This window comes from Pelecanus crispus, chromosome 20 (genome assembly GCF_030463565.1).
Source record: "Pelecanus crispus isolate bPelCri1 chromosome 20, bPelCri1.pri, whole genome shotgun sequence".
In the NCBI taxonomy this organism is placed as follows: Eukaryota; Metazoa; Chordata; class Aves; order Pelecaniformes; family Pelecanidae; genus Pelecanus; species Pelecanus crispus.
The window spans coordinates 4,793,440-4,859,061 of record NC_134662.1 but is presented as its reverse complement, the minus strand read 5'-3'; the positions used below and the strand labels follow the sequence as shown (position 1 = coordinate 4,859,061).

General features: G+C 63.5%; 7 protein-coding genes across 7 annotated transcripts in view; 4 read left to right on the top strand and 3 right to left on the bottom strand.

The window, feature by feature from the left end:
- The window catches only part of YJEFN3 (YjeF N-terminal domain containing 3), a 4,597-nt gene extending 2,331 nt beyond the window's left edge, over nucleotides 1-2,266 (top strand). The window contains 4 exon segments of the mRNA XM_075723615.1: nucleotides 506-616; nucleotides 702-815; nucleotides 1,276-1,426; nucleotides 2,052-2,266. Of these exon segments, the coding sequence (XP_075579730.1) occupies nucleotides 506-616; nucleotides 702-815; nucleotides 1,276-1,426; nucleotides 2,052-2,266 (591 nt within the window).
- Nucleotides 2,267-3,451: 1,185 nt separating this feature from the next.
- Nucleotides 3,452-9,904, top strand: CILP2 (cartilage intermediate layer protein 2). Its single transcript, XM_075723816.1, has 9 exons — nucleotides 3,452-3,512; nucleotides 4,977-5,075; nucleotides 5,243-5,515; nucleotides 5,801-5,983; nucleotides 6,386-6,544; nucleotides 6,650-6,910; nucleotides 7,048-7,156; nucleotides 7,253-7,410; nucleotides 7,512-9,904. The coding sequence occupies exons 1-9, from the start codon at nucleotides 3,452-3,454 to the stop codon at nucleotides 9,902-9,904; spliced, it is 3,696 nt and encodes a 1,231-aa protein (XP_075579931.1).
- Nucleotides 9,905-26,600: 16,696 nt separating this feature from the next.
- PLVAP (plasmalemma vesicle associated protein) lies at nucleotides 26,601-29,041 on the top strand. The gene is made up of 6 exons (XM_075723854.1): nucleotides 26,601-26,978; nucleotides 27,363-27,453; nucleotides 27,673-28,262; nucleotides 28,614-28,737; nucleotides 28,849-28,927; nucleotides 29,035-29,041. Exons 1-6 carry the CDS (start codon nucleotides 26,601-26,603, stop codon nucleotides 29,039-29,041), a joined length of 1,269 nt encoding a protein of 422 aa, XP_075579969.1.
- Nucleotides 29,042-30,728: 1,687 nt separating this feature from the next.
- Nucleotides 30,729-34,112, bottom strand: GTPBP3 (GTP binding protein 3, mitochondrial). The gene is made up of 9 exons (XM_075723431.1): nucleotides 34,075-34,112; nucleotides 32,925-33,160; nucleotides 32,474-32,560; nucleotides 32,161-32,363; nucleotides 31,992-32,064; nucleotides 31,758-31,901; nucleotides 31,452-31,617; nucleotides 31,060-31,338; nucleotides 30,729-30,960 (listed from the first exon to the last, which is right to left on the bottom strand). The coding sequence occupies exons 1-9, from the start codon at nucleotides 34,110-34,112 to the stop codon at nucleotides 30,729-30,731; spliced, it is 1,458 nt and encodes a 485-aa protein (XP_075579546.1).
- A 2,617-nt stretch (nucleotides 34,113-36,729) lies between these two features.
- ANO8 (anoctamin 8) lies at nucleotides 36,730-45,989 on the top strand. The gene is made up of 18 exons (XM_075723422.1): nucleotides 36,730-36,829; nucleotides 39,647-39,757; nucleotides 39,932-40,064; nucleotides 40,152-40,290; nucleotides 40,656-40,752; nucleotides 41,138-41,254; nucleotides 41,333-41,460; nucleotides 41,684-41,845; nucleotides 42,096-42,248; nucleotides 42,360-42,486; nucleotides 42,588-42,643; nucleotides 42,743-42,817; nucleotides 43,088-43,231; nucleotides 43,570-44,241; nucleotides 44,339-44,530; nucleotides 44,609-44,740; nucleotides 45,082-45,192; nucleotides 45,312-45,989. Exons 1-18 carry the CDS (start codon nucleotides 36,730-36,732, stop codon nucleotides 45,987-45,989), a joined length of 3,327 nt encoding a protein of 1,108 aa, XP_075579537.1.
- A 7,694-nt stretch (nucleotides 45,990-53,683) lies between these two features.
- Nucleotides 53,684-62,517, bottom strand: DDA1 (DET1 and DDB1 associated 1). The gene is made up of 5 exons (XM_075723453.1): nucleotides 62,491-62,517; nucleotides 57,753-57,833; nucleotides 57,253-57,304; nucleotides 56,847-56,908; nucleotides 53,684-55,876 (listed from the first exon to the last, which is right to left on the bottom strand). Exons 1-5 carry the CDS (start codon nucleotides 62,491-62,493, stop codon nucleotides 55,766-55,768), a joined length of 309 nt encoding a protein of 102 aa, XP_075579568.1. The 5' UTR covers nucleotides 62,494-62,517; the 3' UTR covers nucleotides 53,684-55,765.
- Nucleotides 62,518-63,612: 1,095 nt separating this feature from the next.
- Nucleotides 63,613-64,449, bottom strand: MRPL34 (mitochondrial ribosomal protein L34). Its single transcript, XM_075723450.1, has 2 exons — nucleotides 64,392-64,449; nucleotides 63,613-64,161 (listed from the first exon to the last, which is right to left on the bottom strand). The coding sequence occupies exons 1-2, from the start codon at nucleotides 64,433-64,435 to the stop codon at nucleotides 63,861-63,863; spliced, it is 345 nt and encodes a 114-aa protein (XP_075579565.1). The 5' UTR covers nucleotides 64,436-64,449; the 3' UTR covers nucleotides 63,613-63,860.
- Between the last annotated feature and the right edge of the window lie 1,173 nt (nucleotides 64,450-65,622).

Genomic DNA, 65,622 nt, shown 5'->3' with positions numbered 1-65,622 from the left:
CGACCGCCTCCCTGCACGCTGGCGAGGAGCCCCGTCCTGCCACGGGCATCGTCCCTGCCAGGGGCATCCTCCCTGTCCCGCCTTGGGCATCGTCCTTGTCCCTGCCCTGGGCATTGTCCCCATCCCACCGTAGGCACCATCGGCATCCCACCGTGGGCATCATCCTCACCCCACTACAGGCCCTGTCCTGCCCTGGGTGCCACCCAGGTCCTGCTGCCATCCCCATCCTACTGTGGGCATTGTCCCCGTCCCATCTCCTGCCCCATCCTGCCGTGGGTGCCGTCCCCATCCTGCCGTGGGTGCTGTCCCCATCCCACCTTGGGCATCATCCCCATCCCACCACGCACCGTGCTGCCCACCCAGCACCCCACCGCGGGTCCGTCTGCCCCTCAAGCCCTGCTTCCCGTGTCCCCTCCCCTGTCCCCAGCACCGGGTGCCATCCCCAGGGCCGAGCCGGGGGGACGGGGCTCGGTGGTGGCACAACGTCCCCTTCTCCTCTCGGCAGGCCTTCCCGCTGCCCTCCCTGCCGCGGAAGCAGCCCACGGTGCTGGTGGTGTGCGGCCCGGCGCAGAACGGGGCCATCGGGCTGGTGTGTGCCCGGCACCTGCGGATCTTTGTAGGTATCTTCCTCCCCTCCTCCTCCTCTTCATCCCCAAGCGGTGCCGTGCTCCAATGCCGCTTCTCCACTCTCCACCGCGCAGGACTACGAGCCCACCATCTTCTACCCCAAACGCTCCCCGGACCCCCTGTACCGGGATTTCACGACGCAGTGTGAGAAGATGGACATCCCCTTCCTCTCCTACCTCCCCACCGAGGTGAGCCCCCCCCGCAGCCGCCGCCGCTGCTGCGCGCACCGGCTGACGTGGTTGAGTTTATTATTCTTTTTTATTCCTTCCCCGCCCGCCCCCGGCTCTGCTGGGAGCCCGGGGATGCCATGAAATCCAGCGGCGGCTGCTGCGGCCCCGCCAGCCACCGGCTCTGTTGTTGTTGGAAGCGCCGGGCTCGGCGGGAGGAATGTGACCCGAAAGCGCTGCCCTGGCCGGGGCTGCGTGTCTCGGCGTGCCGGGCTCTGCCCCGCCACCGCGCCCCTCGTCCCCCGCTCCCCGCCTTGGCTTGGGGCGGGGGGGGCGTTATTTTTTGGCAGCAGCTGCTGGGTGAGGCTGTTTAGGCAGGAAGAGGGGATCCCCGCGTGGGGCTGGGGGCCTGTCCCCATGGGGGGGTGGCCGGGGGACCCCCCCGCCAGCCGCTGCCCACCCTGTGCCCATGCCCCCCCAGGTGCAGCTGATCAACGACGCCTACAACGCCGTGGTGGACGCCGTGCTGGGAGCCGAGGCGGAGGCAGGCGAGGGGAGGGAGCCCTGCGCCGCCATCCTGGCCACCCTGAAGCATGTCCGCATCCCCATCGTCAGCCTGGACGTGCCCTCAGGTCCGGCACCGCGCTCAGCCCCCCCAAGCAGGATAGCATCCCCCCCGGCGGTGCTGCACCCCGCACCCCGGGCTTGTCACGCTGCCCACCGCGGCGTCACCCCGGGCTCAGTGCCAGGGCAGCCGGGGAGCCCCCGCGGTGCCCTCCCAGGGCAGGGACAGCCCTGGGGACCCCCCGCTGTCCCCCCCGCCCCAGCCTGGCAGCATCCTCGCCCGGAGCCGGGGCTGGCAGCTGCTCCCCGCGGATGCGTTCAGGGCATCCACGATAAATAACAAACTCCCCGAACTGAGACATGATGTAATTTGAAAACACCCGGGTGTCTGGTGGCCAGGCCTGGAATTGCCATCACGATTCCCCCCCCCCCGCCGCGTCCACTCCCGCCGCAGGAGCAAACAGGAGCCCTCGGCACGGCCGCTGGTGAATCCCCACCGGGAAAAACCCCGTGCGGTGCCAGGATGCGGCCGGAGCCGTGCGGGGTGGCGATGCCGGCGCTGGGGGGGGCCGCGCACCTCATCCTCCCTACGCCCTCCCCATCTCCACCACCCCAGAGCATCCTTCACCGGCAGCACCGTGTCCCCTGTGGCCAGCCCCTGATCCCCTCCCCGTGTCTTTTTTGCCGTCGCAGGGTGGGACGTGGAGGCCGGGAGCAGCGGCGGGATCAGCCCCGATGTCCTGGTGTCGCTGTCGGCGCCCAAGCAGTGCGCCCGCCGCTTCCTGGGCCGCCAGCACTTCGTGGCCGGTCGATTCCTCCCCTACGACGTGCAGAAGAAGTTTGAGCTCAACCCACCCGAGTACCCCGGCACCGAGTGCGTGGTTGCCCTGCGTGCCCCCCGGGAATAAAGCGCTTGGTGGCTCTTCCCCGGGCTCGGTGTCTGCCTGGGGATGGGCGCGAGGGGATGGTGGCCTCTTGGCAAGCTTTGGGCTGGAGGCTCGTGCCGGGACTCGGTTCCATGCCCCGTCCGCACCGGGGGACTCGGCCCTGTCCATGGCTTGACCCCCCCATGGTGTGTCCCCTGGGACCTGTCGCCAGCCTGCTTTTGGGGACAGACCCGGTGTGACCTCCTCTATCGCCCGTCCCGTGGGGATGTGGGCAGCTGCCAGGGTCCCACGGGTGGCTGCGGGGTCCCCAGTGCTGCCGCATCCCCCCCATAGCCTGAAACCCCCAAACGCGTCGGGGAAGGGTCGCGGGAGCAGCCCCCTCGCTCTGGGGTGTTTAATTAGCAGGGAGGGCAGTGACGAGGCACTGCTGGGGACCGTCCCCAACTGTCCCAGCAGACAGGGGCGTTGGTGACCCCGCAGCAGCCCTGGGAGCTGCCTCCCCCTTGCCCCGGGGAGCTCGGTGCAGCCGGAGTTTCGGGGAATGCAGGGAATGCGCCGGGATTTCCGCCGGCTGGGCTGTGGGAGGGGGCTGCGGTTTGGGGGTGATCCTGGGAAGGTCCCCACCCTGTCACCCCCCACCCCGCCGTCACGCGCCAGCGCCGCTGGGTGCTTTGCATCCTGCAGCCCCCGGGGGCGGGGTGGGGGCCATGGGTGCACCGAGCTCTGCACGGCCTCAGCTCCACCTCGGCGCTGGGACACGGGCGGCCCCGGCGCACCCACGTGGGCCAGGTCACGGCGCGGGCGCCCACCGGCCCCGCCAGCTCGCCGTGCCCCGAGGCGGCGGGTGCCAGGGGAGCGCTGGCACCCCGACCCCAACCGCAGGAGCGCCGAGGTCGGGCTCGCTCGGCTTTTTCCCTTCCCTCCCCTCCGCATTCCCAAGTGCATCCAATTTTAGCAGCTTTGCAAAAACAAACCCTCAAGTTTCCCGGGCTGGAGCGGCGAGCGGCAGCGTGCAGCCGGCTCGCTGGGGAGGGCTCCTTCCCGCTTCCCTCTTGACACCGATCCAGCCCCGGCAAAGCCGCCAGCCCCGAGTGCCAGGAGCCGATTGCTGCTGTCTGCCGGCGCGAGGGGGAAAGGCCTCATATATAGACCCACGGTGCCGCCGCGCTCGCAGTCGCCGGCCGACCTGCCGCCGTGCGGGCAGCCATGGGGGAGCTGGCGCTGGCCCTTCTGGCGCTCGCCGCCCTGCACGGTGCCGGGGCACCAGGTAAGGCCGGGTCCGCCGTCCGACCGTGGCGCGGGGACCCAGCCCTGCTGTGACCAGGGGCATCCCTGCCCTCCCGGGGGCTGGCAGCGGCGATGAGGAGCAGGATGGGGATGGGGTTGAGCGCTCGCCAGATGTGTGCCAGGGCCAGATGTGTGCCAGGGCCAGATGTGCGCCGGGGCCAGATGCGTGCCAGGGGCAGAGGTGCGCCAGGGTCGTGGGCACGGCTGGGGATGGTCCCTCCGGCATCTGCTGGTGGGAGGACGCGTTGGCGAGGCTCAGGGCAGTTTCGCCCTCCCCGGAGCCGTGTCACCGGAGGGATGGGGACGTGCCCCGTGCCGTGTCCCCGCCAGCCCTGCCTGCTCTGGCGCTGGATTGCTGAGCACCTGCGGGAAGCCCAAAACCCATCCACCTGCAGAACAGGGGCTGTGAGGGGTCCCGCTGTCCCCCGGCTCCCTGCCACCTGGGGAGGGGACAGGAGGCGGCAGGGCCGAGTCCCCGCTGCCGTGGGATCGCTGCTGGTGGAGGGACGGTGCCCGCTGCATGCCCAGGGGTGCCCGTGGGCAGTGGTCCAGGCTGCACGGGGGTGTCTTGAGTGTTCGGCCGCATCCTGCCCGGTGCCCGTGGGTGACAGGCACCAGGGACCGGGTTTCTCTCCAGGGACCTGCTCCCCGCATCCATCTCGTCCAGCGTGGCTGAACCCCCCGGCTCAGCACCCACATGAGGGGCAGGCGAGCAGGGCTGCCCTTGGAGACCCCAGCTCCTGGGGGTTTACTCCCGTGGGATGTGGCTGGCCGGGCTCAGTGGGAGCTGGGGGGGACACCCTCCACCCGGGATGCACAGCGAGCCCCCCAGGCCGGCCGCTGCCGTGTCTCCGCTCGCCAGCTGTGGTTTTACAGCCCAATTTCCTGCTGCCTCCTGGTTTGGCTGGTGGGGCTCGGTGTGACGCCAGGTTCGTGCCGTGGCCTCGGCACGGCGGGTGCGTGCGTGGACACCCTGGCTCGGCTCCTCGTCCCACATTACCCCCAGGGCTGAGCTCGCCCGGGGGCAGCCGGGAGCTCGCAGGCAGCATTTCCCAGGCATACAGCCTGTGGACATGGCACGGGCCCTGGCATGGCCGGACTCGGCATGTGGCACCAGCCTCGCCTGCCTCTCGGTCCATCCGTGGCTGACCGGGAGGCTGCAACCCGTCCTCGGCTGCCCTGGATGATGACAGCACCAGCCTGGCCCCATGGAGCCGGTAAATCCTGCCCTGAGCCCCTTGCCTGGCCGATGGTGCGGGGCTGGGGGGCTCAGGGTGGGAGGGGGTCCCCATTCCATCCGGGATGTTGTCTGTCCCAGCGCTGGCTGAGCTTTGCTGCGTGATGTTGGTGCCCGCAGCTCGGCGAGGGACCAGCTGGGCACCTTTGGGTGCCCTGGGGAGAGGGTGCCCCGGCACCGGGTGCTCTCACCCCATGCTTCCCACAGAGCCCTTGGACAATGACTCGGAGCCGGGGAAGAGCGGCGTGGAGGGGAAGCCCTGGAAAGCAGCCCCCAGCCTGGCAGACCTCGACCTGGACACAGCAGGTACGGCTGTCCCGGAGCCCCCGCCAGACACCGTCCCACGGGGGACCCGCTGCCGGGCCACCCCAAAGGGGCTGCACGGGGCAATGCCAGCCCGGGAGGTGCCATCTCCCCCCCCTCGGCGGTGTCCCCATGGGACCCTCGCAGCAGGGACGTGGTGTCCATCCCAGGCAGAGGAGCCGAGTGGACGTCCTGGTTCAACATCGACCACCCCGGGGGGGACGGGGACTACGAGAGCCTGGAGGCCATTCGCTTCTACTACCGCGGGCGCGTCTGCGAGCGGCCGGTGGCCATCCAGGCCCGCACCACCGAGTGGGAGCTGCCCGAGGACGTGGGCGAGGTGGTGCACGCCAGCCCCAAGAAGGGTTTTCGCTGCATCAACAAGGAGCAGCCGCAGGGCAAGACCTGCTCCAACTACCACATCCGCTTCCTCTGCCCGCTGGGTGAGCGCTTGTCCCCGCCGCGTCCCACCCCCCCGGGGCCCGCTGGCAATTTGGGGGGGGGTCTGTACCCATTGCTGCACTCACCCCTTGCTCGGCACCCCCAACCCTGCTGCTGCACCCCGCTGGGTGCTGCCGGAGCTGCGGCTGCACCAGAGCCCCCCCCGCCCCCAGCAATCAGCCCCTGCGTGCAGGGCACCGGGGGCACCATCCCGGGGGCACCATGCCCCCCGTGGAGCTGGGTGCGGGTGGTGGGTCCCCAGTTAACACCTCTCCCCCCGCCCCCAGAGCACATCTACTGGTCGCACTGGTCCTCCTGGAGCCCCTGCTCGCGCAGCGCCTGCGGCAGCAGCGGCACCCAGACCCGCACCCGCCGCTGCGTCAATGCCCGGCTGGTGGCCGCGCTCAAGGAGCTCAAGTGCAAGGGCAAAGCCGTGGAGCGACGGCCGTGCAGCGCCGGGCGCTGCCCAGGTAGGGACACCGGCACCTCCGCCAGCACCCACCTGCCCCCCGGCCACCGCTTGCCGCCCGGTGCCAGCCACCCCCGGCTCCTTTCCGGATCCCTGCTGGCACGAGGGGTCCCGTGGGGCTCTTGGAATGTGGATGATGTCCCCACGCCGACACAGCAGCTCCCCGGGCAAAGCCACCGCCGTGTGCACATCGTCAGCTTAATTGCAATAACAGAGGCTGTGCTGGTAAAAATAGCTTGGCCGGGGCGCGTGGGGGTGAGCCGGGGCTGGCTGGGCACGGGCGGCCGGATGGAGCCTCCACGGTTGGGGACCCCCCTTGTGTCCCTGTGGTGCAGGGCAACCCCGGGCTGGAGGCTGGGGGGGGAGCGTGGTGCCCGATGCCCGCCCGGCATCTCTCCCGCAGAGTCGGCGTGGATGGAGTGGGGCACCTGGGGCCCCTGTTCCCGCAGCTGCGGCAGCGCCGGGACACGCGTCCGACGCCGGAGCTGCAAGAAAGTCAAGAAGGTGCCGTGCGCCGGCCGCCCCGCTGAGGTGCAGAAATGCCCCCCCTCGCCCTGCCCAGGTACCTGCCCCCGGGGACGTGGGGACCCCCTCCCCGGTGCCCCCCACCCACGTGGCCCCGCCGGTGGCCGTGGCCGTGGGGTCTGAGCGCCGTGCCACCCCGCAGCCTGCCCCGAGCACACGCTGCAGGGCACCGTCGTCTCCGCCACCGGCACGGCGCTGCCGGACGCCCGCATCTACCTGGAGGGCCACCCGCCGGTGCTGCTGGCCCGCAGCGATGCCCGTGGGCGCTTCGCCGCGGCGGGGCTGTGCGAGGGCACCGCCGCCAACGTCAGCGCCCACCGCGAGGGCTTCGCCGCAGGACTGGCACCCATCGTCTCCAACGGCTCCGGCGTGGCGGTGGCACACGTGATGCTGCAGAGGCTGGGTGAGCGTCGTGGCGCAGGGCGAGGGGCCGAGCCGTGCACCCCTCGAGGGACCTCCCCGAAGGATGCACAGCGCGGGGAGCGAGCCGGGGGTGCAGCCGCGGCTCGTTGCACCTTCTGCTGCCTTCCTCCCCTGCAGAGAAGCCCTACATGGTGCTGCACCCCAAGGCGAAGGTGCGGGTGGCCGGGCAGGAGGTGACCTTCTGCTGCAAAGCCTCGGGCACCCCTGTGCCCAAGAAGTACTACTGGTGAGCGGGGTCCGGGCGACGGAAAGCTGGGGCTGGGGACGGCGGGGAAAGGCAGCCCTGGCCGCGTCCCCGCTGAGCCCATCCCCGTCCGGGCAGGTACCACAATGGGACGCTGCTGGAGAGGAAGATGTACCGGTACGGCAGCCGCCTGGTGCTGCGGGGGCTGGCGCCGGAGCACGCTGGCACCTACCACTGCAAAGCCAGCACCGAGGCGGGCGCCATCAAATCGGCGCCGGCACAGCTCACCGTGCTGGGTGAGAACGGGATGGGCTTCGTTAGCGGCAGCATCGTCCCGCGACGGGGTGTGTGGTGGGGAGGGTCGCCCTAACCCCCCTGTGCCCCCCGTTCCCCCCAGCCCAGGGCCAGCAGAGCTGCAAGCCGGAGCCTGAGCCGAGCCTCGTGGAGCTGCCCAGCGAGTGCCCGCAGGATGCCGCCGGCTCCCGCTACTACAACGTGGGTCGCTGCCCGCCCGCCCCGTGTGCCGGCAGCCTGGCCGACCAGTCGGGCTGCGGGGCGGACGCGAGGCGCTGCTGCGGGGTGCGGAGGATGGAGCTGCGGGAGATCCCCTGCGCCGGCTCCCTGCTGCCCATCAAGGTGGTGGCCGAGTGCGGTTGCGGACCCTGCGCCCAGCCCCGCGTCCTGGTGCAGGGACGGGTGACGGCGGCCGACACCGGCGAGCCCCTGCGCTTCGGGCAGATCTTCTTGGGTGGGAAGAAGGTCGGCTTCACCGGCTACAAGGGCTCCTTCACCATCGAGGTGCCGCCGGACACGCAGCGCTTGGTGGCTCGCTTCGTGGACCGGCAGCAGAGGTTCGTGGATGCCGTCAAGGTCCTGCCCTTCAACCGCCGCGGCGGTGCCGTCTACCAGGAGGTCAAGATGCTGCGGAAGAAGGAGCCGGTGGACCTGGACGGCAGCCGGAGCAATGCCATCCCACTGGGGGAGGCGAGCGGCCGGGACCCCGTTGGGGAGCTCGTCCTTCCCGCCGGAGCCTTCCTCCGTCCCTCCGGGGAGGTCTTCAGGGGCACGGTCAAAGCCAGTGTCACCTTCCTAGACCCCAGAGACATCGCAACGGCTGGTGCTGCCTCCAGCGACCTCAGCTTTGCCAACACCGACGGGGAGATCGTCCCCCTGCGGACCTACGGCATGTTCGCCGTGGATTTTCGGGAAGGGGAGAGCGGCGCGGCGCTGCAAACGGGGCCGGTGGAGGTGCGGATGGATGCGGGGCAGGTCCAGATGCCGGAGCACCTGCAGAAGATGAAGTTGTGGTCCTTGAACCCTGAGACTGGCTTGTGGGAGGAGGAGGGGGACCTCCGCCCGGCTGGGGGGAGCCGGGGGAAGAGGGAGGAGAGGACCTTCCTGGTGGGGAACCTGGAGATCCGGGAGCGGCGTCTTTTCAACCTGGACGTGCCGGAGGACCGCCGCTGCTTTGTCAAGGTCAGGGCTTACAGCAATGAGAAGTTCAACCCCTATGAGCAATTGGAAGGGGTGGTCATCAGCCTCATCAACCTGGAGCCCCAGCCCGGCTATCCCGCCAACCCCCGGGCATGGGGTCGCTTCGACAGCGTGGTGACGGGTCCCAACGGCGCCTGCCTGCCCACTTTCTGTGACGGCCAGCGCCCCGACGCCTACTCGGCATACGTCACTGCCACGCTGGGTGGGGAGGAGCTGGAAGCCGTGGCCTCCAGCCCCAAGCTCAACCCCAACGCCGTTGGCGTGTCCCAGCCCTACCTGGGCAAGCTGGGCTACCGCCGGTCGGACCACGATGACCCCAACTTGAAGAAGACGGCTTTCCAAATCAACGTGGCCAAGCCCGACCCCAACAACGTTGACGAGACCAACGGTCCCATCTATCCTTACCGCAGCCTTGAGGAGTGCGAGAAGGCGCCGGTCAGCGCCAACCACCTCCGCTTCTACCGCGTGGAAGTGGACAAGTATGAGTACAACGTGGTGCCCTTCAAGGAGAGCGACCTGACCTCTTGGACCGGCGACTACCTCTCATGGTGGCCCAACCCTCAGGAGTTCAGGGCTTGTTTCATCAAGGTGCGGATCGAGGGGCCGCAGGAGTACATGGTGAGGTCCCGCAACGTGGGGGGCAGCCACCCCCGCACCCGGGGGCAGCTCTATGGGCTGCGTGACACCCGTAGCGTGCGGGACATGCTGCTGGAGAACACCTCGGGTGCCTGCGTGGAGTTCAAGTGCAGCGGGATGCTCTTTGACCAGAGCCTGGTGGACCGCACCTTGGTCTCCATCATCCCCCAAGGCAGCTGCCACCGCACGGCCATCAACAGCCTCCTCCGGGAGTACCTGAGCCGTCACCCACCCGTGGCGGAGAACAACCACACGGCCGCCTTCACCATGCTGGCACCTGTCGACCCGTTGGGTCACAACTACGGCATCTACACGGTGACGGACCAGAACCCACGGTTGGCCAAGGAGATCGCCATCGGCCGCTGCTTCGACGGCACCTCCGACGGCTTCTCACGGGAGATGAAGGCGGACACTGGCACGGCCGTCACCTTCACCTGCCAGGAGCGGCCGGTGGGGCGGGAGAGCTTCTTCCAGCGCCTGCTGACGGCCCCGGCCGAGGCACTGGCCGAGATCCGGCGGGAGATGGGGACCAGCGAGATGCGCCGGGCTCCTCCCGAGGTGATGGACTTCGCCTCCGGTGCCCGAGCCCCGGGCCCCACAGCCACTCGCCGGACCCCCAGCAGCCGGCGGAGGATGGGCCGGACCCGGGGACAGCCGTAAGCGCCGCGGCCCCCCCGCCGTGCCCCCTCCCCTGCCCAGCTCTGCCCTCCCTTTCCCTGTCGCTTTTACCCGCGCTCATTTATAACGACCGAGGGGGGGGGACACACGCACGGGCCACGTGGAGTGGGACCCTCCCGCCGTGCCCCCGGGGGACAGCAGGGCAGGGGGTCACGGGGATGTGGGGAGGGGGGTGACAGCGGGCAGCCCCCACCAGCCTCGCCAGCCCCTCCCCGGTGCTGCCCCTGCCCTCGCCCCCAGCCCCGCGCGGGGAAGGTCTTGGTGCTCAGCCCCGGGGACCGCGGTGCCGGTGGTGCCGGCAAGCGGGGCCATGGCCCCACGGGGGTTATTTAAATAAAAAAGAATAAAAGAGGGGGTGGAAGCAAATAGGGGAAGAGGCTGGGATGGGAAGGGGTCCCCTGCCCGGCGCTTTGCCCCATGCCCAGCGGCGGGGCTCCCATGCGCCCGTGCCGCAGCCGGAGGGTGCCGGGAGGCGGGAGCACCCGCTGCATCCCTGCCCTGCACGCCACAAGGAAATGTGGGGTTTCTTTGGGGGAAACCCCCCGAGGATGTGGATAAGAAGCCCTCCCCGCGCTCTCTGCCCTGGCACGGCACGGTGCCAGCTCTCCGGCCGCGGCACTGGGGCTCAGCGGCGTGCGGCGTGCCTGGGCTGCCCGGCTCAGTCTCCGCGACCTTCAACCGAGCTCCGCGCAGAGCCCGGCCGGGCCTGATCCTGCACCCATCCTGCTGCCACTGACCCAGCTATTTTGCCCTCGGGGAACATTTTGTCCCAACTACCTTTTCCCCAGACGAAAAAAAGAAAAAGGCATTTCTTAAACCCCCCTCCCCAGCACGGGGACACCCCCTCCCCAAACTCCCGGGGTGCTCCGGGGCAGCGAACGAGAGGCAATGGCAGGATGCGGCCCCACGGCAGCGGTGCCGGCACGCACCGAGGGTGCGTGCGGATTTGTACATTATTTATTATGAAATATACGGTTGTGTGTACACCCGCCTGGCTGCTGGGCTTCTCTGGGGGTGCCCAGACCCGAGCTGGGGGGGTGATGCACGGATGTGTGTGTGTCCCCCCCCAACTCCATCGCCTCCCGCCCTGCACGGTAGCACCGTCCCGGCGGCTGCTGTTTGCCTTGGGCCCGGTTCAGGCAGCTGGCGGCGGCGCGGGGGGAACCACGCCAGCTCCCCGCGGCTGGGGGACGTGGCAGCCGGGGCCCATCCAGCCCCATGACCCCCCCCCCCCGTAGCACAGGGATGCACCCAGCACAGGAGCTGGGCACCCACTGGGTGACCCCAGCCAGGGCAAAGGGCAGCGGGTCCATCTGTCCGTCTGATGTCTGTCTTTCCCGCCTGGCTCGCGCTACCGGGTGGGTTTTGCAGGCGTCGTCCCCCCCGCCGCGCCCCCTCCCACCCGCGGCTCCCGTGGATGCTGTAATGGAACAGGCTGGGTTTACGGGGCCAAACCCCCCCTGCTCCCGGGACAACGTTTCCCTTTTACAACATGGTTTGGCATCGACGCGGCATTTTTTCACCCTTATACTGGATGCGGCCGCTCGCGAGATCAAAGGGGACACGGGGCACCCGGGGGGACGGGGACGGGGGTGCGTTCGCCAAACCGGTGGCCAAATCCCAACCCCTCTCCCCGTCCCACCTGGATGGGATCCCACCGCAGCCGGACGTCGGCACATCAGGTGGGCAACGCCGCGGCACAGCACGGGAGGAGGCACCTGAAATGCCGGGAGCCCATCGTGGGGGTCTCACCCCCCGCCACAACCTGGGCGCTGCCTGTCCCTGGGCGCTGCCTGTTCCTGGGTGCTGCCTGTTCCTGGGTGCCGCCTGTTCCTGGGTGCTGCCTGTCCCTGGGGGCTGCCTGTCCCTGGGGGCTGCCTGTCCCTGGGTGCCGCCTGTTCCTGGGTGCTGCCTGTCCCTGGGGGCTGCCTGTCCCTGGGTGCTGCCTGTCCCTGGGTGCCGCCTGTCCCTGGGTGCTGCCTGTCCCTGGGTGCCGCCTGTTCCTGGGTGCCGCCTGTTCCTGGGTGCTGCCTGTCCCTGGGTGCTGCCTGTCCCTGGGCACTGCCTGTCCCTGGGTGCCGCCTGTCCCTGGGTGCCGCCTGTTCCTGGGGGCTGCCTGTCCCTGGGGGCTGCCTGTCCCTGGGCGCTGCCTGTTCCTGGGCACTGCCTGTCCCTGGGTGCTGCCTGTCCCTGGGTGCTGAGAGCTGCCCCACCGGGAGCCACGTCCCCCGCCATGGGGGGAGGCCGGCGGATGCTCCCCTGCGGGCACCGCTGGCGGCAGCGCCGGGGGCAGTGCCAGCAGGCAGGATTGTTTTCCACCATCTGGTTGGCTTGGTTGGAGGCAGCTGCGCAGGCAGGGCAGATGGAAGCAGCTCCTGCAGCTCTGCTGCTATTTATGGCGTCAGGAAGAAAAATGGGGTGAAAAAAGACAAAAAGCAGCCATTCGGACACCCCCCGTTTGCAGCCCCTTATGCTCACGGCTGCGCCCTGCTCTATCTCACCGGATCCCATCCCAGTGCTGGCCGGGACCTCCAGCATCGTGCCACGTGGTGCTCCGGGCACGGGGGGCTGGGGGAGATGGGTGCAGGGGAGAGCCAAGGGGGTGGCCAGGGGCTCCCTCTGATCCCAGGGACACAGAGAAGGAGCCAGGGACACACATGCAGGGATGTGCCGGGGTTGTGGGAGGTCCGTGCTGGGTGTCCAGCCCAGCCCTGCATTCCCGAGGGCTGGAAACCTGCCCGGGGTCAGGGGCTGGGCTGGGGGCTGCAGCCAAATCCTCCTGCTGCTCCCCCCCGGGTGTGGGACCCTCCATGCAGGAGCTGAACCCACAGACCCTGTCCCGAGGGTCCTGCACCCTCCAGCCCCGGGGACAAGGAGCTCCTTGGTCCCCACCCCAGCCCCAAATGCCCCCTGCGCTGGCTGGGACTGGCCAGGCCAGCACCCCCCCGTGTGCTGTGGAGCATCATCGGGTACCAAAATACCCGGCCCCTCCCAGCTTCCAGGCAATGCTGAGCCTCACAGTCCAGCCCGGGCTGATTACACGGCTGAGTGTCCAAGGCTGCCAGCTGGGATGCTTTTGTCTCTAATTCTTGTAATCGTTAGCAGAAACCACCGGCACGTGGCTCCGCACGACCCACGGTGGCTCCGGAGTTGGATACCCAGGGGGCTGGCCGGGGGGGGGGGGGCCCTGCAGGGACCCCACACCAGACCCGCAGGCTGCAGAATGGAGAACCTAGAGGGGTTTTCTGGAGCTCAATGTCTTTGGGGTCAAAAACTGCCCTTTTTTGGCTTTCTCGGCCCCTTTGGCATGAGCGATGCTCCTGGCTCAGCTCCGCGATGGGCAAGCGGGAGGCTGGGGTTGGAGCAAGGACCCCCTCGGTCCCCCCATGGCTTTGGGCAAACGATGGGGCGTGGTGGGTCCCGGCCATGGGTTTCAGGGTGGGTGAGGTGTGGGTGCAACGCTACCCCACTCCCCACTTGCACCCAGCGCTGGTGGGTCCATCCCGCTCCGACGGTGCCCGGGAGGCAGAGACAGGGATGGCAACATCCCGGGATGGCTCGGGGCGGTGGGATGCGGGCGAGGGGGCAAGGCGAGAGCCCGTCTCCGTGCGGGATGCACAGCCCCGTGGTGATGAGAAAGGCAGGTGGAGGCGGCCGGCGGGGCCGGGCTCAGCTGCTTCTTGTTACCCCTGGCCCCTGGCCAAAAGGGAATAGCAAAGTGGGGAAGGGAAAAAGGAGCCTGGGAGCTGCAGCTCCCGTCCCGCCCCGCCAGCAATTAGGGATGGCCAGAGCCCAACGTAAATGAGCAGGCCGGTGTGCCGGCGCATCGGCACGTCCTTCGGTGCTGCTGGGGCCCCCGTGGCGGGGATGAGGCTGCTGTTTGCTTAACCACCCCCCCCCGACAGCATCCTGCATTGGGGTGCGTCCCCCCCAAAATCCCCACTGGCCCTGTGGTGAAGTGGGAGTCAGGGCACGGGCAGCGGGAAGGGGGTGCCGCCACGCTGCGCCCCACGAGTACGTCCCGGTGCTGGCCGGGAACAAAAGCTGCTCTGAGCAGCAGCCGGGAGCTGGAAAGGGCCTTGGGAAGCTGCTCATGTTCTTTTTTTTTTTTTTTTTTTTTAATAATGGAAAATATAATGACAGTGCCTAAATTAAAATAATAAAAGAAACCAGCCGAAAAGCCAATCCAAAATAGGAGAGAAACCCACGTTTCAGGCTGAAAGGGAACAGGCGCAGGCAAGGGATGAAAGGGAAAAGCAGAGGCTCTGTGCCTGCCCGGGACCCTCCTCTCAGCCCCCCGAGGGGCTGGGGGGGGGCCATGCTGCACAGCCACCTCCCCGGGGCCAAGCTGTGGGGTGAGGGCTGAGCAGGGCATGAAGCATGGCCACCGCAGCAGGACCTGCCCCTGCATGCTGGCCCCAGCCCCTGGCAGCCCAAAAATATTCCCCCGTGTGCCCCCTCCCCGCCGGCTTCGCTCCTTTGCACCACGCCCAGCCCTGCTGCTTCGGGGGCCGCATCCTGCCCAGGGCTCCAGCCCCGGGGGGGTGAGGAGGCGTCTCCTCCACCCCCTGCCCTGAGCTCGAGCATCCCTGAGGACCCCAAACTGGAACATCCCTGAGGACCCCAAACTCAAGCATCCCCTGAGACCCCCAAACCAGAGCATCCCTGGGGACCCCAAACCCAAGTGTCCCCAGAGACCCCAAACCCAAGCATCCCCAGAGACCCCAAACCCAAGCATCCCCCACAGATCCCAAACCCAAGCATCCCCAGAGACCCCAAACCCAAGCATCCCCCACAGATCCCAAACCCAAGCATCCCCAGAGACCCCAAACCCAAGCATCCCCCACGGATCCCAAACCCAAGCATCCCCAGAGACCCCAACCCCAAGCATCCCCCATGGACCCCAAACCCAAGCATCCCCAGAGACCCCAACCCCAAGCATCCCCCATGGACCCCAAACCCAAGCATCCCCAGAGACCCCAACCCCAAGCATCCCCCATGGACCCCAAACCCAAGCATCCCCAGAGACCCCAACCCCAAGCATCCCCCATGGACCCCAAACCCAAGCATCCCCCCACAGACCCCAAACCCAAGCATCCCCAGGGACCTCAAACCCAAGCATCCCCCCACAGACCCCAAACCCAAGCATCCCCAGGGATTCCAAACCGGAGCATTCCTGGGCATCCAGAGCATCCTCGGGCACGTGGCCGCAGGGGGACACAGGAGGTGCCAGCTCCTGGTCTTTGCCATGATGACGGGGCCGTGCCGGATCCAGCTGCCGAATTCCAGGCCGTCTGGCCAAGAGACGCTGCTCCGCTCCCGGCGGTCCCTCCGGACAACCTGCCGGAGGAGGAAAACAAACGCTCCTCAAACACGGACAAAATGGAGGCGAGAGCCCCCCAACCCCTCCCAAAGCGAGGGCACCGGGGGCTATCACTGTGTGTCCCCCGGGAAAGGGGCCATTGGAAGCTGGGATTTGGGGGCAAACAGTGGGAAGAGGGAGGGGGTCTGCCCGGAGCACTAACACTTGCTTTCTGAAGCGAGCCCGAGCCGGGACACCATGGGGATGGCCGAGTTCCGCCGCCCCGGGGCGGCTTCAGGGCAGCCCTTGACGATGCACATTCCTGTCCCAGTTGCTTTTTAGCTATATTTTTTAAGAGTTGCATCTCAATATCTTGCTGTTCAAAGTGAGCTGGTTCTGGAAAAAACATCCATTCCCCTTTTTCAAGCTATTTTTGAACCCTTTGGCCTTCGTTCCTCTTCAGGTTCCAGACCATAAATAATAATAACAACATATTTAAAGCCTTTACGCTGACAGCTCACCGAATCTGCCAGAGCCTTTTAATTCTCCAGATGTTGAAAATCTGACTCAAAAACTTGAAGTTTGGTAAATATTTTGTGTGTTTTTAATTTCACAGCCATTGCTTTTTATATCACATGAGGCAGCAGAATAAAAATACTAAGTGGAACAGCTATTTCTGGAGCTGGGGGGAGGAAAGGTGAGGCAGTGGCCGCTGGCTCCACGTGCCAGGATGCAGCCGGAGCATCCCTGGGGCTGGGTCACCCGTGCCAGGGCTCTGTGCCGGGGGTCTCAGCTCCCCGGCGCAGTCGTGGTGCAGGGATGGTAGCGCTGGCACACAGCTGGCTGCAGAAACCCTGCGGCTGCAGGAGCCCCCTCCCGAGCCCACCAGCTCTGACCTGGCCCGGACTGCTCCCAGCAGGAGCTACCTTGGCCAGACTCGGCTTTATCCGGGTGATCAGATCCGGTGTCAGGCACAGGGACATCCCCAGCTGCAGAGTGCACCCCTACCCTGCATCCCACATCCCATATCCCATATTCTGTATCCCATACCCTGCATCCCGTATCCCATACCCTGCATCCCAAATCCCACATCCCACATCCTGCATCCAGCATCCCACACCCTTCATCCCATATTCCATATCTGGCATCCTATATTCCATATCCCATATCCTGCGTCCCAGATCCTATATTCTGCATCCCATATCCCATATCCTAGATTCTGCATCCCATATTACGCATCCTATATCCCATACCCTAGATTCTGCATCCCATATCCCATATCCTAGATTCTGCATCCCATATCACGCATCCTATATCCCATACCCTAGATTCTGCATCCCATACCCTAGATTCTGCATCCCATATCCTAGATTCTGCATCCCATATCACGCATCCTATATCCCATACCCTAGATTCTGCATCCCATATCCCATATCCTAGATTCTGCATCCCATATCACGCATCCTATATCCCATACCCTAGATTCTGCATCCCATACCCTAGATTCTGCATCCCATATCCTAGATTCTGCATCCCATATCACGCATCCTATATCCCATATCCTAGATTCTGCATCCCATATCCTAGATTCTGCATCCCATATCCATCACACATCCTATATCCCATACCTCGATTCTGCATCCCATATCCCATATCCTATATTCTGCATCCCATATCCCACACCCTGCATCCTATACCTCATATCCTACGGCCCGCGGCCCCTAGCCTCATTCTGCATCCTATACCACGTATCCCATATCCAAATATCACAGCTCATCTCCCATGCCTCGCATCCCGTGCCCCTCCCCTCCTCCCAGCCCCACGCAGTGGCCGGGAGAGGACCCGGCAAGGCGGGAAGGGGTCCCTCGGGACAGCGATGGACCGGCCGGCGTTGCCTTTGCTCGGGGGAACGTTTCCCTGCCGAGATACACCAGCAGGAAAAGCATTAAAACCGCCAGGATTTTAGCACAACTCCTGGAAAAAAGAGCGTTTGGAATTTCTCCCCGAGAGAAGCAGAGCAGGCCACGGCTTGGTCCCACTCCCGGCTTCCTGAAAACCAGCCCATGCGGTGGCCGGAAAACCAGCCGGAGCGTGGTGCTGCTCCCCAAGGATGGGAGCGGAGGGCTCGCAGCCCTTCCCCACCCTTTAACCCTCCTCCTCCCCTCCCCAGCCCTTCTCCCCCCCCCAAACCCTCCCGATGGGCACAGACATCCCGGGGCCAAGCGCTTGCCAGAAGCCGGGGCCAGATCCTGGCCCCAGCAGAGCCCCTGAGCCCAGCCGGAGCCGGAGTGGCCGTGCTGGCTGGAACTGGGCTGGGGCGGGGGGACGCTGCGCTGCAGGAGGATTCACAGACTGGTGCCACCTACCCCAGCAACCCCACTCCCAGATACCCCACAGCCTGGGTACTGCTGTGCCCCACGTACCCCGAATTCTCCGTACCCCAGGTAGCCCATAACCAAGTTACCCCCGACTCCAGTTGCGCCATACCCCACGCAGCCCCTATCCCAGGCACCCCAAACCCCAGTTACTTTATATACGGGAGTACCCCGTACCCCAAATTCATACCCCCAGCACCCCAGTTACCCCTTGCCCTGGGGGATGCTCTGCCCCGTCCCCCCCACCCGCCGTGGGCACTGGCCCCACTGGCAGCTCCATGGGGCTGCATGCGTGCCCACAGCCCCCCAGCTCTGCCCCCCACTGTGCCCCAGGTACCCCCGAGTACCCCAAATTCTCCGTACCCCAGGTAGCCCATAACCAAGTTACCCCCGACTCCAGTTGCGCCATACCCCACGCAGCCCCTATCCCAGGCACCCCAAACCCCAGTTACTTTATATACGGGAGTACCCCGTACCCCAAATTCATACCCCCAGCACCCCAGTTACCCCTTGCCCTGGGGGATGCTCTGCCCCGTCCCCCCCCACCTGCCGTGGGCACTGGCCCCACTGGCAGCTCTATGGGGCTGCATGCGTGCCCACAGCCCCCCAGCTCTGCCCCCCACTGTGCCCCAGGTACCCCCGAGTACCCCAAATTCTCCGTACCCCAGGTAGCCCATAACCAAGTTACCCCCGACTCCGGTTGCGCCATACCCCACGCAGCCCCTATCCCAGGCACCCCAAACCCCAGTTACTTTATATACGGGAGTACCCCGTACCCCAAATTCATACCCCCAGCACCCCAGTTACCCCTTGCCCTGGGGGATGCTCTGCCCCGTCCCCCCCCACCCGCCATGGGCACTGGCCCCACTGGCAGCTCCATGGGGCTGCATGTGCGCCCACAGCCCCCCAGCTCTGCCCCCCACTCCCTGGGACACGGGGCCGGGATCACCCCCTGCGGAGGCGGGGGGTCCCCGCAGCATCTGCCCAAGCCCTGCCTGTACCAGCCCCGGTGCAGGCAGGGGCACAGCACCATCCGCAGCAAGAGACGTCGCCAGCCCAGCAGCCATTGAATTCCTCTGGGTGCTGCGTGGTGCAGGCCACGTGATTTCCTGGAAAGTCCCACCGCTTGAGAACTGAAACAACACAATTTTGAAACAAACCTCGAGCTCGCTCCCAGCCCCGCGTGTCTTTGCCCAGGCAGGGCGGCACGAGCAGGATGTCCAGCTGCAGCCGGGATTGCCCATCCCGAGGCAAGCCAAGTTGGAAGATGTACGTGGCCGTGGCCCTTGGGGTGGCCATCGTGGGGCTGGCGGTAACTCTCCCCACCATGCTCTGCCGGTTGGCTGCGTGTTCCATGATGGCAGGCAACAGCTCGGCGGGGCTGGCAGCACTGGAGGAGGTGTTGGCCGTCACCAACAGGTCCCTCGCCGAAGCCCGTGAGCAGGGGGACAGCTGCAATAAGCAGCTGGTAGGTGCCAAGGCGCTGCTGGGGGGTGGGGGGCCAGGACCCCCGCAGGGAAACCTGCAGCCCCCAGCGCCGAACTGGCTGCGTTGGGCTGGTGCGAGGGAGGGCCCAAGCCAGAGCCCCCAGCCCCTTCCCTCTGCCCGTGCTCAGGGCGTGCTGGAGGGGAAAGTGTCGGAGCAGGACCAGGAGCTCGCCAGGGTAACCCAGCTGCAAGGTGAGTCCTGGGCAGGGTGGGGGGTGTGGGCACGAGCAATGGCCCCTGGGACACCCTCATCCCCTGGGGCACGCTCATCCTCAACCCATGGGACACCCTGATCCCCTGGGACACCCTTATCCCCATCCCCTGGGACACCCTGGTCCCTGTCCCCTGTGTCATCCTGTTCCCTGTCCCCTTGGCCACCCTGATCCCTGTCCCCTGGGACACACTCATCCTCATCCCCGGGACACCCTGATCCCCTGGGACACCCTTGTCCCCATCCCTGGAACACCCTGGTCCCTGTCCCCTGTGTCATCCTGTTCCCTGTCCCCTTGGCCACCCTGGTCCCCATCCCCTGGGACACCCTGGTCCCTGTCCCCTTGGCCACCCTGTTCCCTCTGCCTTTGGCCACTCTGATGCCTGTGCCTTTGGCCACCCTGATCCCTGTCCCCTTGGCCACCCTGATCCCCATCCCCTGGGACACCCTGATCCCTGTCCCCTTGGTCACCCTGATCCCTGTCCCCTGGGACACACTCATCCTCATCCCCTGGGACACCCTGATCCCCTGGGACACCCTTGTCCCCATCCCTGGAACACCCTGGTCCCTGTCCCCTGTGTCATCCTGTTCCCTGTCCCCTTGGCCACCCTGGTCCCCATCCCCTGGGACACCCTGGTCCCTGTCCCCTTGGCCACCCTGTTCCCTCTGCCTTTGGCCACTCTGATGCCTGTGCCTTTGGCCACCCTGATCCCTGTCCCCTTGGCCACCCTGATCCCCATCCCCTGGGACACCCTGATCCCTGTCCCCTTGGTCACCCTGATCCCTGTCCCCTGGGCCACCCTGATCCCCTGGGACACCTTTGTCCCCATCCCTGGAACACCCTGATCCCTGTCCCCTGGGACACGCTGTTCCCTGTCCCCTTGGCCACCCTGATCCCCGTCCCTTGGCCACCCTGATCCCCGTCCCTTGGCCACCCTGATCCCTGTCCCCTGGGACACCCTGATCCCCACCTGCCATCGCCTGCCTGCAGAGGAGAACAAGATGCTCAAGGCAAAGGTGGCCCAGCAGCAGGAGCAGCTGGGGAACCTGCAGAGCAGGAGGTGAGACCTGCGCTTCCCCTCCCCGCCCCCAGCCCCACGCTCCGTCACCGACCCTCCCTGTCCCCCACCAGGGACGAGCTCCAGTTGCAGAACGAGCTCCTGCAGAAGCAGCTCCAGGACATGACACTCCAGCGCTCGGGTGGCAACAGGCTCCTGGCCGTGTCCCTCAGCCTCCTGGCTCTCCTCCTCCCCGGGATGCTCCTCCTGTGAGCCCGAAGCAGCAGGAACATGGCCCCCCCCTGATTCCCCGTCCCCAGCTTGGGGCGAGGAGGCACCGTCCCCATCCAGCCCGGTGGGGTCCGGGGGTAGCAGCGGGTGCAGTGCCTGCTGTGGGAGCCCGGTGCCTGCTCAGCCCTGCCTTCCGCTCGCCCCTGCCCCGGGACCGCCTACGCTGTCCTAAACCTCCCTGCACGCTCTGCTCCCCAAACTCGCCCTGTTGACCGTGGGGACATCCCATGGAGACGATTTCCCCACAGATGGGGCATGGGCAGGAGGGGACAGAGATTTAGCACTGTACAGGCTGCCTTGAGTTGAGGCATCCAGGGACCCTCCACTGTTAGGTGATTTTTAACCAATTTCCAATAAAACCTTGTGAAAATCCAGTGTTTTGTTACTCCAGCAGCTCTTGGGGACCCGGAGCGCTGACCTTGCTGCACGGTGGGGGCAAGAGGGTGCTGCAGAAACCCCTTGGGCAGATGGCAGCCTCAGTGTCCCCGGCACCCACCGGTCCCCAGCTGCATCCCCGCATATCCCTGCAGTTGTGACCCACGGTCGGGCACAGGGGCAGAGCGTCTTCCCACCTCCAGCACAAACAAAATCTATTTTAGGCCGTGACCTGTGCGAAACCGCAGCCCAAAGCTGTGTTTGGTGAGAAAAAAAAAACCCACACGCAGCAATTACAGCAACCCAAGGAGTGACCTGCCCTGGGGACACTGGCACATCCCGGGCAGCCGCTGCCGGAGCGGGCGAGCGGCCCCATGTCCCCCTCCGGCATGGACCCTGCGGTGCCCAAGGCCACGCTGAAGGTGCTGGGACTGTGCGCGGTGCTGCTGGTGCTGGTGGCAGCGGTGACGGTCTCGGTGGCGGTGATGGTGTGGCGCTCGGAGGCGGTGGGGAAGCTGCGGGGCTGCCGGGAACGGGCAGCCAACGAGAGCCGGGAGCTGGGGAATCGCGTGGCCGAGCTGGAGCGGGAGCAAGCCCGGCTGCAGCGGGCGGTGGCGGCGGGTGCGCGGGCGGAGGATGCTCTGCGGCGGGAGATCGCCCAGGCCCGTGGCGACGGCAAGAAGCTCAACGCCAGCCTGGCGTCCTGCCGGGAGCGGGCGGTAGGTGCTGGCAGGGATGGGGACGGGGGGGGTCCTCGGCCACCCAGCTGCATGCAAAGGGAGTGCGACACTGGGGTGGAGAGGGGGGGTGTCGGGGAGCTGAGCAGCCGAGGCTGATGCTTCATCCCCAGGGGAATTTTGACCAGGCTCATGGAAAGCCCCAGCAGTGATGGGAAGGATGCTGCAGATAAGCAACCCCCGGCGAGCAAACGCCGGCTGCAAAGATGAGCCGGGAAGGGGGAGAGGCAGTCCCAGGAGAGGGGGACTGGCAGCACCCCGGGGTGCCCGGCCGCCTTCCTGCATGGGATGCCCCAAAAGGGGAGCCCCGGCTGCTCCCGCTCCCTCGGCACAGCCCTGGTCCCACCATCTCCCTGCCCGGGCGCCCATGCCCGGCCGGGGGCAGCTATTCTTAGCCGTGCCCGAGCTGCTCCGCACACATGTAATTACCCCGTCCCAAAGCAGCAGCGGAGGCCGGAGCCGGTGCGGAGCTGCCGTTTCTCTCCTCCCAGGTATTTTTAGCTGCGGCCCCGGCTGGGAAAGGGCCTGGCCCCAGCGTTGCGGCCACAGCCCGGAGGAAGAGCCAGATCCCGCCGCCCCTCCGGGCTCATCCGGCCGAACAATGGCCTGGAGAGGCTGGAAAAGTGCTCCGGCTTCCCAGGGCTGGCGCCGGGAGTGGGGCTGGGCTATGCAGCCTCTCGGGGACCCGGCTGGGTCCCCTCCCAGGCACCGGGGATGCCACCCACGGGGCACTTGGGTGGCCTGGGGCTCCCGTGACATCCCTGGTGCACCAGAGTCCTCGCCACGCTCCGGCTGAGCCATCCCTCCAGGGAAGAGGGATTTTCCCCAAATCCATGTCCGTACCCTTTTGAGAAATGCGACGGGGGGGACCTAAGGCCACCAGGAGCATGGGGGCAGCTTGGGGACGCGGGGAGGTGGTGAGGAGGGGCAGGGCTCCGGCAGCAGATGAAGAGATGGCAGGACGCTGCCCACCCCCGTCCCCACGCCGCCGTGTCCCCTCTCCCCAGGCCATGCTGGAGGCCAACGCGACGGCGCTGCGGGACGAGGTGCTGGCCCTGCGGCGCGAGCGGGCTGAGCTGGCCCGCGGCAAGGCGGCTCTGCAAGGTGAGGTCTGTCTGGATGCCGTATCCCTCTGTCCGTCCGTCCCCCGGGAACAGCGGCGTGGAGCACAGGTCCCCCACTACCCCCTGCCTGGGGGTCCCGCAGCCGCACGCCCTTTGGGGGGGCAATGCCCAGTGGGGCAGGCTCGGGTTTGGGGTATCGGGGTTTGGGGTGCGCCGGTGACCCCGCTGTCCCCTTCATCCTGCAGAGGAGCTGGCGCGGGGCGAGGAGCAGATGCTGGGGCTGCGGCAGCGGCTGGAGGAGGCGGCGGAGCAGCGGCGAGCGCTGCGGGCACGAGGGGAGCAGTGCGAGGCCCGGCAGAGAGAGCTCGAGGGCACCCTGTAAGGTCCTTGTCCCCTGCCATGGGCTGGGCACCCCGGAGCATCCACTGCCCCCAGCCCCACACCCAGCCTGACCCCAAGCCTTCAGCCCCACCATCATCCTGTCCTCTCCCTCACTCCCCACGGGCGCCCTCCGTGCCCCCATCCCGGGGCAGGGAGACCCCCTCACGTGCCTTCACCCTCCCCGCAGGCGGGACTACGCGGCCGAGGTCGACGCGCTGCGGCGGCGGACGAGGGAGCGAACGACCAGGCGCAGGTGCCCCCCCGTCCCGGTACTTTCTGTGGGTGCTCCCTGCCTGCGTGGCTGGCGCGGGGGGGGGGGGGGAGATGCCCCAGGCATGGGTCCGGGGAGGGGGCTTCACTGGTGCGGCCAGCCCCGGTGCTCACGGCCACGCTTCTCAGCATGTGCCATGGTCACCGGTGTCCCCAGGGGAGCAGGACACGGGGGCCATGTGGGGACTCACTCCCTGCCCTCCCTTCTTTTGCAGGAAGGGCTGAAGCCCCGCAGCCCCCGCCGCCCCGCTGAGCCCATCATTCCCAGTCCCGCAGTGCCCCTCAGCACTGGGACCCAGCAGCGGCCGTGCCTGTCCGGAGCCACCGCGTCCCCATGAAGGATACTGGTGGTCACCGGGTGTCCTGATCCCACTGGGTGCCCCGATCCTGCCGCCTGTCGTGATGCTGCCGTGCGTCCCGATCCCACTGCGTCCCGATGCCACCGCATGCCCTCATCCTGCTGCCTGTCCTGATGCTGCCGTGTGTCCCGATCCTGCTGTGCATCCCGATGCCACTGCTGTAGCAGCACGGCAGGAGCGGAGGGGTCTGTTGTCCAGCTTTCGGGCAGAGTTTTAGCTCAACCAAGGGATGGTTTCCCCACCAAACTGCTTGGAGCTGCTCTTTCATCAGCTCCGGGGTTTAATGCCACATTCTCAGCACGCTCCAGAAACTGGGACGACTGGGCAGGCGTTTGGGCAATAAAGGCTGCTCTGCTCACCGGGACGTCTTGCTGTGCCCCCAGCCTGTTCCCCCTGTTCCCAGCCATCCCCACAGCCCTGCTCAGGCACCGCACGCACCCCGGGGCTTTAACCGGGCTCTGCCACCGCGGTGCCCAGCAGCTGCCAGGGCAGCACCCAGCTCTGCCAGGGACCCCGCAGGTACCCAGGGGGGGCCCAGCTGGCCCCGCAGCAGGGAGGGGGGACGGGGATCATTGGCTGCTGCTGTTTTGCAGTCGCTTCCCAGCATCTTTGATCCGCTTTGAAGAAGGTTTCCAGGAAAGTCGCAGATTTTCCTGCCGCTGCCACCGTGGTATCCTGTGCAGAGGGCAGGCAGGCTGCGCGCAGGCATCCGGCCTCCTCCTGCCTGCGCTCCCCATGGGGGATCGCCCCCCGCTGCCCCGCGGCTCGGGGGGCCGGGGAAGGTGCCGGCAGGCAGCTTTCCAGGCGAAAATGCCTCTGCCAAGCAGCCCCCGGTCGCGTCGGGGCTCCCTGGGCTGCCCATGGTGGGCAGCTCCAGCCCCATTCCCGCACCCCAAACCCCGTGGTCCCAAAGAGGAGACCCCAGCCCTGCAGCAGCCTGGGACAGGGAGGGGAACCGGGCAGAGCCATTCCCGTGGCCCAACCTCAACACAGCACCAAGCCCCAGCATGGAAAGGATTAATTATAGCCGGGAGGCTAATTGGAAAATGGGACAGAAGCAGGGTCTGCAGTATCGTGGGGGCTGGAGGCCCTGTCGGGATCCCCGGTGACCCCAGCAAGGCTGCGGAGAGCCCTTGGAGCAAGCTGTCAGAGGGAGCATCCGACCAGCAAAGCCACCGGCACACCGGGGGCCCGGGGTCAGGGGTCCAGCAGAGCCCCAGCAGCGTCCCCGCAGCGGGGCCGGGGGGGACCGGGGGGTGACTCACGGTTATTTGCAGCTCAGGAAGGAAACGGCAGTAGCTGAGAATGGATTCACGGCCGACACCATCCCAGCCATCCCAGACACTTCCCGGTCCCCCGGGACCGTGGCACAGCCAGAAGGCAGGAAACAGCAAGCGGCTCAGGGTCAGCGCCTGGTGTGGCCCCACACCTCAGCCCCCCCCCGGCCAGCCCCCCCCATCCCAGCCTGGGCATCCTGCAGAGCTGGGGGGGGGTCCCAGGCACAGCCGGCCCCTCCACTGCAGCCCAGGGCTCCCACGGGATGGGGTGGCGATGGCTGTAGCCGGGATCCGAACGTGGTCCGGCTCAGCCCCGACCTGGGGGTGCTGGCCCAGATGCCCCGTCCGTGGTTGCTGGCATGGAGGGTGGCACAGGCAGCATCCCCCCTGCTCCAGTCCCTGCCACGGTGCTGCCCGCACCCGATGCGACCCCTTTTCCCTGCACGAGGAGCCCCCTCCATGTCCCCAGCCTGTCCCCAAGCCAGCCCTCACCCCCAGGTTCCCCCCCCCCAGCCCAGCACGGAGCCCAGGGGACCCCAAATGGGAGCGGGATGGGGGAGATGGCTGCAAACCCGTGGCTCTTTCCATCTGTGCCCGGCTGGGCTGAGCCACTGTGGCAGCGATGCTGGCATGGGTGGCCGTCCTCGCATGGGGCCAGGGCCGCCCGCGCCCCACGTGCTCGGCCGGAGCTTCCTCAGCAGCCTGGGGACCCGGTGGTCCCGCAGGTGGGCATGGAGAGGTCTGGATTTGCCCCTTACTCCCCTCCACCGGCTGCTCGCTGCCCAGCAGAGATGTCCCCAGTGGGGGACAGGGACCAGGAGCAGCTCCCCGGGCCCCGTGGCAGGATGGTGGCTCTGCGGGGCGACAGCACCCATGGGTGCCGCAGCCTCCCACCGTCAGCTCCATCCCATGGCCCCAGGTCACCCACCCAGCCCCACTGCCACCCTACCTGCAAGCCAGGGCCTGGCCGCATCCTTCCCCCGCCCGCGCGCTGCCTGCAAGCTGCAGGAGAGCAGATGTGCAGCGTCAGTCCCTGCATGCCACCGACCTGGCGAGCAGCGGGGTCCGGCGGTGACTCGCATGCCACCGTCACACCACGAGGACAGGGCACCAGGACCAACCCGGCGTGCCCGGCGCAGGCAGTGGGTTCCTCCTCCATCACCCCACCAGCGAGCGCCGGCGGCCGCAGCCCACCCTGCCTGGCCCTGGGGCCTCATTCCCCAGGTATCCCCGGTGCCCACCATGCCGGGGGCTATTTCGGGGGTGAGAGCCGGGCCCAGGGGAGCGCCGGGCCCCGGGACAGGGAGGGGGAGCAGGGTCCCAGGTTTCACCCTTGTCTGTTAGCAACCAGGAACAATAGTCCTCCTGCAAAACAGAAGCCGTATCGTGATAACCTGGCGGGTCTGAGGCATCCGGAGAGGCAGGAAGGAGCCCAGCAGAAGGAAATATTAAATAGAGCAATATAAACACAGCAGCGCGAGCGAGCTCCGCCCCGGCGCGGCCCCGTTGAAAGGCGCTGCCGTGGGGAGGGGCGCGCAGAGCATCGGTGGCATGGAGAAGAGCAGCTACGCCATGGCCAAGTTCGGTCTGGAGGCCAAGGAGGCGATGCCCAAGCGGGACTGTGGGTTTTACGTGAAGTACATCTTCCTCTTCACCTCCCTCATCCAGTTCCTCATCATCCTGGGGCTGGTGCTGTTCATGGTGTACGGCAACGCGCAGGCGGGCACCGACACGCACCTCCGGCTGCTGGAGGAGCAGCTGCAGGATCGCTACAGCAAGATCATCACCCTCAGCGGGAGGAACATCAACCTGACGCGCACCCTCAACGCCACCCTCAAGGAGAAGCAAGGGCTGCAGGTCCTCGCCCAGAAAGTGCAACGGGACCTGGATAAGTGCAATAGCACCCAGACCCTCAACCCCCTCCCCAAGGTGAGCCCCCTCCCTGGGGAGGGAAGGTGAAGCCCCCCGGGTACTGGGGGCAGCGACCCACCCATGGGTGCTGGGGGCTGCAAGGAGCCGGGACCGCGCTTCAGCCCCACAAGCTTCAGCGGGGACGGGCAAGAGGGTGCGGGGCGGCAGAGCCCGCTGGCGATGGCGACGTGCCCCCCCTCCCCGGCGGGGGCTCTCGGCATCCCGGAGGCAGCCGCCGGCCGAGGGAGTTCCAGGCTCGCGGCCCCCCCTCCTCATCCTCCCCAGCCCCCTGCCCTCGCCAGCCCCGGCGCTCTCCCCACCACCCGGGGGGAGCGAGGCGATGCCGGGGGGTCCTTGTGGGACCCTCTGACCCCCCCCTCCTCTTCCTCCTCCCCACCTCAGCTGCAGGAGATGATGAGGATCATCTTCTACCAAAAGACGAAGCTGGACGAGTGCCACATGACCATCAGCCTCATCAACGCCAGCTGCAGCGGTAAGGGACCCCCCCCACCCCCTCCAGCCGCCCCCCACCCTGGGCACCCCCCTCCCAGCCCCCTGGGGACCCCCAGCACCCCTCGGGGACCCCCCGCAGCCTGCGCAGGGGGTCTGCCCCCTCCCCAGGCCAGGCAGGGGCGTCACCCCGAGACGTGGGGTGCCAATCGGGGTGGGGGGACGACGCCACTTGCCCCAACCCCGTGCCCCCCGCCTGCAGCCGACAAGGCGCTGCTGCGGAGCCAGCTGGACCAGACAACCCTGGCCAAGAAGGAGCTGGAGGAAAACTGCCGCAAAGCGGGTGCCACGCTGACCAAAGCCACCCAGGAGCAGGAGGGCTGCCAGCGGGAGCTGCTCACCACCAGGACCGTCTGCGAGTCCACCAAAACCAACCTGGAGCTGCAGAAACGCGAGTGCAATTCCTTGAGGTCCGACGTGAGCTCCTTCTTCCAGCGCGTCAAGGGGATGCTCGGCTCGTACAGCTGCAGCGGCGTCCACGACGAGCTCCGATGGTTGACGCAGCAGACGGAGGGGCTTTTCCTCTGGCAGCAGGAACGGGAGACCAAATACGTGGGGAAAAGCGTCTGTGACGTGAAAGTGCTCCAGTGCCACATCAACTGCTCCAGGGAGAAGCAGGAGTTGGAGAAGCAGCTGCAGGATGTCGAGAAGCAGGTCAAGGGCGGTCAGGAGGAGAAGAAGAAGCTGCTGGTGGAGAAGGAGCAGCTCGGCAAGGAGCTGGAGGAGAAGAGCAAAGCTGCCGAGCAGGCTGGGTACTTCAAGGAGCAGCTCAACACCTGCATGGGCTCCAAGGTGAGGGAGCTGCCAGGGCACGGAGACATCCTTGGGCACCCTCTGCGGCCGCTCTGGGAGCACACGAGGCCGGGCACGTACATCTTTCTTTTCCGCACGCAATTTTGGACGCGCATCTTTCTTATTGCACACGTGCTTCTGCCAACGCGCCTTTGCACGCGCTTTTTCTTCTGCACACCCGTCTTTCTTTTGCAAACATGCTTCCGCACGCGCGTTTCTGCACGGCCGCGGGTGCTCCCCGGGGCAGGGACAAGGCGCTGCAGCACCCTCAGGCCCCCTTCGCCCAGAGGTGCCATGCCAAGCGGGACAGCGGTGCCGGCGCTGACCGCCTCCACCCGCTCTCCTCCGCAGATGGACACCTTCTTCGACATCACGGGCTCACGGGTGCCGGCGGGGAGCGGACGGCTGGGACCCTTCACCAGCACAGGCTCCTACGTGGATGCTCTGAGGAACCAGGGCATCTTCGGGAATATGGGTGAGTCCCAGGGGGATGCTTGCTGTGGGACCAGCCCCCCGGCACGCTGGGGGCCACCGTGTCCCCCCCGGCACCCAGCCCGGCTCAGGCCACGCTGCTCCGTCCCACCAGGCAAAATCAACGCGGAGGAGATCCAGCGGGCAGTGCAGAAGATCATCGAGCAGTACACGTCCACCGTGAACAGCCCCAGGTGAGGGGGGCCGGTGTGGGAGCCCAGCGGGCTGGGGGGGGGGGCGGAGGGGGCTGGGTGCGCCGGGGGCGAGCAGTGCGGGGGGCCTGATCCTGCCCTCTCCGCAGCGGCTAAGGGCCGAGCGGCGCACGGAAAGCAGCGGCGAGGGGCTCGAGGACAAGCCCAGGAGGTGCTTCCCACGGCACGGACGGCAAACCCTGACCAGGAGCGAGCGGCCAGCACCACCGCTGTCCCCCCGCCCCGGGGGGGCCAGCAGCATGGCGGGGGCCAGGGCCACCCTCCCCTGTCCCCTTCCCCGAGCCCCTGCATTCCTCCCCTCCCACACGCTCGCCTCCCCCGCACCTGTACCCCTACGCTTGGAGATGGGGCGATTGGCAGCTGTAAATACAGCCGGCCCCGAGCACCGACACAGCTCGCCACACGTGTGCCTGGATGCCTACGGGGTGGGGGGATGCAGGGGCCGCAACTGCGACGGCGAGCGGGAACACCCCGTCCCAGCTTCACGTGCGCCTTTGGGGGGCTGCGATTGCCCCCAACCAGAAAACCCAGCCCCGGCGGTGCAGGGCAAACCCCGGCCCTGGGCTTTCCCTGCTCGCTAGCGGGACGCACGCGATGCCGTGGGAGCGGGAAGCCCTCGGCCGCCGAGCCCTGCCAGCCCCGTTCTGCCACCGAGCCCCCTTGGCGTGCCAGGGCGTGGGGCCGGGGTGCAGGACGCGCCAAACGCGGTGATTAATCGCCGGCTGCCGCTCGCTGATTTACGGCCGCGCTTCCCGCTCCTTCCTGTTCAAAGAGCCTTTCCTGCCTGCTGAGCTGCCCACACGCCACCCCCTGCCAGCACCTCAGCGGCAGCACGTAGCGCTCCCGGCACGTCCCCATCACCAGCCCCAGCCGGCACCCCCGGGTCCTGTTCGCGTCCCCCAAATCCCACTCGGGTCCCCCGAGCCGCATCCCTCCCGGGATACGCACAGCCACGTGCTCCCGCCACCCGCCGCTGCCCGAGGATGGGGACGCTGTGCCCGGTCCCCCCGGCCCTGCCCAGCCTCTGGAAGTGCGGGGTGCCAGGGTGGGGTCGGGGCGATGGAGGGTCTCCCCCGGGGACCACGGCCGCGGCTGCCCCGCTGCAGAATCAGGGGGGACCCGCTCGCTGCCAGAGGATTTCCTGGAACTCCACTATAAATAATTTTGGAGCCCCAGCAGCTTCCAGAGCCTGGGAGCGCCGGCTCGGGGCGGGTGGGAGAGCAGGGGGTTCCCGGGGAGCCGCCACTTTTGGGGTCGCAGAGCCCAAAGCTGCCAGGTGGGTGCAAGAGCTGGGGGGATCCCACGGCCCCCCAGGCTGGGGCTGTGCCCTGGGGGGCGGGGGGGGGACCCCAAGACCCCCACGCCGTGTCCCCGGGGCTGGGGGTGCACTTGGGGAGCCAGGATGGACCCTGCCGGGATGTCGAGCCCCGCGTCCCCCATGGCCATGGCGTGGGGGGGGGATGCCCCAGGGGGGAAGCCCAAAGTGGCTTTTCCCTTCCATCCGTTCCAGCTCCTTGTTTGTCCTCCTGGCCAGGAAACAGGGCCTCTCCCAGCGGGCTTTTCCCTGTCTGGGGGTCAGGACATGCTCCCCCCGGCCCGGAAAGCACCGCAGCCCAGCACGGGGACGCCGAGCCCCGTGGCACCGGGGACCAGGGAGGGGGAAGGATGCCAGAGCCGCCGAAGGCACCACGGTTTAATACCAGCACGGAGCCAAGAGCCGCCCTGCCCACGGTCCCTGATGCTCGCGGCACCGCGGCCGGGCGACTCCCCGCCACCGCACCCCTCACTTGCCGACGCAGAAGTCCCTGAAGATGATGTCGAGGACATCCTCGGCACCCACGTGGCCGGTGATGCGGCCCAGGTGCCGCCGCGCCAACCGCAGCCGCTCGGCCGCCAGTCCCAGGTCCCGCCGGCGCTCCCGGCCGTAGCGCGCCAACGCCGCCGCGCAGTCACCCAGGTGGAGGCTGTGCCGGTTCTGCGTCAGGCTGGGCGAGCCTGCCAGGGGGTCTCCGCACCTGGGGCGGGGGGAGAAACCAGCCTGGAGCAACCCCCTCCCCAAGCTGGGACGGGGTGCCCGGTGCGGCGTCCCCCCGCCGGTACCCCCCCGCACTCACAGCTGCGCCAGCTGTCGTGCCAGCAGCTCCAGGAGGTGGTCGAGCCCCTCGCCCGTCTTGCAGGAGAGGAGGGCGACGGGGGGCAGGGGGTCCCCTCGGGCGCAGGCGTCACGCAGGGCTCCCCCACCGCCCCGCAGCAGGTCGGCCTTGTTGAGCACCAGGATGCAGGGGGAGGTGGTGGGGGGCAACAGGGACCCCAGGGCAGCCCCCAGCCCGGCCGGCTCGGCGGGCACCGCCGCGGCGTCCAGCACGGCCAGCACCAGATCGGCTTGCTGCAGCCTGGAGGTGAGGCAGCAGGGTAGGGCACGGGGCCGCATCCTGCCACCTCCCCGCCAGCCCGGCCCCAGGGGTGCGGGGGTACCCCCAGCCCGGCCCCCCCAGCCCGGCCTCACCGGTCCCGCGCGCGGCTGACCCCCTCCTGCTCGACGGGGTCGGTGGCATCGCGGAGCCCGGCTGTGTCGCTCAGCACCAGGGGGTAACCGCTGACGTTCAGGGACACCTCCACCACGTCCCGCGTCGTCCCCGCCACCGGTGACACGATGGCTGCCGGACGCTGGCCTGGGGAGGGGACGAGGCAGCACAGGGGACGATGCTGGGGACCCCCCTGCCCTTGCAGTGTTGGGGACAGCAGCCGCTGTCCCCAGGGAGGGGGGGAACCTCGCCGCGGCTGCAAGCAGCCCCCGCCGCGCCCCACTCACACAGCAGGTTGAGCAGGCTGCTCTTGCCCACGTTGGGGGGGCCGGCGATGACGGCACGGACCCCCCCCCGGAGCAGCTCCCCACGGCGCCCGTCCCGCAGGTGGGCACCGATCTCCTGCTCCAGCGCCCGCACGGTGGCATCCACTGCGGGGAGAGGGCAGGGGGACGTGGCGGCGGGGAGGGGGACGGCGGGGACGGGGTGTCCCAGCCCCTCCCCGCCCCGCCAGCCCTCACCTTGGGACAAGACCTCTTCCTCCACGTTGTCATCCTCGCTGAAGTCAATATATGCTTCAAGGTGGGCGAGAGCCTGGGGACCGGGAGGGCGGTCAGCGGGGACAGCCCAGCCCCGCGTCCCCAAGCCACCATGCGCCGCGGATCCAAGCCCACTCCCCACCACCCCTACCTGGGTGAGGGTCTCGCTCCAGCGCTGGTAGAGCTGTCCCAGCTCGCCCTCCATCTGCCGCAGCGCCTGCCGCCGCTGGGCCTCCGTCTCCGCCCGGATCAGGTCCCCCAGCCCCTCGGCCGCCGTCAGGTCCAGCTTCCCGCGGCGGAATGCTCGACGCGTGAACTCCCCGGGCTCGGCGGGACGCAGCCCGGGCAGGTTCCCTGCCAGCCCCGGGGTGAGCCCCCCTCCCCGAGCTGGGGGCACCCTCTGGCAGCACCCTGGGAGGCAGGACCCAAGGGGAAGGGGGGAAAAGGGACGGGGGGAGCCTCACCCAGCGCCCGCAGCACCCCGCTCACCACCGCCGGCCCGCCGTGCACATGCAGCTCGGCGCAGTCCTCCCCGGTGAAGCTCTGGGGACCTGCAGAGCCGGGACGCAGCTTGGATGGGCACCGGCTGAGCCCACCGCAGCGAGCTCATCCCGGCCGGATCCGGCACACCCCGTCCCTTCCCCACCCGTGGCAGCAAGCCGGCTTCAACCCCACCGGGGCTTTTTGGGGGGCTCAGGAGAGACCCTCCCACTAGCAGCTGTGCTGCAGCTACAGAGGATCGGTGCAAAGGGGCCAGCGTTGAGCCGGGACCGTCCCCGCCGGCATCTGCGCTCAGCCAGCTTCACGGTGCAGGGGAAGCCAAGAGCGGCTGAGCTCTGCCTGTGCCGGGCACCGAGACCCCCACCGAGCACCGAGATCCCCCCACCAAGCACCGAGACCTGATGCCAAGCCCACCTGGGAACCAGACGACGAGGCCGCGGTCCAGGGGCTCGGCGGTGGCGGGGTCGCGGATGCGCCGCAGGGCCAGGACGCGTGGCGGGGGCAGCTCGGGGCGGCCGGTGAGGCTCTGCAGGGCCCCGCGGCTGCCCGGCCCGCTGGTGCGGATGACGGCCACCGCGCACCGCCCGTGTCCCGAGGAGACGGCGAAGATGGTGTCCCCCCACGCCGCGGAGCACAGGCGCTGCGCCCACCTGTGACGGGGGCAGGCAGCCCGGAGAGGGGGCGTGGGCGTGAGGGGTCCCCTCTCCACACCCCCCCAGATGGGGCAGAGAGAGTGCAGGGATGCACAACCCCCCCATTGACCCCCTGGGACCCTTCCCTGTGCACCCCACAGACCAAAAGAGGCTCCCACCAGGGCCCTGGGGTGCATACCCCTCCCTATGCCCCCCAAGATGCTGGGGTGCACCCCCTCCTTCTGCAGCCCCCCACCCCAGGTTGCACACCCCCCCCCCCCCGCACACCCTGCCAGGCCCAGGGCAGGCAGGGTGCAGGGTGCACCCTTCTCCCCCTGCACCCCCCCATCCTGAATGTGCAGCCCCTCTCCATGCACACACCCCCCCATGCGCACCCCTCTGCTTTGGGGTGCATCCCCACCCAAAGGCACCAAGGTGCATCCCCCCATGCACCCCCTCCCCGTGCAACCCTACCTCCAGGTGCTCCCCCTCCCCATGCACCCTCTCCCTAGGTGCACCCCTTCCCCAGGCACCCCCTCCCTAGGTGTACCCCTCATCCCAGGTGCTCCCCCTCCCCGGGTGCACCCCTTCCCCAAGCACCCCCTCCCCAGGTGCTCCCCCTCCCCAGGTGCTCCCCCTCCCAAGCTGCACCCCTCACCCCAGGTGCTCCCCCTCCCCATGCACCCCTCCCCAGGTGCACCCCTTCCCCATGCACCCCCTCCCCAGGTGCTCCCCCTCCCCAAGCACCCCCTCCCCAGGTGCTCCCCCTCCCCAGGTGCTCCCCTTCCCCAGGCACCCCCTCCCCGGCTGCTCCCCTTCCCCATGCACCACCCTACACCGGCGGAACTCCAGCCCCAGGCACACCCCCTCCCGTGCACCCCCTCCCCAGGGTCCCCCCACCCCCGGGAACCCCCACCCCGGGGTGCCCCCACCTGCGTCCCGCCGCGCCCAGCGCCCTCCGCAGCGCCATGAGCCCCCGGCGCACGCCGCCCGCCCGCACCCCCCGCGGCGGCCTCAGCGTAAGGGCCTCGCCCCGCCCACCCGCGCGCGGCGATTGGCCAGCGCACCAGCGAGGGGCGGGCTTTAACCCCGAAGTCCCGTTTCTGATTGGTCAGCGGGCCCTCCATGATGCCGCGCCGCCTGAGGCTGTGCAGGAACCGATCGCTTCCGCCCGGCGCGGGGCGCGGCGCTGCCTGGGGCGGTCGCGGGGGTCCGTGCCCGTTCCCCCCGGGCTCCCTGCCCGTTCCCCCCGGGCTGACAGGGCTGCCGGGCTGCAGCCACCGCCCCCCGGTCCCTCCGAGGCACTGCACGCCCGCTCGTGCCCCGGGTGCTGCCCCCGCGGGGTGCGGGGGTGCAGCGGGACCCCCCCCCCCGGGGGTCCCCCAAGTATTGCGGGGCCACCCTGCGGGTGCGGGGCCGGGTGGGAGCCAGACACCCGCGACCCCCGGCTGCACCCTAAAAATAAACCCCAGCACGGCAGGACACTGAGCTGGGGGATCCCCGTGTCCGGAGCAGGGGGGCAGCACCCGTGTCCCCCCATGGCAGAGCCCACCCCTGCCTGCTCCCTGTCCTAACGTCCCCTCTGCACCCACCGGTGTCCCCGTCCCTCGGGGGGGTCCTTGCCCCCATTCCAACGCAGGCTGTCCAGGAGCGCTTGGGCTTTTTGGGGGACCCCTGCTCACCCTAGGGGGGTCCCTGTGCTGGGGACCCCCAGGGTCCGCAGTGGCTGAGCCCCGGCTCCGCACCCAGCCAGGCTGGAGCTGCTCATCCCCCAGGAACCCCGCCACGTCCCGGGGGTCTCACCCCACAGCGGGGGCCAGGGCTGACCCCTGGGCTGCGGGGAGGGGATTCCCCCATGTCTCCCCCACCGTGTGCACCGGGAGGGGCCCGCAGCCGCCCGCGGCCTCACCGCTCCGTGAACCATAGAAATTTTCCCCAAGCAGCGTCAGAGCGCGGGGCCCGCTCCCCATCCCACTCCCCATCCCTGCCCGGGGCTGGGGGACCCCATCCCAGTCCCCATCCCACTCCCTATCCCATCCCCTCCTGCTCAGGGACCAAAGCCTTGGGGGGGGACACACACAAACCAACCAGTGTACAGGGCTTGGGGTGCAGGCAGCCAGGACGATGGGGTCCCCCCTGCTCTGGGGGTCTCCCCTCATGGTCCCCAAATTCTCGGCTCAGTTTGCAGTGGTTTTGAGTCAGCCGGGGCCTGTGGAGGGCTGCAGGCTGCTGCGGTGGCGGGGGGGGACAGGGGGGGAACGGCCATGCAGACAAAGGCGCTGGAGCAGGGAGGAGCAAGCAGCAGCATGGCCGGGATGCTGGCCAAGATGCTGGCAGGGATGCAGGCAGGGATGCAGGCAGGGATGCTGGAATCCCCGGGATGCTGGAGACCCAATCAATGTCACCTCCTGTGCTAAATCCCTGCGGACACCCCCAAATCCCCGACCCCACCACGCTCTGTGGGCCAGGGACGAGGGATGGGAACCCAGAGGGGCTGCAGCAGAGAGCATCGGCTCTGGGGCTGGGAGGGGTCCCTGGGGGGGTCCCCAGGGGCTCCGGGGTCCTTGGGTGTACACGCCCCACACCCACAGCCCTGCGCACCCCTGCAAGGCCCCAGGGCAGACCCCAGGACCCCCTCCCCACCCTGGGGTGCAGAAGCTTTTCCGCGTGCGCCCCCCGCGTGCCCCCCCAGCTCTGGGCGGCTCAGCCTCCCCCTCCCTGCCAGGGCTGGACTCGGCCCAAGATGGGGACAGTGGCCAGGCCTGGCCTGGGAGCCACGCCAGCCTGTCCCCCCCCCTCCAGCTGCCGAAGCAGAGATGCCAGAGGAGGGGACGGCTCCTTGTGGCACCTTCATCAGCGCTGGCACCCAGCCCCTGCCCCAAAATAGCCGCGGGCGTGCGTGGAGCCGGGTGGGGGGGGGGGGGTGGCAAGCGGGAGTTGGCACAGGGGTGCCCCCCACCCCAATGCCCACACTGCCGGGGGGCTCGCAGGACCCTGCAGCCCTGCGTGGGGCTGTGTGTGTGTGGGGGGGTTCCCCCGAGTGATCGGGGCCGGGCTGTGGGGTGGGGGGGGCAGAGGAGGGTTCCCAAAAGGTCAGGGAGGCAGCGTGCATCCCCGGTCGGGTTACCGGCTTCTGTCCGTCTGTCCGTCCTCCCCCCCCCCGCACCCTGGGTGCTCCCGGGAACAGCCTGACCCACGGAGCGGGGGGGCACGGGGGGGGGGGACGGGGACGTGGGGCAGCCCCGGGGGGGGGTGCCGGGGCAGGGCCAGCAGCCGGGATGCCCCCGGCTGGGGCGGGGGGGGGGGTGGGGGGGGGGAAGCCGCCGCCCCGCTCCCCGCAGGACCAAGCCCACGGGGCGCGGCCGGACACGCGTGGCCGGTGCGACCGGCGCTGGGGAGACGGCGGCCAACCAGACAATTAAAGGGGCCGGGAGCGCGGCGCTCCGCTCCGCCGCCTTTGTCCCTCCTCCCGCCCGGCGGCGGCGGCGGCGGCTCGGGCAGCACCGGCGGCACCGGCCCCGAGCCCGGAGCCGCGGCGGCCCCCATGCACCGGCCCCCGCCGCCGAGCCGCCGCGGAGCCCCGCACCATGCCCGAGCCGCCGGCGGCAGCGCAGGACGGCGACCGGTCCCGGCGGGCCCCGGCCGGCGAGGAACGAACGGAACCGGTGGCCCCGACCGGCGTCCTGGGTAAGGTGGCACCGGGCGGGAGCGGCCCCCGCCGCCGGGCTCGGGTCGGGGCTGCGGGGCGGCGGCGGCGATGGGGAGCGGGGGTGGGGGCCGCTCCCTGCGGCTTCGATGCGGATGGCGGCGGGGCTCGGCCGGGATGCGGCTCCCCGGCGGCGGGGCGGGGGGGGCCGTGCCCCCGGTGGGGCTCTGAGCACCCCCCGGGAGGGCTCCTGCACCCCCCGGGACAGCTCCGTGCCCCCCACCACCACCTCCCCGGGGGTCCCGTCCCTGTGCCCCCGGGGGGGTCTGTGGCTCTGCAGGGATCTGTGCATGTCCCCCCCCCACCCCGGGACTGCTCTGTGCCCCCCCGGGATGGGCTCCGCGCACGGGTCCGTGTCCCCGAGGACGGACCAGTGACCCCCCAGCATCGCGTCCACGCACCCCCTGTGTCACCCCCGGGCCGTGCAGCCCCCCGGCAAGGTCCGTTTGCCCCCCCAGGACAGGCCCGTGCCCCCCCAGACCGGCTCTGTGTCCCCCGGGCCGGGCTGGGCAGCGGGTACAGGACAGGGGCTTTAGGCTGGGGTCCCCAAACTGGGCTTGGGGTCCCCCCTGCGTGGCCCCAGGAGCAGGTGACATCCCCACGGCCACGGCCGGGGTGGGTTGGGGTCCGCAGGGCAAGGCAGCGCAGGCAGGGCCTGCTGCCCGCCGTGCAGCCGAGCGGGACCGCTGCCTGCGGGAGGGTGACCCACTTTGCGTCCCCCCCCGGGACGCGGCCGCCCGTGGCAGGCGGCATCGCCGCTCCCCCAAATGCCTCCTATCCCGGCGGCCGCGGGCTCCGCTCGGCGGTGGGGCAGCGAGGTGCCCGGTCCCGGCATGCTGCAGCTCCCGTGACCTTTTCCCGGAGAGCCAAGGTGAGAGCGGCACGGCCACGGCGTGCCGGGGGGGAGCGGGTGGCCGTGGGGACGAGCGGGGACGCAGCTCTCCGGGTGTGGGCTGGGATGCTGCGGGGCTCCATCGCCGCGCTCCGCCGGCGGACCCCGCGTGCCCGTTTGGCGATGGCACCGGGTGCTGGGAGGGGGCTGGCGGCCGCTCTCGCTGGCAGCGGGGTGAGAAGGACCCCGTGGCCGGAGCGGGGCGAAGGCAGGGTCTGGCCCCCCATGCCCAGCCAGGGTGGGAGGGCAGGAGCGGCGCTGGGGACCCCTCTGCGCCTCGGCCACGTCTTTACCCTTGACCTTGGGCAAGAAAAACCCTCCTGGCACCCGGAGCAGAGGCCTCGGGGTGGGTGCCCACCCCGCTGGCATGGGCCCGCTTTGCATGCCGGCACACACGCGTGTGCAGGCTTCGCCGGCTGCCTCCACCGCTGCCCGGCTGTGCCCGCTGGCGGGGCCCCCCACGGTGCCCCCACCCCGCTGCCCGCGCTGCCGGCTGGCTCGCACCGCTCCCGGCAGGGTGTAAATAATTCAGGGTGGCTGAGCTCACCCTGATGGCATCGGCGAGCGGCCCGGCCAGCGCGGCTGAGCCACCGCCGCCAGCACCCTGCGCCCACCCTGGCCCCCCCGGCAGCGCTGGGCCCGAGATGGGGGACGCGCCCCGGGGTGCAGGATGGGTCCTGCTCCGGGGGCGGCTGGCTGGCAGCCTGGCGCCGTCTCCGGCTTTTGCCCACGGTGCCAGGACAGGGCGGCCTTTCAGAGCCCGGCGCCGCGGCCCCTTCCTGACGGCGGCTCAGGCAATGAGTTTGTCAGGTCTCAGCCCAGCTAGCGGCGGGGGGGGGGGTCTGCCCTGCTCCCCCAGCCCAGGGGGATCTGGGGGTGCCCGGAGCCGGGGTGCATCCCCTGGGATGAGCTGCCCGAGCAGGTTTGGCGTTTCCTGTTTTTCGGGGCTGGCAGGTCCCCGTGTGAGCAGTGTTTCCGGAGCCCGGGGACCTTCCCAGCCCTGGGGCAGCCGGAGAGGCCGTGACGTCCCCTGGGCATCGGTCCACCCGCCCCATCCTGGCTCTGCCAGCCTGGCTGAAGAGGGGAAACTGAGGCACGGAGGTGCCCGGGCACACTGCCGGTGTGGGGCAGGGAGAAACTGGGTCCCACAGGGGGACCCACCCCAGCACCTTTGGGGAGCCTCATCCTGCCCTCCCTGCCTACTCCAGGCAGCATTTTGGGATGCACCCGGTCCCCGTCCGCCCTGAGAGGCACAGTGGGGACGCTGGGCACGGGGATGGCACGTCTCCATGGCGTGGGCACCCCGCAGCAGGACAGGGGCCGTGTCCCTGGGCTGGCCCATGCCAGGGGGTGACGAGGGGACCCTGGGGACCGTCCCCATCCTGCCTCACCGCAGCAGCACAGGGCCTCCCTGGGTTTCCATGGAGACCGGCTGCTTTTTCGCTCCCCCCATTTTTCCTGCGGTTTCCCATCTCCCGGAGCCGCGGCCCTGCCGGATCCTGGCCCCACCGAGGGGCTGCGGGCAGAGGTGAGCAGTGGGGGGGGGTGCAGGGGGGCACCCCGGGGCACCCTGCAGCAGCCGGCACCCCAGGGGTGCCAGGACGTGCCACCAGCTCCTCCCCGGCAGCTGTCGGGGCCTTTTTGGGCACCCTGAGCTGCCGGAGGAGAAACCCGAGCTGTGGCCAGCGTCACCACAAGTGGGGCCATGACCCGCTGCCGTGGCCACTGAGGCCACTGCCGGGGACAGCCACCGCCGGGGACGTGCCAGCCGTCCCCGCACCCATGCCATGCGCCGGCAGCTGAGTTGCTGGTGCTTCGGGGTCTGGTTCCCAGTGCTGCGGGTGGGGGGGTGCCCGGTGGGGTCCTGCGGCTGCTCACCCCCCCGCTCCCTCCCTCCCTCCGGCAGATAAGCTCTTCGGGAAGCGGCTGCTCCAGGCCGGGCGCTACATCATGTCCCACAAGGCCTGGATGAAGACGGTGCCCACGGAGAACTGCGACGTGCTCATGACCTTCCCGGGTAGGGAGATACCGGGGGTACCCGGGGCTGACAGCGCCGGTGGGGAGCACCGGGATGGCGGCGCGGAGCTGCGGTGCGGATGGGGGACACGGCGAGGGATGGGGACCAGGGTGGGCTGTGCTGGGAGACGTGGACACCCCGGTCCCTGCCGCGGTGCTGACCGGTGCCGTCCAGACACCACCGATGACCACACGCTGCTCTGGCTCCTGAACCACATCCGCCTCGGCATCCCCGAGCTCATCGTCCAGGTCCGGCACCACAAGCACACCCGCGTCTACGCCTTCTTTGTCACCGCCACCTACGAGAGGTAGGGTCCTGGCCACATCCCTACCCCCTGCCGTGGCCCCCGCCGTGTCCCCAGCTGCGTCCCCAGCCGTGTCCCCTCTCCCCGCAGTTTGTTGCGTGGGGCCGATGAGATCGGGCTGCGAAAGCCGGTGAAAGCTGAATTCGGCGGAGGCATGCGGAGCTTCTCCTGCGAGGAGGATTACATCTACGAGAACATCGAGAATGAGCTTTACTTCTTCACCTCTCAGGTGGGATGCGGAGGGACGAGGGACACGGGGTGGGGATGCGGGGATGCAGGGATGTGGGGATGCACGGATGCAGGGATCCAGGGTGGGGATGCAGGGATGCACTGATACAGGGATGCAGGCGTATGGGGATGCAGGGCAGGGATGCAGGGACATGGGGCATGGAAGGCAGGTCCTCTCCCCCTCCCCAGGTGAAGAAGGGGATCAGGGAGCCCCAGCCCAGCTGGGGACGGAGCCAGCCATCCCCCACGCTGGGGACAAGGGGGGTCTGGGGAGGGGACAGGACAGGGGTGGGGGTGGCAGGAGAGGGGCCGGGGGCCGTGCAGTGGGACCATCGCCCAGGGCTCAATCCTGCTGCGGTGCCACAGGAACGGCAAAACATCATCAGGTACTGGCTGGAGAACCTGCGCGCCAAGCAGGGCGAGTCGCTGCACAACATCCACTTCCTCGAGGGGCAGCCCATCAGTGAGTATGGCACGGTGTGGCGCGGCACGGCACCGGCACCCCACTGCCCTGCTCCCTCTGCCCAGCCTGTGCCCAAGCCGTGCCGCGGCGGCCCTGAAGGACACAAGCCCAGCGAGGGTCCCCCGTCACCCCATGTCCCCATCCCCGGGGCTGTGCGCCGGACGGGGTGGTGGGTGCGCGGCGGCAGTGCCGCGCTGCGGCCGGGCAGTGCCAGGGTTGGGCACAGAGCCCCGTTGTGCCGTGGTCTCCCCCAAACCTGTCCTCCCCATTGTCCCTGCCCCAAAGCCCACCATTGCCGGGGCCATCTGGGGACACACATGGGGGGGCCAGGGTGGGCTGGCAGCGTCCCCGCAGCCCATCCCTCACCCCGTGCCCCGCGGTGCAGTCCCGGAGCTGGCGGCCCGCGGCGTCATCCAGCAGGTCTTCCCGCTGCACGAGCAGAGGATCCTCAAGCGGCTCATGAAGTCCTGGGTGCAGGCAGTCTGCGAGGCCCAGCCCCTCGGTAAGGCGCCCAGGGGGGTGGCATGGGAGGGGTCTGGGGGTCCCAGCCCCGCTCATTCCCCCTCCTCGGCCCCTGCAGATGAGATCTGCGACTACTTCGGGGTGAAAATCGCCATGTACTTCGCCTGGCTGGGCTTCTACACCTCGGCCATGGTGTACCCCGCCGTCTTCGGCTCCATCCTCTACACCTTCACCGAGAGCGACCAGGTGAGAGGGGTCGGGAAATGGGGGAAATCCCCACATTTGGGGGTCACGGGGTGGGGGGTGTCCGTCCCTCCTCGCTCCGGGCTTTCCCCATGATGCTTTAACACTAATTGCTATGAGCTGGGAGGCTCCCAAGCCCACAGCGGTGCGGCTCCCCCGGGGTTCCGAGGGGGTTTTGGGATGGGAGGGGAGCGACCCCGGTGCAGTTGGTGCCATCGTCCCGCAGACCAGCCAGGACATCTGCTGCGTGGTCTTCGCCATCTTCAACGTCATTTGGGCCACCCTCTTCCTCGAGGAGTGGAAGCGCCGTGGGGCCGAGTTCGCCTACAAGTGGGGGACACTGGACACCCCAGCTGAGTCCATCGAGGAGCCCCGGCCCCAGTTCAGGGTGAGCCCTGGGGAGGGGGGAGTCCCAATGCCTGTGGGGGTCCCTGGGGCTGGGGAGCAGCTGAGCTCCCCCCGACCCCGACGAGCCACCTGGGCTCAGTGCGGAGAACTGGCACCTTCGTGCCACCCCGCACCCCTGCACCCCGAAGGGGTCTGCACTGGGTCCCATGGCACTGGGGTCGTACAGGGATCCCGTGGGGCTCCCCGCCGCGGGGAGGGTCACACGCTGCCGTCCCCCTGCTCCCGGGTAGGGCATTAAGAGAATCAGCCCCGTGACCAGCGCCGAGGAGTTTTACTACCCGCCGTGGAAGCGCCTGCTCTTCCAATGCCTGGTCAGCCTCCCCGTCTGCCTCGCCTGCCTCTCCTTAGTCTTCCTCCTCATGCTGGGCTGCTTCCAGCTCCAGGTGGGTCCCTATCCTGCCCGCGCTGGGCTGCCAGCCCCCTCCGCGCTGACTCCGTCCCCATCCTCATCCCCATCCTCATCCTCATCCTCATCCCAGTCCCTGTCCCTGCAGGAGTTTGTGCTGAGCATCCAGGAGCTGCCCCGGATCATCCGTTTTCTCCCTAAAATTGTCCTGGCCATCATCATCACCGCCTGCGATGAGGTTTACAAGAAGATCGCGTACTGGCTGAACGACATGGGTGCGTGAGGGAGGCACCCGGGGGTACTCCTGGCAGGGCTGGGGGCTGGGACCCCCCCCCCCCCCGAGCCCCACCCTGAACCCCCTTCCTCTGCTTTGCAGAGAACTACCGCCTGCAGAGTGCCTACGAGAAACATCTCATCATCAAAATCGTCCTGGTGAGAGGGGGCCAGGCAGCCCCGGGGGGGCCGGAGGGGACTGGGGGGGTCCCAGCGGCCACCCCGCACTCACCACTCCCCCCCCCCCATCTCCCGCAGTTTCATTTTGTAAATTCATACCTGAGTCTTTTCTACATCGGTTTCTACCTCAAGGACATGGAGCGGCTGAAGGAGGTAAGGGGCCGTGCCTGGGGGTGGCGGGGCTGGTCTGAACCCCCGCCCCGGTGTCGCCCGGACGGACAGACGGACGGATGTCCTTGACCCACCCCTGCCACCGTCCCCCCCACCGTGCCCTCCCAGGGGGGCCGGTGTCCCCGCATGCCCCCGCCGCAGTCCCTGGCTGCTGCGCTCCCGGCCGGAGGCTGCGCCGGGTCCCCAGCTCCTGCTCCTGCTCACGGTCTCTCTCTGTCTGTCTGTCTGTCTGTTCTTCTGTCCCTTCCACAGCTCCTGCTCATCTTCTCTCTCTCCCAAAGCCTCATGCGTCAGCTCAAAGAGGCTCTCCTTCCCTCCATCCTCCTCCACCTCCACCTCTCTCTCATCTTCTTTAAGGGCCTCCTGGGCTTTTGCTGGAGACTGGGAGTATCCAAAGTAGGAGCGGGGAGGGGGGGGCCGGGCATCCCCCCACACCCCACCCCTCGCCCCCCACCCCGGGACCCCCACAGCCCCCAGGAGGGAGATGGGCATCCCCGGCTCAGCGCCGCTGAGGTCCCATCCCACCCGTTGTCACCAACTGGGGGGGTCACGGTGGGGCGGGGGGACACACACCAGGCTTGGGCGTCCCGCTCCGCCAGCGCGGCCACGGGGACAAGCAGGGACCCCTCGGGGGCAGGCGCTGGGGGTGCAGGGACACACACGCCCCCCCCACATACCCCGGGTGCTGTCCCCAACTCCCCGGGTGACAGCGCGCGCCCCGTGTCCCCGCGCAGATGCTGGCCACGCTGCTCATCACCCGCCAGTTCCTGCAGAACGTCAGGGAGGTGTCGCAGCCCCACCTCTACCGCCGGCTGCGCCGGGGGGACCTCAGCCTCCGCAGCCTCCGCCAGCTCGCCCACGCCGTCCTCTGCCTGCTCACCCCCCACCGCAGCCCCCCAGTCCCCCCCGAGGGCTTGCGGGGGGAGAAGAAGTGTCTGAACGGGGGCTGCGGGGTGCCGGAGGAAGAGGAGGAGGAGGAAGAGCGGCGTGAGTTGGACTCGGAGGAGGAGAGCGCCCTGGATTGTGGGTTGAAGCTGAAGAAGGTGAGCTTCATCGAGAAGGCGGAGCGGCGCGGCGGGGAGCCCGGCGGCCCCGAGGATGAGAGCTTCCTTGAGGAGGGCAGCCCCACCATGGTGGAGAAGGGCATGGACCCCGCATCCGTCTTTGAGCTGTGCGAGGATGAGGAGGAGTCTGAAGGTCCCCCCTGCAGCCCAGTCAAAGCAGCGGAGCCGGCAGTGGTCCCGCGGGCTGGCCGGAGGAGGCGGGCGGCCGAGAGCCGGGAGGAGGAGGAGGGTGAGGAGGAAGGGCGGAGGCGCAACCGGGCATCTTGGATTGACCCGCCGGAGGAGGACTACTCCACGCAGCTGACGCAGGCGGAGGTGGAGAGCTGCATGAAGAAGTACGAGGTGAGCGGCCCCAAGGGGGGCACGGGGCTGGTGGGGTGCGGTGTACCCCCTCCCAGCCCCATTGCAACATGCTCTTCCTCTTCCTCTTCCTCCCCAGGACACCTTCCAGGACTACCAGGAGATGTTCATCCAGTTCGGCTACGTGGTGCTCTTCTCCTCCGCCTTCCCCCTGGCCGCCATGTGCGCCCTGGTGAACAACATCATCGAGATCCGGAGCGATGCCTTCAAGCTGTGCACGGGGCTCCAGCGTCCCTTCGGCCAGCGGGTCGAGAGCATCGGGCAGTGGCAGGTAGGCTGGGGGCCGGGGTGGGGCTGGCGGGGGTCCCGGTTGGCCGGGGGCTCATCCCCGGCACCATCGCTCTTGCAGAAGGTGATGGAGGCCATGGGCATCTTGGCCATCGTGGTCAACTGCTACCTGATCGCCCAGTGTGGGCAGCTCCAGCGCCTCTTCCCCTGGCTCAGCCCCGAGGGAGCCATCATCTCCGTGGTGGTGCTGGAGGTACGGTGCTTGCGCCCGCCGCCCGCTCCACGGCCTTCTGTTATTGTAGGGTCTCCCGGTGCGTGACAAGGTGGTGTCTTGGCTCCGACAGCCAAGGGCTGCCGCAGACCTTCCCCTCCAGGGATGGGGTCCCAGCCCTAAACCCCCTGCTGCAACCCCCGGCAGCTCCCTGCAGGCAGTGGGTGCTGCCAGGCAACACAGCGGGGCCCAGAATCCCCCAGGCTGTTATTGTAGGGTCTCTCTGGCCCCCCAGCCCTTGCGGGGTGCATTTTGGGAGGGGACGGTGGTGCCCACAGGGCCGGGGTGGGGATGCTCAGCCAGATCCGTGTTCCCCCCTGCAGCACTTCGCCCTGTTCCTGAAGTACATCATCCAGGTGGCCATCCCCGACATCCCCGCCTGGGTGGCCGAGGAGATGGCCAAGCTGGAGTACCAGCGCCGCGAGGCCTTCAAGGTAGGCGATGCCGGGATGGGACCCTCCTTGGGGTCGAGGACAGAGCTGGGACCCCCCCATCCCTGGGGTTGGTGGGCTCCCCGGGGTGTCCCCGGGGCTGACGCGCTCCCCGTCGACAGAAGCACGAGCGGCAGGCACAGCACCACTTCCAGCAGCAGCAGCGGCGCAAGCGGGAGGAGGAGGAGCGGCAGCGGCACGCCGAGTACCAGGCCCGCAAGGAACGCGAGTCCAGCCGCGACGAGGCCAAGCCCGAGGCCGCCGGGCAGGACCCGGCCCACGAGAAGAGCCAGAGCAAAGGGAAGGGCTCCGGGGGTTCCTCGCACGGCTCCGACAAGCCCAAGCGACCCAGCTCCCTCCTGGCCACCAACAACGTGATGAAGCTGAAGCAGATCATCCCTTTGCAGGGCAAGTTCCTCTCCGGGGGGGCCGGGGCCAGCAGTATGGCCACCGCCAGGTCCCCCCAGTCCCCTACCAGCAGCGAGAACAAACTCCCCGGCTTCCTCAGCTTCAAGTTCCTGAAATCCCCCGAGACTAAGCGGGACGCAGGGACCGAGAAGGTCCAGTCACCCACCAAGCCATTCAATCCCGGCAAGCTCTTCAACTTTGGCAAGTCGGAAGGGGCCGGGGGCAACGGTGCCGCAGCCACCGCCTCCCCCCAGCCCCGGCCCGGCCCTTCGGCGGACACGGGCGAGCGGCCGGTCCCCAGCAAGTCCCATCTCAACGGGGTGCCGGAGGAGGGGGGCCGAGAGGAGCTGGAGAGCCGGGCAGAGGAGGAGAGTGGGGGCTATAAACTCTAACCGGACCTTTTGGGGGAGCGGGAGCGAGCGGGGCTGCCCGCTCCCTTCTCCAGGCAGCCGCGGACATCGTCACCCTCTCGCCGCTCCATCCCCTGCCGCAGGGAGCGCAGGGCCAGGCCTGAGCCCGCCGGGTGCCAGCCCCTCGCTCTGCACCGTCCCCCTCTGCACCGTCCCCTCGCGTCCCTCCAGCCCCTCCGCTGGGACCCGCCGCCGCCCCGGCTCCAGCTCCGGCTGCATCCTGCACCAAGGACACCTGAGCAAAGCGCTGTCGGTGCGAGCAGGGCAGGCTCCGGCCGCAGCCTCGCATGGAGCATCCCGACAGGTTTCCCTCCTGCGCCCCTCCGCAGGCTCACGAGCAGGAGATGCCCCGGTTCAGCTCTGCGCCGTGCACACGGGGTCCCGGCCACCGGCTCAGCACCCATCACCCCAAGGAGACGCTGCAGTCCAGCCCGAGGAGACAGAGGGGAGCTCGGTGCTGCCAGATCCACCGGGCCCAGCCCACCGGGCCGGGGACCCCATCTCCGATCGCGGAGGACGAGACCGCAGCACTCGCGGAAGCGGCGGCGAGAGGAGCCCGATTGATCTGTGCCTACAGCCCGTGCCGTACAGCCATCGCCCGGGTCCTGCCGGCACCGGGGCTGTGCCCTGCCCCGTCCCGCTCCCGGCAGCCTCCGCGTGGATTCCTTCCCAGCACCGGGACATTTTCCTGCCTGAAGCCCGGGAGGGAGGGGGGGCGAGCGCCAGCCACCTGGATTCCCATGCATGGGCAGCATTTCTTGCACTAAAACCGAAACAAAACCCAACGCGAGCGACTCTCTCCCCTTCTTCGTCCGACGGCTCGAGGCGGCAGAGGCGAGAGCTGGCACCGGTGCCGCGGTTGGCAGAGCCCGGCCGGGTGTGGGCAGCGGCCCCAGCGACTGCAACGCGAGCCGGGACGGTCCCTTCCCCTCTCCGCTTTCTTATTTCGTGGAATTATTTCGCAATAAGGCACTCGCACCAGAGCCCAGGAGAAGGAGCGGGGCTTGGGGGGGGACCGCGAGCTCTCGGCAAGGGCAGGGTGGGGGGGTGGGAGCAGCTTCGCTTCTGCCAGGGCAAAGGGTTTTGCTGCCACGGGGTCTAAGTCTTAGTCCTTGAACAGCGGCTGTCCTCGCCCCGGCTGCATAGGGAGGGGGCCGCGATGCGGCTGCTCCTCGCTTTTCAGCGGCTCCGCTCGGTGCTGCTTCGCTTTAGGGGGCCAGGACGGGGTGGCAGCACCCCAACGCGGTGCCCATGGGTGACCCGGCTGGGGACACCCAGCCCTGCCAGCTCCCTCCCGCCCCTCGCCACCAGCTCTGCGCTTTGCCCGCCAGCCACCAACCATTTCCAAAGCAAACTGGGGAGAGGCGGAGGGCTGCCGGGAGCCGGGGGGCTGCCGGGAGCCAGGGGGACCCCCGGGCGGCCACCCCATCACTGTGCCTGGTCCAGGCGGGGTCTGCACACCCCTCTCTCCCCAAGGCCTGGGCTGTAGAAAACGTCAGGTTGGTTTTTTTCCCCGCCCCATCTCTTTCCATGCATCATGTAACTTTTTTTGGTCTTTGAATCAAGCCATTTTATACAGCAATAAGGGCAGGAGAGGGCAAAGGCTTTATCTGCTGCTCTGCTCACGAGCCGAGGTGCTGCCGGTGCTCTCCGGGGCCAGGGGCACCGTCCCCTCCGCTGGGGTGGGCTCCCTGTGCTGCGGCAGGGACAGGATCCCCGTGTTGGTGACAAAATCCCAGTGTTTGGGACAAAATCCCCGCATCGGCTGGGGACAGCCCTGAGCTTTGCTGTCCCCAGGACCCGCAGGGCCAGGGCTGGCTCCCCGCCGGCAGCCGTGGAGGTCGGGCAGAGCCCTCCATGGGGTACAGGGGGCCGCTGGACCCCCCTCGCCCTCCCACACCAGCCGTGCGAGGAGCGAAGGATGCAGGGGAGATTTCTGGGGCGAGGGCCAGGGAAAAGGGAGCACTGGGAAACTGGGGCACACGAGCCCTCGGAAACCCAGCGAGACCAGCACCACGGCGGCCGTGCCCTGGAGCAGGAGCAGCGGAGCATTAAATGATGGCAGGAGAGAAGACCCCGGCCCGGCTGGGGGTACCGGGTAACCCAAAACACCCACCCCTGCCTCGGCTCAGCCTCCTGCCGCACCGCTGCCCGGCCCACAGGGCTCTGCAGAGCCCAAGGCTCACCCCACGCCTGGCTGCTCTGCCTGCACGCACCCCGAGATCGGGCAGGGCTGCAGGCAGGGGCGCAGAGCACTCTCCCTTTCTCCGGTTCATTTGGTTTCTCTGCTTGGGTTTGGCTGGTCGGAGCCAGCTCTCATCTCCGCCACTGTTGAACACCACGCTGGTTCCTAAAGGGAGTTTCTTTTATCCCGTTTCCCTCCTGAGAGTAGCGGTCCTGGTACCATCTATTCCTGCCCCGCTTGCCAGAGGAGAGGGCAGCATCCCGCTGCGGCCAGGACCCCACAGTCCAGGGCATTTTTAGACATTTCTCTATACAAAGCATTTCTACAAGTGGCCGCCTGTTGCTCTTCAAGGCAGTTACTGTACAAAGGAGGGAAGAGTTAGGTTGTTTTGGTTTTTTTCTTATTTTTTTCCTTGCTGTGTTTTCTTTCTTTGGAAATTAAAAGAAATGAAGGGAGTTATTTATTTCTTTTTAATTTATTTTGTCATATTTTTGTAAAACCTGCAGAAATGCAATAAAAATATATTTCAACAAGCCTGAGGCGTGGGGCTAAATTATTGCCCGCAGCAGCTTGCACGGTGCATGCGCTCATGGGACAAACCTCAGGTGTCGCTGGGGAAGGTGGAAGGGGACGTTAGGGACGCCGTCACCTTTTGCAGTCCTCTAACGCAGGGCAAAGCTCTGAGACAACGACACAAGGGCAAACCCCACCGGCGCGGTTCGACGCCAAGCACCCGCCGGCAGCCACGCCGCAGCTCTCGCGCGTATCGTCACGTAGAGGAAGAACGAAGAAAGTTACAATCCTCTAAATTCTGCAAATTTATTATACACAGTATCAAACATGGAATAGTTTAAAAATAAATGCAAAAAATCCAATGGCCGTGACATTCGACTAACAGTGTATTTACAGTCACTCCACGAGGGCAGCCCTTCTGCTAACATGCAGCTTTCAGGGAAAAACCACCTTCTCCCAGCCCCACAAGACAATTATTTTTGCAAAAGAGGAAAATTCAAGTTGCAAAGACAGGTTGGAAGTAACATAGACTCACAAGCTCGACGCTGCGTTGCAAAAACCAGCCTGGGATTGCTGGGTGTGCTGAACGGACCGGAGGAGTGAAAAGCAACTGCGGACGACAGAAAGCTGCGAACCGCTCTCGGATGCTCAGCCGCGATGTGCGACCAGCCGAGGACGGGGTGGTTTAACTAAGAATACCCAATAAAGCCTGTTAATGGCACACTGCGCACTGATTAATAAGAAATGAATGCGTTTGGAAATCAGCACAACTGTAGCGCAGAGAAGGCAGTGACTCAGCTCCGACCATCCATTCAGGTTTCGGGCTGTTTCTTACAGCAAGTGATTTGTCATCCCATGTCCCCACATCCCCGAGAGCCGCCGTTGAGGAACGAACCAGGCAGCCAGCCCTGCTCTCCACCAGCTCACTCCGCTGCCTCGATGCCCCCTCGCCCCTTTTCGCACACGCACGCCGCTTATCGAAGCAGGGGAGAGCATTCGACCTGTTGGACCGCCCAATATCGCGTGTCTCAAAAAAATGAAAGCGCCGTGCGTGTTTAACAGCAGCGTCCCAGGGATTACAGCACCGCGATTCACTGAAGAGCGAACAGGGACGAGTTTATGGAGCTGGCAGCAACGAGGCGGAGTGAAACGTTACTGCTACTCGCTAGCCAAATAAAGTTTGCTTCGGCCACAAAGGCAAGGAAATTAAAAGCAGAGTTATAGCACAAAGAGCACAAATTACCGTCCTCATCGTGCACAAGGCAGCTGCAGGGCAGCTTTGCTTTCCCGGAGGGCTGTCTCTCGCCTCCGGACGCTGCTGCGGAGTTGGTTAGGGGAAGGAGCATGAGAGCAGGCGATGACCCGTGGAAAACCTCGTCCGCAGCGGCAAACGCTGATCCACAGGCTGCCTGCTCACCCTGTGTCACCCAAGGCTGCTTCAGCCAGCCACCTCCCATACAAGAAAAAAAAAAAAAATCCACACTTGAAATAGGGTCAAGTTTTAACAGTGCTGCCCTTTGATCTCGCCAGCTGAATACTTTCACATTTACATCAGCAAAACTTGGAACTCTACCAGAAAGGTTAAAGCCACGCAGACTCCTCAAAAAGCATTACGACCGCCAATAAGACTTTTAATTCCTAGAACAACCCAATTCTCAAGTCACACACGTAGGGAGCCTTAGTTCTTCATCTTTGGGGACACACTAGGAGAGTTTTGCCCTTAAAACCAGAATCTCAGTGTTAAAGGGAATTTGAAAGCTGGTATTTCATTCCCTTGTTTCAGTTAAAGATGTTCTTCCCTGCAGGCCAGGTTCAGCCTTTTGAATACCTCGAAGATGGTTCCCCCCCCCCAGTAGTTAAAAAAAGATGAGGTTCTAGAAGTCCTATCTCCTCCCTGACATTAAACTCGCAAGACGACACGCATCTTTTATATAAAATATAACTCTGCTGCCAGCGCACGCGTTTCAGGACGAGCTCTGCAAGCTGATGCCGTGACAGTAAGTCATTTAGTGTAGGCTGGATGCAACCATTAGACCTATAAGTAAGCTGTCAGCTGGCATAGCCAGTCCACCTGGACAGCCTGCTGACTCAGCCTTTTCGGGTGATCGCTAGTGGCAAACATCCCCTATCAGCTGTTAGACGAGACCCCGGGGCCGCGCTCTCTGCTGCCAGGGCACAGACGTGAACCAGCAGCGGAGAAACCCGAAAGCGCAGTCAGCACGGCGTGAAGGTCAGCCTGTGCTTAACCAAAGCCATGATGCAATACCCCCTTCTGGGCACAGCGGCCAGCACATCCTCTGCAAAATACCTCCCAAAAATACCCTGAGCTGCTCCCAGGTAAATGCAACCCTCTCTTCTTTAAAGAAAAGGATTTCCCACTCTCTGTTACACATCAAAAAAAATGTAAGACAAAACCTGACGCGGAGAGAGATCAGCTGGAATCTCTCTGGTCGCGGTCAGCGTGTCGCACAATTTCTCTGCTGCCAGGCTGATGTCATTAATCCAGGAAAACAAATTAGTTTTCCTATTACAGATATGCAGGACTTTAAAAAAAAAAATCTTAAAAGCAAAAAATGAAGCCAGTGGTATACAAACAAGCCAGGAAACGGTAAGTGGTAACATAGCTGATAGCTGCAGTGTTAGAAAAAAATCCAAGACTTCTGCTTAGTCTTTGCCCTTAAGGCCAGTGAAAAGGAGGTCACCAAAAAAAATAAAGCTTTGAAGTTACACCCATTATAACTACCAAGTATAGAGTGAAAATTTTAAGATTAATGTCCAGCATGTTCAAAATTTGCCTCACGGGAAACACTCCAAACACCGACGACCAAACTGCTGCGTAAGGCACGCACCGGAGAGGGAAGGAAACCCATTTTCCAGCCGATCCTACTCCAAAGCCAAGTTCACAGCCTTCCCCACAGAGCTGTCGGTACAACCCCAAACAACGGCACGCGCGTGGAGTTTACTAACAGCTTGGCACGTTTACCGGGATGCGGAAAACAGCATTTGGGTTAAGCACGTCCTTTGGATTCATCACAACCCGGCTCGGCAACCAGTTCCCAACAGTCACCGGGATGCATCCCAGACATCCAAACCAGCACGCTGCTGGTGCTTCACGTCATGCCAAGGCTAAGAAAACAAGTCTTTTTTTTTTTCTTTAAAATCACATCTAACATATCTAAATGATTCTAAAAGCCTGTCCTCTTACAGCGAAATGCATCTAAACACATCTTCTTAGTGAAATGCATCTAAAAACTTCTGCCCACCTTAAATACTCCTGTGGTAAAGAGTTCAAACCCACGACAGCCTCGGCCCAAACTGAGTCGCCGCCTCAGGCAGACGGGGAGCGGAGCAGCTCCCGTCCTCCCCTCCCGGTCTGGATCTCCATCCTGCCACTCCCTGTTCTTTAGAGCACAATGTGCTTTCAGGGCTTGTCAAAAATTTTTTTGCACATGCTTGCAAACTCCACAAGCTTTGCTAACAGTCCTCCGCAGCTTGCCAGCTTTGTACAGAAACAAACCTTCCAGCCACGGGTTCTGCTGCATTTTGCACTTCCCGGTGTTTATCGGTGGGAAGGGACCCTGGGAGGTCACCTCCAGCCTCCTGCTCAAAGCACGGGCAATACCCAACGCAGAGCGGGTTGCTCAAGGCATCGTTCATTACGGTCTTGAAAAACTTCCAAGGACAGAAACAAGAAACACCTTGAAAGCTGAACATGCCAACGTTACCCGACTGAACATATTCGGACAAAATAAACTGACCCAGCAAACTCCAGGAGTCAACCATCAATGCAAACAAACACAGACTTTGCTGCTCAGCCACAGTTGCCTCTGAATTCACAGCGGAGGACAGAACATGGTAAAGTCTATCCTTTCTTTCAACATTTCCCCATCTCTAACTCTTCTGTATTTTTTGTTACTACTTCTCCCCTAAAAAAAAGTGATCATGTGATATCAAGAATTAACCTAAACAAAACTTTAGTTTCCCTGCACATCAGTCACTAGTGTATTTTTATGTTAGAAATAAGGCAGTGCCTAGCTTTTTTAATATTCTAAACTTACCCAGCACACACCTAATCGCTCGCATTGGGTGCAAGCTCCAGCGCTGTTTAATGCAGGACAGACGCCTGCGAGCAGGACAGTCTGCTGGAAGGAGCTGCTCCGAGACAGGACTCGTCGTCCCCTACTATCAAGAAACGTTTCTGCTGCTTCAACTTTTGAAAAAAGATGCGATGCGCTATTCAACTAAAAACACAAAATTCTGATCTCTGACAAGTATCACAAGTTTTCATTAAAAAACCCAAACCTTTAGTGTACATTGGTAACAGAAACAATAAAAATACCACTATGCAGACATATACAAAAAACCCCTGAGGGTCACTAAATCTCAGTCACTTTGTAACAAGAGTTGGTAGTCAGAGGAGCTAGGTATTATACAAACAGTGTGGTCAGCAAAACCCCAGGGTTTGTTTTTTTTAAACATTTTTGTTGTTTTCAATGCACTAAGGCACCAGGAAGTCACAGTTAGGCAAGTAAGATCTTCCATGCAACATTCAAACCCGATACGCTTACCATGTGCTAAACAGACGTGAATATAGGATCAAAGTGCAATAGCTCGAGGACAGCACTCTTGAGCCAGCAGCAGCGTGGAAAGCGAGTTGAAGAAGGAAGGAGAGAGGAAGGGAGCTCTCGCTTCAGATCGGATGCAGAAAAGACTCACTGAGGGTATCAGAAATCCATACTGCTTGTACACAGCCACCAATGCAAAAAAAAAAAAAAAAACCAAAACCAAACCACGACCAGTTTGACACTTAGTCACGTCCCTTTGAAGACTTGTTTCTCCATCACTTCGGAACTACTTTAAAAAGGCAACTTTCTTTAACCTCCTAAAAATATCTGAAATATTTCAAAGGCTCCCATAACCAACAAGATCATTTTTAAAAGACACAGAGGGAACAAAGACGGGGGTTTACAACAGGAAGGAACTGCCAACTCTCTTTAATAGTACATCACTCTGTCTAGCAGAGAAGTCAGCAAAGCTCAAACCTTGCCATATCAATCAAGAATTATACAGCATTTTACAACTTCAAAGCACTGTACAAACATTACTGCAAGGCTGCAGCTTTGCTAAACACACAAATTGGTCACACTTTACCACCAGCTGCACGTTCGTTTCCTCTTTTGGTATCTCACAGCTCTTCAAAGGATTCTTCAGTTTCAGCTTCAGGTAATCCCTGCGAGGCCAGATGCTAACGCGGCATCTTCAGTCAACGTCTTGCACTTTGCACAAAAGCACTTTTTGACAGCGTAACTCTGGGAGGAGTCCTCTTGCCATCGCCAGTAAATCACACGGAAACCCAAGTATATTTTATCTTCACCAACACAGTTGGCATTTTCAACGACATTCCAGTAATTTGGAGGTTACTGCCATAGCAAAAAGGTAACGTTTTTTGAGGCAGATACAAAGTTCTAAACTACTCGGTGTTAAGTTAAATTCACTCACTGCATCAGAAACTTGGTGCCTAAACGTACATTTAAAAATGCAATGCGAGCCGTGCCCTGCTCTTCCTAAGGTTCTGCCTTGCAACGTACGGTCGTCGGCAACAGTTTATTGCCCTTCGTGTTCCCTTCGCCCCCAAACCTGAACACGCGGCGTCCCCCGCTTGGACAGGGATGCCGTGGAGAAGGGGACAGCAGAAACCCTCAAAGCTCGGGGCCACTGCAGCCACTCAGAACGAGGCTTATCCAGGATCTCTAGAAAAACATTCGTGCGATTTCTTGAATTGGTGTTTAGGATTTGTGAACAAGGAAAAAACACAGCTATAAATGCAACAATTTAAACTAACACAGTGTGAAGTCAGCTTCTTACGTTAAAGCAGACAAGACATCGTTACTAAGCTACACCTTTCCTGTCCCCTTCGGGTGATGATGCTCATTTCCTTTTAGTCTCTGAACCTCTGAATCCACCTAGACGACTTACAGGTCTCCGTTTTGGCTCTTACTGAAGAGTCAGTGAAGGGTTACAGGCAACAGGCACTGAACTGTCACAGTCCGAAAGAGATTGGTCTTCATCAGAGACCATGGAAGCTCACATTTTGATCAACTCCAAGTCCTGGACTCCATTCCAGACACGCCGATATCGCAGGAGAATACAACGTACCGTTACTCAGAGCCGGCAGTTGAGACACAGAAGTAGATCTAGTTGCCGAGGTGCTCCCAGGCTTATCCAGCCAAGTGCTGCCTGCAGGGTGCCGACCCAGCTCCATTCCATCGGCTGTTGCTTAAAGACACTGTTGATCAAATACTCAGGGTAGGACACGAGTATCCTTTTATTCCAACGGAGAAGTTGCACACATCAGTCCGTTCAAGACCAAGAGACGGTTAGAATTTAAGAGCGACAAAAGCAACACACCTTTCATTTGAATTCTCCATGACCACTGATGCATGAGATAATGTATGCTGCCAAATGACCATGGCCCTTACAGAACAGACCAAAAGAATACAACTGATATATCAAATTGACAACAGGTTTGCTAAGATCAACAAAAACCCTAAAGGACACCCATGATTTTTTTAGTGCAGTGCCAGTTTCAGAATCTTTGCGAAAAATAGCGAGGCCCCACACTTATGGCTGGACTGGGCGCATCCAAAGAAGAGTTAACCACTTGTGATACGTCAACGGGCACATGAATCGGAAAGCCTCTACCACTGAAGGGTTCTGGAATAAACCATGTCTCCCACCCAGGTTCCCATAGCTAGATCTGGTTGATTAGGTAACAGATTCAATAAAACCTTTGAAAGTGACAGTGTATATTTTTAGAAAGGAGGAACTAAGGTTATACTACATCATTTACTGAATTGTGCCACCACTGCTCCGTAAGTTTTACGGCATAAATAAAAAATGGAGAGGAAAAAAAAAAAATAAATACATTGGCTCCTATGAAGTCAGAAGTGGTTTGGGCTGCATAGTGGAGGGGTGAGAGATGGGGGCAAGGGGCAAAATTTACACACTTTGAGACAAAACAGGAAGCGCCTGCAAAGTAGTAGAGGAGAAAGCCAAGAGTTTAAGTGTCCTCGTTCATATCCTGGCTGTCTGTCCGAGCGATTTTCCGTGGTGGCGCCGAGTTCTCACCTTCTATTTCCACTTGCTCTTGATCTCTCTTCTTTGCTGCATTCTGTTGGGACAGAGAAAGCCACAGTGAACTCTCCAAAGCCTTAGATTCTGGTGGGAGCTAGCATCGGTAGAACAAATTCTTGTTTGTAAAAATTTTTGGATGGAATATAGTGCTGCGATGACCTAACTGACACACTGGAACAAACACTGAAGAGGATTTTGCTGAAAGGTGCTCCTTCAAATTTGAGGGTGGGACTAAAACCCCAATCATTGATCTCAGCACCTTTTATTTACAGATCTCAAATACTGCATAAACATGAGCAAGATCCTCTTTCCCACTGCTCTGAGTCAGTCCCTGAACTTACCAAAATCTCCCAAAGCCTTCTGTCACATACTAATACTTTCTTGTCAGCTTCAAGGTTCCTTATTAATTTTGCCTCTCTCCACATTCTTCTGCAACCTCTGCCCACGATTACACTCACTGCTTTGACATCTCCACTCCTAAGTCATCGCCTTGTTCTCAGTACTCCCAGCCCAGCTTCCTAGTCTCAAACACTAGCGAGAGTGTACTAATTTGTGTGTTCCTCACACAAGAACTCAGATTTTGTACCCCAGGTACTTACGGAGCCTCCTCAGTGTATTCACAATCTCATCCATCTTCTCCTAACAGTCCTGGGAGGTAAGAGCAGCTTTACCCTAGCTGTAAAGTAAGCGCTGAGGCACAGGGAGACCAATTTGCCAAGGTCACAAAGGAAAACCGCAATAAGCGGGAGATGTAACTGCAGCCTCCCAAGTTCTAGACTAAACAGTGAGTTATGTCCCTTAAATTGAAAGGGAGGGAAGAAAAAGTTGGGGTTTTGGGGGGGGATTTGTTTTTAAAAGAAGTGTTGTGCAGAGACAGAGCCTCCTTACACTACCTTTTCTTGAAGTGCAGTTCGCACTTGCTTTTAATTAATCTTCAATATTTTGATTGTGATCAATATTCAGGTCAATCAAGACAAAAAGTTAATATTAAGAAAACACAACCATACCTTTTTGTCCCACTGCTGATGTAAATAACGCAAAAGTATATTTGTCTTTTCTGTTACTATGACTGCCAAAAAAAAAAAAAAAAAAAAAGAGAAACATACTGAGGTCATGAGGTCATTTTAAAGATGACTTTTAAAACGGTGCAGTAATCACCACATTACTTCACATACTAAGCATGGTCCTTTTTAATAACAGGACATTATGCAGGAACACCGATCACTTAATAAGGATAGCAGAAAAGCACAAAAAACTATAACCAGACATACACTGCTAATCCCTGTGGTGACAGTTCAATAATATCACCTGATCTGAAGTTTAAAATAAGGGAGATTATGTGTATGCTAGATTTTTAATATTAGAACAGAATAAAGTTATGAAAAAACTCAAACTTTAGCAGGGCAGACTTACTTTGTTCAGATGGATATTCTCTCGTGGGAAGGTATACCGATGGTCTTCTATTCTGTAGAAGAATTAGAGAACAGTTACAGAACAGAGACAGCAAAAAGGTGATTTTTAACCCAACCACAGCTAAACCAACCAAAAGGCCCTCATTAATGCATTGTGATATTCTGTCCTGTTACATGCCACTGTGTGGCTACAGCTTTTTAAAACACACATATAAAGAAGAAAGTCCATTTTTCATGTGTTTTTTGGGGCAGAAGACTATTACTAAATAACTATATATATAAAGAAAGCACCACAGATGTGGTTTGGCTAATGTGATGACACATTCCTCACCAAAGCAGGCAGGAATTTTTCCTTGCCAACCTCAACTCATGAGCCATCAGCTGTGATCATACATGTTTTTTAAGAAACAAAATACTCATTTCAAGTTTATTCCACTCTAGCATCCTTTGAGCCTTGCAAGAAAACCTTCCCCCAAAGCACCGGGATGTGGCAATACTTACTGATGCTTTACATACAGAATCCGCATGGAATCTGCTGAAATTGCTTTTGTTGTAGACGGGTAATCCTTTCAAAAAATCTGCCTAAAAAGACACAGAATACAAAGAAGTAGGTGAGGAATGAAAGAGTGATATTCTGGTTGCTGTTTACTTTGCGCCAATTCCTGAAGGAGTCGCTCAGGTCACCATGATAAACAGCTGCAGGAACTGAAGGATGCTGCCAGGTCCCAGCTAGCGAGATGGTTGTTGGATACTGAATCCCCACCCAAAACTGTTTTTGTAAAGTCAGCCAACCCCCAGCTTCTGTGTTTGGCTCATTATATCCCCAAAGTTCAGTAACTCAGTTAGGAAGCTGCTAATTAAATATCTTTCAGCATACAGGCAATTAAAAAGAGGTACACATCCAATTGGGTGAGCTCTGACAGAAGGAAGATTTGCACCACACAAATATAACAAACACCACCGATGTAGCACACCAGAATTCACAGTAATTTCCCAGCACAAATCACGGCATCACACGAGGAACTCTGCCACAGCTATGCTGACATCTGAAGTCCTTGAATATCACACCCTATCAAACCAGTTGCTCTTTTGCTTTCCCAGTTAACATTCTTTGTCAGGGGCCAAGGCTGGTTCCACAGAGGAACGAAAGCCTACACGGCCTCAAAAGCGCAATCCTTACTGCACGCTTATCAGCCTGGCCCAACTTTTTCTTTTTTTGAAGGATCACATCCCTGCACGCGTCAAGGCTACTGGCACATCAAAAAAAAAAAAAAAAAAAAAAAAAAGTCCCAAGTTTTGATGGAAGTGGTTAGAACACCACTCACAACAAAACTGTTGATCACACAGGCCAGCAAAACTATTTGCTAAACAGCCGCACGAACCCTGCAGAGCCCTCCCAGTTTAATTAAGCCGCAGCGGCATGAAACAGGAATTTCCTTCTCTAAAGTGAAAGAGGAGGGTGGGAGGAGAATGTGACAGAGTCAGAAGAAAACCCAGCTTAAAAGCGCGTTGGAGCCTCTCTGCTCGCAGCAGAGACAAAGATGCCCAGCAATGTCTTTAAAATAAAGAGAAAATGGGTAATAAATGTAAGATGTACCTGTGCAAGAGGAGAGAGAGGCCCTGAGACGGATCCCTCTAAGTCATTAGACCAGCTACCTGTGTCGTAATGATACTTGTTTAAAAATTCAAAGCCTGTTATACTGAACACTGAAGGATTCTACGCTGGGATATATATCACCTTGTTTATAAGCCATTTTAAAAGGACAGTAAAGCAGCAGATAAGAAGTCATTTAATTTCAGTGTTAGAAGCAACAAATAAATGGACACTACTGCTACAAAACTGCTAAGTTGGAAAACATTGTTTTCATTTAAACAGAAGCCCTTATTTTTATTAATGCTGCGTCTTTAATTCAAAACAAAGAACTATAATTAGCCAAACCAGAAAATATTATTCATACTTCTGTTCTTAAAAAGAGCTCTACTGACATTCTAGTTTCCACGTTCAACCCTTCCCACGTGCCTGGTTTTAGAAATAATCTTGTTAAAATACTGGACTTGGGGTTCAAACAGCAAATTGCAAATTTCTCTTGCCCGTCGTAACCCCCACAGGACCAACGCTATTTCCCTCTGCCTTCACTGCCTTCGGTCGTGAGTTCTCCAGGACAGAGTCCATCACTCGCTCATCTGCGTAATGTCCATACCGCAGCTGAGCTCAGGAATTAAGGAAGGATCTTCCGGCTCTGCTGTTAACAGAAGCCCTTGGTTTTGGACCACACTGTGCTCTCAGCTCAGCACTTCCCACGCCTGCCCCGATGGATTTCTCTGTTCATCTGTTCTCACCGACTTCCACAGTCGGCACCGGGTAGCGAACACGTACGCTACCTGAGGACTCCCAGGCTGAAAAGGATGGGGAACCCTTTAACAACTTCTGAAGGCACAGCCAGACAGAGTTTTCTCCACGTAGCCCAGATTTAAGAATTACTAGTTATATTACTCTGTCCAGAAAGATTGAAGATCTTTAAAAATATCCCGTTACATTTCAAAGCATCTCACCTTCCTATTGCATTAAGTTTGCAGGCTTTTTATGACAAAGTAACCTGCTCCGCTACGCCAGCCTAATCCAGCGAGAGACAGACATGTCCTTGATTTCTTTTATTGCAGCAAAAGCCTGACAGCTACTTGGTTTTATTGCCACTTATAAGAATGGAAAATAACTGCTCTTATTTAGGAGGACACAACGTCAAGTACCTTTTCAATAAGCTACAGCTCACCCCGAGGTCCTCACGCTAGACAATTCCCTACTTTCCAGCTGGGGATTCGGTCTAGCAGAGCCCTCGTTTCCCTGGAAAGGGGCTGGGTGAGGGGGATCACAGCTCTCGCCAGGGATTCCAGAGTCATTTAACAGACTTTTACAGCAGAGTGAGTTATGTCCAGTAAGTTGCAAAACACTCTTACAATTATGAGTCAAAATGCAACTTAAATGGTGAATGTGGCGGGTTTTTTTCCCCCCTCTTTACAATACAAACAACTGAAGCAGGATATAAACCAGCTAAGTGCAGACTCGCAAGCAGGAAAGTTACTACACTCGGACAACACCTGGAGACCGCAGCTCTAACAGCCACGAGCGTCCCTGGGTCTCGGCCACCACCTTTCCTTTCCTCAGGCCAGCAGTCGCTCGGGTGGAGCAGCTCCAGCCCCGCCAGCAGCGCCCACCGCTCAGCCAGAACTTAGCTAGAGAACAACAGGGACACTAAAACGACGAGACGGACATTTCTCCAACCTAGGCTCCAGCCAGCACGTTAAGCACTCATCACCAGTTCAACTGAAAAGCCTGGTTGTCAGTGACACAGACTATCCCCCCCCCTCCCCCGCCCGATAACAATCCTGCTGGATACACGCACATTTCAGCAGCTATCGCACATTTCAGCAGCTATCGGCTGATACGATCTCAGAGATCGCCAAAAAGCCCCCCTCCGGGGAATTGCCTGGAGTCATATTCCTGGATATTCAGAATTAGACAATACTCCAAGCACAACGATCCTTATCTGCTCCAAGGGCACCAGATAAATAAGCCCCAGTAGGTCACTGCCATGTTTACGCACCTATCGCGCAGGGCACACCAAGTCATGCCTCCTGTATAACGTCACGTGAGGAAACGTTCCCCCTGCGTGCCTCCTGCCACTCTTTAACCAAGGAACGTGCACCCCAGCCAAGCTAGTGAAGCTGATGGAGCATCCTGCGTGGAAGTGAAAAACCAGCACCCAAACTGAGCAGAAGCCTCGTTTCCTTTGGGGAAAGGCAAACTCAAAAAAAAAAAAAAAAAAAGCCAACAAAAGAAGTGCGATTAAGCAACCTCAGAAGACAACACTGGTTCCTTCTATGATTTCGGAAGTGAGGTAGAGATAAGATGCATCTACTTTTCCTGTGTCAACAAGAGTGCTCAGCTTCCTAGGAAGATGACAGTCCTCATCTAAAAGCAGAAAGGTGGGAAAAAAAAAAAAATGTGTATTATGTGCCCCATTCTCAGCTTTTGAAAGGAACCACAGTAACAACGCTCAGCAGCACGAGGCCCAGCACACAGATGCTGAAAGCAGAGCTTCATCCCAGCGTGATGCACGCACACGTGGACGTGGGTTAGAGGTAAACCACTAACACAGGCTCGGGGACGGCCACCAAAGCTCTCAGCCACTGTACGCCTGTACACAGAGACCACAGGGACACCACTGGCTTTCTTTTAGTTACAGAGCTTGTGGAGGGGCAGAAAAAAAAACCTCTTTCTCTAAAAATTAGTAATGTCGGTACAAAGGGAGGGAGGGGGACTGGAAGCCTCTTGGCTATGACAGCCGCTGCCAAACGCTCAGGCACCAAACCAAGTCCCTGTTGCTGCTTAGGGGGCACAGAAAGGACTGAACAACCTCCACAGCACCCTCAGCACACCCCCCAGCCCTGGAGACAGGGGAGCACCCCCCACCTCAGAGGTGCCCCGACTTCCCCCTGCTGCCCCCCAGCCTTGGGGTGGAGGAAGCACCCCACACCCCGGCAGTGCCCCAGCTGCTGCCAGCCCCCCATCCCTGAGGGTGGGGAAAACGTCGCGTCCCGGGTGGAGCCCAGGCCCTCCATCGAGCCGTGGTGGGGAACAGCCCGCACCCTGAAGTACCGCAGCCCCCCCAATCACTAGAAGGGGGGAACCCCCCCCCAGCCTGGGGTGTCCCAGGCCCCCTCGTCCCCCCACCCCAAAAGAAGGGGTGCGTCCCCAGCTCAGGGTGTCCCTACCCTCCTTAGCCTTCCACCCCTGGGGGTGGGGAGCCCCGCCATCTTGGGGTGCTACCGCCCTCCACGCTTCGGGGTGCGGGACACCCCCGGCTCGGGGCGCAGCAACCCCCCGCACCCCCCTGTCGCTAGGGACGCGCAACGCCCGGGCCCGGGGTGCCCCGGCCACCGGAACCCCCCCCCCCGTCCCACAGGGTGGGGCACCCCCCACCTCGGCGTGCCCAGCCCTCGGCCGGGGCCTCCGCTGCCCCACCGCCCTCCCGCCTCCGCCGAGGCCGCGGGCGGGGACGCCGGAGGGTGCGGGCCCTGCAGGGCCGGAGGCGGCCGCGGGGGCCCCCCCCGGGCTGGGTGGGGCGGCAGGGCGCGGCCGGCGGGGCAGAGGCGGCGGCGGGGCCGCAGGGGCCGCGCTCCCCTCGCAGCCCCGGGCCGGGGTCGCCGCCATTTCGGGCGGGGGGCGCGAGGCACCTACCATCTTCGCCGCCGCCAGCCGTGAGGAGCCGCCCCTCCCCCGCCGCCGCGCCTCAACCCGCCCACTACCTCCGCTGGCCCACCCCGCGCGCTCCCATTGGCCCGCGCCGCGCCACTCTCGCCTCCTATTGGGCGTCGAGCTCATCACTCATCGCGGCGCTGGGTTAGGTTGAGGCAGGAAATGCCCGCTCGGAAGGCCCGGGGGGGGCAGTGCGGGAGGACCCGGATGTAGCTGCGGCCGCGGGGCACGCTGGGAGAAGCAGTCCGCGCCTCTATTCCCTTCAGCCCTCGTTAATGAAGGCGCTGTTAATTACACGACGGTTTATTAGCAGCGCTGGGAGAACAGCGACCAGAAGGCGATTCCTCCCCTCCACCCCGTCCCCAGCCCAGAGCTGCGGCCGAGAAGCAGGGCCCCGGCCCTGAAGTGCCTCAGGGGGATGGAGGAGCAGGCAGAGGCGCTGCCAACATGGCTGGTGTGAACTAAACCCAAAATTCCCTCCACCCTCAGCCCTCGTTCCGTGCTCATGCTGTCCTTCCGAAGGGTCCCTGGCTGCTGTGACCCCATGAACAAGCCAGTTTTCCTTCTGCCCCCCGCCCCCGGTTAGTTTTGCATTAACAATTAGTGCATGAAGTTCACAGAATCATCGAATCATTTAGGTTGGAAAAGACCTTTAAGATCATCCAGTCCAACCATTAACCTCACACTGCCAAATCCACCATCAAACTAATTAAGGGGAGAGTATTAATTTCATGTTTCCTGGCTTGGTGGCTGGATTATTTTTAATTAAAGTAAAAACTAGGAATCATTAAGGTTGGAAAGGACCTCTAAGATCATCAGCCCAACCATCAACCCAACACCCCCATGCCCACTAAACCATGGCCCAAAGTGCCACCTCTGCCCGTTTTTTGAACACCTCCAGGGATGGGGACTCCCCCACCTCTCTGGGCAGCCTGTTCCAATGCTTGACCACTCTTTCTGTGAAGAAATTTCTCCCAATATCCAACCTAAACCTCCCCTGACGCATCTTGAGCCCATTTCCTCTTGTCCTATCGCTAACTACTTGGTTCGACACAAGTCGCGGGGCTTTAACGACAGCTTGTGTTTTCACAAGTTTATCTTTGAATCAGACACACAAAGAGGTGAGAACTTTACAATTTAGAAAGCAGCCGTTGAACAAAGCCCTCGGAGGCCGCCCTCAAGCCAGCGCGATCCCTCACACGCTCCCGATGCGAGCAGGACAGTCGGCCGCTGTTGCTCGGCATGGTCTCCCTTGGCATGGAACGCTCAGGCCAGGTCACTCCAAAGCTGCGGCAGCTCTAGGGCTCGATTCTGGCTGACCCCATGCCAAACCGATGGCGCAGGCAGAGCCCTCAGTGGCTGAGAGACTTCCTGCCCTTCAGCATGCGCCGGAGGATGACCTCGATGCCGCCCGGCGTGCTGATGCGCTTGATCCAGCCGTGGGTCCGTTTGCGCTTGCGGTTGTTTGGCTGATACTCATTGCCACGCGCCTTTGTGCGGATCTGCTGGTGGTTCCAGGAAGACACCGGGCCGGGGCAGACACCTGCGGGCTTGAAGGAGAGGCTTCGGAGAGGCGGCTCCAGGGAAGTTGAGAGGACTGAGGCTGTTCGGAGCTGGAAAGGGCAGGCTGCAGCTTGCTGAAGTAGGAAAAACCTTTGGGAAAAGGAAGAAAATAAAAAGAAAACAACAGAGGAGTGAGAAGAGCGAGCCTGGCGCTGCCGCTGACCGGAAAATGAAGGGCTTTTTTCAGCAGTGAGGGACGGGGCTGACCCGGCCGCGTCCCTCCCGCAGCGCAGAGCCCGCTGGCCCCGCCGCCCCCCCGGGGGTAACCCCACACCCCGCCCGCCCCCAGCCCTCCCGGGGGAGGCGGCGGCCGCCGCTACCTGCCGCCAACAGCCCGCGGCCAGAGGCGGCCCAGCCCCGCCATGGCCCTCAGCCCCTCCTGACAACAGCGTTCTCCCAACAACACCGCCCCCTATTGGCTCCCTCCGCCCGGCCAATCAGAGCCGGCGCTGGGCGCTGGGGGGGCCCGCACGTATGACGCAGCGCGCCGCAAGGGCCGATGGGCCTTGTAGTCCTGAGGGGGCACCTGTTACCATGGCAACGACAGCGGGTTACGGCCTGGGCCCCCCCGGGCTTGCGAGGCGCCGAGGCCTCCCATGGCAGGGGGGGCTCGTCCCTGTCACAAGCCTCTAACAGAGAAAAAAAAAAATCATCAAATCATTGAACCATTTAGGCTGGAAAAGCCCTTTAAGATCATCCAGTCCAACCATTAACCTGGCACTGCCAAGCCCACCACTAAACCAATTCAGGGCAGAGCAGCAATTTCATGTTTCCTGGCTTGGTGGCTGGATTATTTTTAATTAAAGTAAAAACTAGGAATCATTAAGGTTGGAAAGGATCTCTAAGATCATCAGCCCAACCATCAACCCAACACCCCCATGCCCACTAAACCATGGCCCAAAGTGCCACCTCTGCCCGTTTGTTGAACCCCTCCAGGGCTGGGGACTCCCCCACCTCTCTGGGCAGCCTGTTCCAGTGCTTGACTGCTCTTTTCCCAACATCCAACCTAAACCTCCCCTGGCGCAGCTTGAGCCCATTTCCTCTCGTCCTACCACTTGTTCCTTGGGAGAAGAGACCAACACCCCCTCCCTGCCCCCTCCTGCCAGGAGCTGCAGAGCGATCAGGTCTCCCCTCAGCCTCCTCTTCTCCAGGCTGAACACCCCCAGCTCCCTCAGCCGCTCCCCACCAGCCCTGTGCTCCACACCCTTCCCCAGCTCCGTTGCCCTTCTCTGGACACGCTCCAGCACCCCAATGTCCTCCTTGTACTGAGTGGCCCACAACTGGACACAGGATTCAAGGTGCAGCCTCACCAGTGCCGAGTACAGCCTCTAAAGGCTAATTCATCCCTTTCCAGGATGGTTCTGCCTGCCTCGGCTCCCGTGTTTGCGCCCCTCCAGTGCACCCCCTCGCCCAGGAGGGGTGCACTTAGGCTGCCCCCAAAATTGTGTGGCCAGCAGAGGCAGGGCAGGGATCGTCCCCTGTACTCGGCACTGGTTCAACAAGGAGAAGAGGAGGCTGAGGGGAGACCTGATCGCTCTGCAGCTCCTGACA

Bases quoted from the DNA above. Each gene is read 5' to 3' on its own strand.
- CILP2 (XM_075723816.1), top strand. From the start codon at position 3,452: ATGGGGGAGCTGGCGCTGGCCCTTCTGGCGCTCGCCGCCCTGCACGGT. The intron at 5,984-6,385 runs GTAGGGACACCG...TCTCTCCCGCAG, and splicing joins CAGCGCCGGGCGCTGCCCAG to AGTCGGCGTGGATGGAGTGG. The intron at 7,411-7,511 runs GTGAGAACGGGA...CGTTCCCCCCAG, and splicing joins GGCACAGCTCACCGTGCTGG to CCCAGGGCCAGCAGAGCTGC.
- PLVAP (XM_075723854.1), top strand. From the start codon at position 26,601: ATGGAGAAGAGCAGCTACGCCATGGCCAAGTTCGGTCTGGAGGCCAAG. The intron at 26,979-27,362 runs GTGAGCCCCCTC...TCCCCACCTCAG, and splicing joins CCCTCAACCCCCTCCCCAAG to CTGCAGGAGATGATGAGGAT. The intron at 27,454-27,672 runs GTAAGGGACCCC...CCCCGCCTGCAG, and splicing joins CATCAACGCCAGCTGCAGCG to CCGACAAGGCGCTGCTGCGG.
- GTPBP3 (XM_075723431.1), bottom strand. From the start codon at position 34,112: ATGGCGCTGCGGAGGGCGCTGGGCGCGGCGGGACGCAG. The intron at 33,161-34,074 runs GTGGGGGCACCC...CCCCCGTCACAG, and splicing joins CTGGGCGCGGCGGGACGCAG to GTGGGCGCAGCGCCTGTGCT. The intron at 31,902-31,991 runs GTGAGGGCTGGC...CTCTCCCCGCAG, and splicing joins GGAAGAGGTCTTGTCCCAAG to TGGATGCCACCGTGCGGGCG.
- ANO8 (XM_075723422.1), top strand. From the start codon at position 36,730: ATGCCCGAGCCGCCGGCGGCAGCGCAGGACGGCGACCGGTCCCGGCGG. The intron at 40,291-40,655 runs GTGGGATGCGGA...GCGGTGCCACAG, and splicing joins TTTACTTCTTCACCTCTCAG to GAACGGCAAAACATCATCAG. The intron at 41,461-41,683 runs GTGAGAGGGGTC...ATCGTCCCGCAG, and splicing joins CCTTCACCGAGAGCGACCAG to ACCAGCCAGGACATCTGCTG.
- DDA1 (XM_075723453.1), bottom strand. The intron at 56,909-57,252 runs GTAAGTCTGCCC...TTTTTTTGGCAG, and splicing joins AGAATATCCATCTGAACAAA to TCATAGTAACAGAAAAGACA. The intron at 55,877-56,846 runs GTATGGTTGTGT...CTGTCCCAACAG, and splicing joins ATCAGCAGTGGGACAAAAAG to AATGCAGCAAAGAAGAGAGA.
- MRPL34 (XM_075723450.1), bottom strand. From the start codon at position 64,435: ATGGCGGGGCTGGGCCGCCTCTGGCCGCGGGCTGTTGGCGGCAG. The intron at 64,162-64,391 runs GTAGCGGCGGCC...CTTTTCCCAAAG, and splicing joins CCGCGGGCTGTTGGCGGCAG to GTTTTTCCTACTTCAGCAAG.